We start from the raw sequence: 72,089 nt of genomic DNA on the forward strand, positions 1-72,089 counted from the left end.
ATCAAAAATATACCATTCATTAATGAAAACTGCAACTCGTCAAATCATTGCCCTACATGACAAAATGCACAAATATAATACCAGAGGAAAGAAGAATAGCTGAGTCCCTATTTGTTTGATTACCTTCCAACTAATAGAGTCCCTGCTACATCTCACAAGCATTTTATAAAAAACATGTCCTTCATTAACCTAAGCTGGAGCGCTGTACTTCCTAACCTTTATGATGATAAGAAGCCTAAGCATATACATTGAAGAACACGATTACCATCACCTTGCTCATACCCCACGTTGTTGGATAAAGCAAGAATGTCTAAAAATCTCCATTAGGGAGAAGCAGGAGGCCCATGGTCATCTTGGTCAAGGTTTAGGCTGACACCATGTGAGCAGAGGGTATTGAGAATGGCCCAAATCTTGGTCCGATTCTTGAACCCCTTCTTCTCCACCTTCTTGGCTGCATCAAAGTATATCGATTCCTGAGCCAGGCCATCACCTTAAGGCATATAACAAGCACTTCTTTGATGGCTGCTACCGCCTTGGCATTGCAAGTGCGGTCACACTCGAACCCTTCTTATCCGGTGCCACATCCATTTCAGTAGCCAAGAGGCGAAGGCCGCTAGACGACGCTCGCTTCACCTCTTGAAGCTTGCCATCCTTTCTCATCCGGACGATGTAGGATGATGATGGAGAGACGGAGGCCTTTGCAAGCACTGCAAGCGATCAAGGATGATGCCTGCCAAGAACGATGCACGACAACAATGGAGAGGTCGAGAAGCCTGCCGTCCCTTCTCATCTACTGCATTCGTTTTAGCAGCCAAGAGGCGAAGGCCACCGGACAACCACCACCCTCCCAATGGCCTTCGCATTGTCCGTTGGTTTTTCTCCCTTGCTAGGCTTTTTTTTTTTTTGAGGATACGTGGCAGCCTCTTATCTATTTTTTAAGGATACATGGTGGATGGAGATTTCTCCATTTTAATATAGACATATATTAGATTAGGTTAGATACAATTTTTAAAAATAAATATATAATAAATAATATATAATTTTAAATTATAAAATTGAGAGAACTATCATAAAGTGTGAATCTTGTATGGAAAGAAATTTTTTTTTTTGACAAATAAAATAAAAATATTTAAAGTGATGGTTTATACATACAAAATCTAACACCTTCTAGTTTCACACATCAAACTTTTGTTTATACCAGTATGTTTTGCCAAATAGCAAATATTTCGTATATATGATCTAGTACCATATAATATTATCGGATAAGGAATTTTAGAGATCGTTATTTTTCTCAAATAGTGAGAATAACAACTCTTATACTTTTATGAAAAATTATGCTGATTTTTATATTTGGCTCTATTTTTAAATGGTGAAAAAGTATATTTTTTTTTGAAATAACTTTCAAATGATAATTTTTTTATTCAAAAAAAAGTATGTGCAAAAAATACCTTTGCTCTATGTGTAATTTATGACATCTGCCTTGGAACAGTTATGTCTGTAATAAGCAAGTTTGGCCATCATAATTACTTCTTCATTCTATATTTTTCTTAAATAATAGGGTAAACCCCATATTAGTCCCTCTAATTTAGTCTAAACTCTACTTTAGTCCCTCTAGTTTTAATTATAGCATCAAATCCCTTAGGTTCTCTTTTAGTCTTAATTAAATCCTTCTGTTAGTCTCAATGGATGGAGACTAATAGAATATGCTAAGATGCTGCTTTAGTGTCAATACATGGCCCATAAAAAAAAATTGTGAAAGCATCAAATAAAAAAATATTTATCAGTAATGAAATCAGAAACTTTTGCCATAATTTTTTTTAAAAAATAAGTAAAGATAAAAAAGGTGCTTAACCATATGAATTTTGTTGTTCAGCTGCAGGGTGCAAGCATCAAAATTCACCCAATTGTTCAATTTAAATTTTTTCTTTACTTTGCATTCTTTAAGACAGAACACTGTTCTTTGACTCACAAACCATGCTTTAATGGCAATCAGTCCTCAATCAATTATGTCCATTTTTAGTACAAGTTATTCACCTTTAATGGAATTGATTGGAAGGTGTTGCTGACAAATAATTAGAATTAGTTCTTTGTGTTGGTGAGAATAATAATATAAAGAATATACCATCTGTAGCATAACCAAAAAATCCTACCATATTATCATGGACAAACCTTAAATTGACATATTTTGCCTTGATATTGATAGATTCGAAAAAAAAAAATTGAAGCAAAGATTCAAATATAAGCCTCGTATTTAAAATATTCAATCTTTTAATAGCCTCACGTTAAAGTCCCGCCCCACATCCTAAATATGCTCATCTACTGCACAAATACTATCTCTTAAAAATTCGAACATATGCTCGTAAAAGTCAGAACAAATAGAACAAATATGTGTGTGAGAGAGAGAGAGACTAACCTCATATCTGTTACACCCAAGAAATCTTTTTTTGAATTTGTACTGGTCTAGATATGTGAATATGAGCTCTCATTCCACAATAATAATTTCACCATGACTCATCTTTCCCTTTACCATCCCTTTCTATTTTTTGATCCTTGGCTTCGACTACTCTCCTTAAAAATGGGGCAAAAGTGTTGCAGCTCATTTTGTTTGGTCAATGGGGCAAAAATGACAGCAAGCAATTTTTTAGGTACCATGTCATATTTTTTTTTTTTAATTTCAAAAAATCATGCTGTAATAATTATTTTTTATTTATTTCTGTTAGCTCCTTCCATGGAACTGACAGAAGGATTTAATTGAGACTAAAAGGAATCTAAGAGATTTGATTGCTATAATTAAAATTAGAAGGACTAATGTAGAATTTAGACTAAACTAGAGGGGCTAATGCGGGGCTCACTCTAAATATTATTTGTAGGCATGGGGCTTATTTTAGTTTATATACCAATCTTATGTTTGAATCATCCATTATGCAAACTTTCTTGGTCTTGCTAATTTTAGGCACCTTCCAATATGCAGTACATGAATTCCTTCTACAGGTACCACATTCTATGTCCTACGTGGAGTACATGAATTCCTTCTCCTAGTAACCTTTGTGCTAGGTGGAATGATGCCTGTAACGTTAGCTAAAAGAGATTACATGGATAATTATTTTTCTTGAAAGATATGCTAAGAAAAATTTATCTAGCCCACTACTGCTGTACGGCAGCTCCTTAATCAATCGATATTTTGCGTTTAACAAAGAATACTGCAGGTTGCACCATATTCTCGTGCCCAAGAACTTCTTGAGCACGCAACAAGGGTCTCTAAACATTTCTCACTTTTTTTTGTTATTTTAATCCTAAATACCATTTGATTGAATATTTCAGATTACCATATCTGAAATTTATTTATCTAAAAAAATAATTATAAAAAAATATAATTTTTACTATATTTGGTTCACAAAAATATGATTTGAGGTAATCCTATACGTTTGGTTTGCAAAAAAATATAATTTTTACTATATTTGAAATTATTATATTTGATTTGGATAATTTTATAAAAAATATGATTAAATTTATAAATATACATTTCAATATAAAATAATTTTTTAATATTAAAATAATATTATCATTTTTAATTAATTTTTATATAATGACTATAATTATATAATTTTTTTATAATATATATTTTTTAAAATTATTTTATAAAAATTATTTATTGAATGAATTTGAAAAAATATTACAATAAATTCAATAATTATATATACAGATATTTTTATTAATTATAAATCATCATTTAAAAATTTATCAAATACTAATTTTTCATGATATTTATTATAACTTCTCCTTTCGAAAAATAAATATGATACATCAATTTTTGGTCATCTTTTTTTTTATTTTTTATATTAAATATAATAATTTAATATAAAATTTATTTTTGTATAGTAGAATAATCGCAACCAGACAGATGCTGAATATTATTTTAATTTAGTGAAAATGCCTTCAACTACTTCACCAATGAAACACCCACACCGTTAATTGCGGATCACGTGAGTCCCGGTCCATCCAGTGTATGACCGCATCTGGTGGGCCTCCTCGCTCATCAATTCGTGACCTCTTCCTGTTCTTTATCGCATCTCGGTCCACCGCAAACCCCCACCGTCCATTCGCTCTTCCCCACCCACATCCCTTTCCCTCTCTATTTTCCTCTTCCTCTCCCTTCTTCCCATCCGATCGAAGCCCTCGAATCCCCAATCCCCTCATTCCCCTTCTCTCTCCATGGCCTCTCATCCCCTCTGATCCAAGAGATTTCCCCTCATCAATGCCACAACTCATCCGTTCTTCGTGGATCAGATATCCATAGCCGAGCCAAGAGGGGCTCTCATCTCTTCCCTCCTCTCGGAGTAATGGATTCGTTCCCGTAGCACCCAGGAGATGTTCGAGTAGTAATCTCGAAGGTAACCGGTTCTGATACGAGTTCGAATTGCCCCACGCATAGTTCTTTTATTAACTGTGATCAAAGTCTGTTAATTTTTGAGAAGTTACTTCCTTTTTATTTGCGCTTTTTAACTTGGTTGAAAAAGCTTGTACTTTTATGCACACATGGCGAGAACTGTTGGATCGGCTTTTTAAAATTTTGAATATTGATGCAACCTTCCAAAATTTTGATTTTTATTTATGTTTTGAAGATGACGTTCTTTGAATTAAGATCGAGTAATGTAACCCATATGATCACACTGACTGATCCACTGTTCTTATGTGTTAGAGAGTGGATTTAATGGATGTCACCATCATGCATGTTGCGTTACAAGGATTCGGTTGGTTCATGTGTCAGACGCAGGTGTATGCCTGAGTGTTGGGTCCTTCTAGTATCCAAGAGTTTTTCTTACGCAATTGTGTCCTAGTGCTACCATTGTCCGTGTTCGGTTGTGGATACTGTAGGCTAAATTGAAGGGTCTGGGTAACATAGCATGCTGCATGTGATAAATTGGATGCTTTCAACCATAAACTGCAGATAGGCTAAATTTGATACTTTCATAAGTGGTGATCCAGATATAAATACAGGCAATTGGAGATGGTTAGAAATGCTTTGGAAGGTCTTGAATTTTTGATTTAGGAGCCATTTGAAGTCTTGTAAGTGGGGCTGCATGCAGCTCGAGTTGCAAATACAGATAAGTCCATTTGTTTGGATGCTTGCAACATAAATTGTAGAGTAAGTCGAGTTGGTTATTAAGCTGCAACTTATGGCTTTCTTGTGGTAGGTCGACTTGCGGTCAAAAATGACCATAGGGCAAGTTGCAGTCGCTCGATTAGGTATCTTATTATTCTTTTGAACTATTTTCTTTTCCCTCTCATTCTTGCCCTGTCTCCTCCATTATCTCACTGATTGCTGCATGTCCACCCACCCCTGCCCACTCCTTATCTTCGCCCAGGTCTCATGCCCCAACCCTTCCTCTGGACCGTCCTCATCTGTGGCACTGCCCCCTTTCTCCACTTTATCTTCTCTTGCTTCTCGTTTGTCACCTACCCCCTCCACGGCTACGTGGCCATGCGCTGCCTTTGTTCCCCCACTCTGCCCATCTCCTTCACCTTCTCCACCCCCCTCAAGATGCACACCGCTGCTTGCTCCCTCTCCACGGCACCTAGGTCTAGGCTTAGAAGGCCCTCGCTGCCCCTGCCTTTGACACTGACTTCTTTGTCCTAGACATCTCATCTTCATGTACATCGAGTGCTTTGACATGGCATTTGCTTGTAGGATGTTTGACAGAATTTCTCTGATAGATGCTTCTCTTATCCCCAAACTCTCCTCCAAATGCAAGAAGTGAGCTTTCTTGTAAGTCAACTACTACAACTTATGTTGCAATGCAATTTGAATGATGATGCAACTTTAACTCCATGACTCCAAACAACCCTTTAATTTGGATTATTTCAATGGCAATATTGGTTTTTAGCACATGGAATTTAATTTTATACATATAAATATTTTGATTCTATTATATCTGCATTTATGGATTAGCATGTGGACTTAAAGGTATATATGCAGGTTTAGCATTATATCATTTTAAAAATAGTGAGCATGCTTATTTAGCTAAAATCCCGTATTTGCTTTTTGTGAGCTTGCATTAATTCATCTTTCCTACTATATATTTGTGATCTAAGTTTAGTCACTAGACTTTCTCAAATGTTGAAGAAACCTCCAGCTATTACAACATTTTGATTGCTGAATTAGTCTCAGGACTCTTCCCAGATAATTGAAATAATTCACTACCTATGTAACAACCCATTATTTTTATGAAATGTTTTGGAACTTTATAACTTATTTGTGAAAGATATTTTGGTTAACAATCAATGCTGGCAGTTTGTCTATTGCTTCATACATGCTTGTTATCTATTGCCCATCCTTCTTTGTAGATATACTTTTTTTCCTTCAAATTTTTATGTATTTGTATATTTGGATGATGTCTTTAATTTTTATTTAATATTACTCAAAAATTTGATATTCTTGACTGGTGACTCAATTTGGTGTAAATTTATGTACATTACCATTTAGGAATTTCAGTCTTAATGTCTTCTATCATGGCAACTAAACTTCCACTTTAAAGCTCAAGGTCTATACCTAAAGCCATCTATAAGTCTATACCTAAAGCCTTGATAAAACATCAAACTCGAAATTGCCAACAGATGGTAGATGTTTTATTTTGCAAATCAAGCTAATCTGATTTAATTTAACTGACAGAATGTTCTCTAACAGTGGATGCTAAGGATGGAAGATGAATTAGTCAAACCCTGTATTTACTCCGAAGATGGCAGAACAGAAGTTACCATCGCTCCCATGGATATTGAGCCTTTTGTGGATGAACAAAGTAAAATGATGCGAAATCCAGACAAAGGAGAAATAATTGCATCTGGAGGTGACACAGATGCGGAACCATATGAGGGCATGGAGTTTGAATCTGAAGAAGCAGCGAGGACATTCTATGCTGCATATGCAAGCATGTGGGATTTCGCATCCGTATCAGTAGGTACACTCGTTCTAGGCGTGACAACTCTATTATTTCTCGGAGAATTGTATGTTCTAAAGAGGGCTTTCGTGAGGCTCGTGCTAATGAAGGTCTTTCTGGTGAGCGAAGACAGCGACAACGAGCAGCCACAAGGGTTGGTTGTAAGGCAATGATTATGGTTAAAAAAATGGGCCCTGAGAAATGGATTGTTACCAAATTTGAAAAAGAGCATAATCATGGGCCAGTGCCTCCAAGAAAAGTGGAGGTTAGGACAGTGCGCAGGAATGATGATTTTCTAGTACAATCTTACATCAGTGATGGAGGTGCTGTTCAGGAACCGTTTGAGGGGATGGAGTTTGAGTCTGAAGAAGCTGCAAAGACATTCTACATAGCATATGCAAGTCACATGGGTTTTCGTGCACGTATTAGCAAGTATTGCCGTTCAAGACGTGATAATTCAATTATTTCTCGGCAGATTGTTTGTTCCAAGGAAGGCTTTCGTGAAATTCGTGTAAAGAATGAGATAACAGATGAAGGAAAAATCAAGCGCCCTAGAGTGATAACAAGGATAGGATGTAAAGCAATGATTATTGTGAAGAGGGCAAACTCTGGAAAATGGGTTGTTACAAAGTTTGAGAAGGAGCATAACCATGATCTAAAGTGCCTCATCTTGAATCACATAGCAATGCTGGAGAAGTCATTAATCTGCAAGGAGCAATTATAAAGCCTGATGAGATGGTAATGGATGAATCTTCTGCTAGAACACAAGGAACAGGTCAAGAATCACTAACTGTCCTATACAACCAGTTATGTTGTGAAGCCATCAAGTATGCACAAGAAGGGGCTGCAACCGAAGACAGTTACAATGTGGCGATGTCTGCTCTGAAAGAGGCTGTTGAGAAGGTTGCCGCAGCCAAAAAAGCTGCCGTTAATATTGGACAACAAGGGCTACATATTGGTGGAGCTAAACAAGCATTTCTTGTTGTCCATCCAGCACAGAAAAAAGCTTTGAAAGACTTGCAGTGCTTGAATGAAGTCAAGCAGGTAATAACAGCACAAGAACTCGAGCATGTCCACCAGTTCTTTAATTTTTTGCTATATCATTTACTTCACCAAGTGATTCAAGTTAGTCCGATCACCCTGTTCAGGTCCCATTGATCCTAAACATAGCAAACAGTCAGTTATTGCATAATCCATCAGATGGTGTGCATACAGCCAATGCTACTCAAGTTTTGAACATCACAAATGCTGTCAGTGTACTAAAACAATCATTACCTTCCACACCACCTACGGAAGGGTTGATTGGAAATGGATTAGAAGGTTCTGATTTGCCTGCAGAAAAAAAGATGGCATGCACACAGTGGATAAAGATGTGGAACTTGATCCCATGATCCAGAAATCTCAGGTTTACTTTCACACTTATATAATTGCTTTGTATATCTACTTTATTTTGAAAGTTCTTGATTGTGTATCAAAAATCATCTCACTTGTGTTTATTAAAGGAGTACAATTCTGTCAAGAAATTGGGCAGTTGATTCCAATTTTCCATTATGTAAAAGTGATCTGACTTTAGCTACTAATGTGTTCATATTTGGTGGTCATTATCATCCCACATGCATTTTATAGACACTTATTATGTAGGTATGGAATATTTGGCAACACTCTAGATATTTATTCAGCAGGCTAATCTATTCACAGTATAGGTAGTATTTTTTTGTCGAAGTAATGGTAATGTGTTAGTAATTTGATTTGATCCAGCCCTGAAAGAATCTATGACTATATTCTGAGCATTGGCATGAAAACTATAACAAAAGAAGTTCAGTCTTTTTCATATGGTACATTGAGGACTAGTGTTCAGCAATACCTAAAAGTCCACTCCAAGGAATATATGGTTTTGAATTCATATTGCTGCCCAATAAATTTTAGATCAATGGTTGTCATTTATAAGCATAAATATAATAGAAGCTTCAACTGCAAGTTTAAGCAAGCAATCTTATGATCTTGTAGAACCCTATTAGAGTTGCTGACATGAATATTTTTTTCATTATTATCTTTCTTTATTGTGAAGTTTTTTGCATTAGTTTCTCTGTGCACCATTATCTAGTTTGCATTTTAAATTTGCAGAACTTGGATTCTACTGATGCAGCCAAAGCTGACTCCACTCCAAGAAGTGGCAACAACTTAACTAGTCCAGGTTCCTCTGAGACACAGCTGGTGGCTATACCTGCAGTGCCAGTGACGCTCTATGTGCCTGTGATGGGAAGCTTGCCAATGTCTTGTTCAGGTTGTTATCAGTGATTTCTTTCATCTTACATACTTTAAGTAACTCTTTGAGAGATATTATGCTTTCTGTTGTTTTCTTTTCCCTTCAAAATATCTTTAGTACTCAGTAAACAATGCTGTAATTATTTGGAGAAGGTACGAGGACATAATTTATTGATCCCATATGAATGTAATTTAACCATTGGTGCAACTTTATTTGAAGTATCTAAAAGTCCCTAAAATCCCAAGAAATGCATTTGGGGAATAATTGATTATATGGTTGTTAAATGTTAACTAATATTTTCTCTAGTAGTACTAACTAATATACATTCTTCTGCGACTAATATAAGTATCAAAATTGTTTTCTAAATTTGGGTGAAATAAGGGATATCTCTTGGGAATTTGTCTGTCATCTTGCAACAACCTGCATGCTACATTCTTTCCTAATATTAGTCATTTAACCTATCACTGATAAGATAACCAATGTGTTAAACCATATATTATTTTAAATTACATTGGAAAGTGTGTGACAAATTAACACGGCATATGAAGTTTAGAGTCGCTTGCAATTTAGAAAGATTGGGCTTGGAGATTTATTTAATTGTTATTAAACATGAAGACGCATGATGTCAAAAGCTGTTGATGGCTGCTTGAGTTTCATCCACATTTACTTACATCTTCCACTAAATGTCTTGCTTCAATTTATTGTCCATGATTGACTTTGACCATCATTACTTGCTTCACTGGTTGGTCGGTTGGGGTTCAAGTTTGTAATTTGAACTCTTGAACTAGGTTTTCCTGGGAGGATTTTACAGTCCTTGTTCATGAGTTGTCATATTCAAGACAGATGCAAGTATCAAATCCAGAGACATATCATGCCTCTGAGTATCAATTAGTTTTTCATGAGTTGCGATATTTACAGAAATGTTGAATGTTATTTTTTTTTTTAATTTTAAAGATTGTATAAATCAAAAGGCCAGAATATAATTTATTAAGGGCTTTTTGGTACATTCTTCCCCATCGTTACTCCTAGATTAGCTTAAGGGTATAAGAAGCATGAGAATTCAAAAACTCTAATATCTGCATCCTTGGCTGGTTCATCCAAAAATCTTGACTTGGATAATTTTAGTGCAGGTGGGTCTCCCACCCCTTTTCAAAATATTTTAATATGTACATCCTTGACCATGAAAAGAGCGAAACTCTGCTTCTTGTTGCATTTCAGTGAGCTGAACTCGTTGTTGAAAGAGTTCAACTCTTTTCTAATTAGTAATGCAACATGACATTTGAGAAGTATCCAGGTGTTTGATGTGCATTGAATTTGCCATATGTATCCAACTTAGATTCTTTGACTTGGTTGCAAGTGTATTGGTACCATAACCATAATCATGTAGCCTTATTCCACCCAAGCTTCTAATCTCAGATTGAGTTCTTGCTTGACATCAGTTTGCATCAGAATCAGGTATCCATCGATACGATAAATCTTATATATCAGCTTTTAAGGTAAGGTTGTGTAAACCTAAATATCGAAAGCATGGGTCGATTGATATATGAATATTGGCAGATATTGATAATTTTTTTTTGCCATCCAAGGAAAGCGAGATCACGGTGAAGATAAGACAGGGAGGAGGATCGACTGTGGTGGTGCAGAGGAACGATGGTAGTGGGTGGAATGTAGAGCAATGCAACAAGGATGGGGGTTGCCAGATCTGCAGCAGAAATGCAAAGAGGGAAGGACGATGACTGGGTGGAGAAGGCATAGCAAGGTGGGTTTGGGGAGAGAGAGAATTATGGGAAGAAAATGAACTCTAGATCATTGTTTTGGTTGATCTAGTCCATATTTTATACCAAAAAAGCCAGATTTTGAGTTTTCTTTAAAGATCTATCAAGCCACTCATCTAACCAAAGATAAACTGTCATCTTAGGCTTCTCTGCATCAGCCAACCACTGAGATGGTTTAGATATTGGTCTTTAAAAACCTCGATCCCAAGTATTTGTGTTTGGTTACACAAGTGTTTGATAATGAAACTTGAGTTGTTTGATATGAGGTTTACTAATATGGTGGTTTGCATTTCCCAAGAGATAATAGAAAAAGGATTTTACATAAAAATATAGGAAATGTTGGAAGAAAAAACTGATTGTGCATTGATTGATTGTGTTGGAATCATATTTGACCTACCTTGAAGATAACAGAGCATTTGTTCATGATTTCTTTTCAATGAATTAAGGTCATCTATGTAAAAGTACAAGTAAATGTCAAGAGAGATGGGACAAAAGATGGTACATAAACAATGAAAGGAGAGAAGATAGAAAAAACAACATAGATGAAATTTAGCAGCAAAATAGATATCATACATTCAGGACCCTATTGAGTAAATCTCCATCTAAATTCTTAATCTGCCTTTTTTCTTCAGGTTAGATTAAGGTTTAGTGATAATCTATCTTTCTATACCAAATTTCATTTTGTGATTTATTAACAGGTTAGGTGATTTGACATTTAATTTAATAGCATTGAAAGAATGAATCATTATCAAGTATCTTTGTGAGCTTGCAAATGAGTTGATTGTGATGGGAACAATATACAATATTGTTCATGACTAGAAGACAACCTATCATTTTGTTCATTAGAAAAATCATATTAGATATCTTGAAGTCATGTGCATTAATAGCAAGAGAAGATAATTTTAGGGGAGGGAGAGGCTTGGAAGCAAAGTTAGTACGAAAAAGATAGCATGCACAAAAAAACAATTGGAGAGGATTACTTTAATAAAACCCTGTATTGCATTGTTAACTTGGAAGATAAATGCTTCGAATTATATGTGGTGTCTTTATGAGATGCATATTGGATATCAATACTTGTTGGATACTTCTTGGATATGTGTCCCTTACTTATGTTAAATATTCTATTTTTCAAAACTGAAAAAGAGATTTGGATAATTCCTGGATACACTCATGATACTTTTGAGATACTTCAAAAGTATGAGGAAAGGTTTTTACTCTATTCTTTTGTGAATGTTAATCTTTCAATAATGATGGTTAATTTTTGAGTTTATGATGCTGATAATCAAATATAGTGTGTGTCTGCAGAGTTGAGCAATGACCAGATGATGAGTTTGTGGAATTTCATGCTAGTGTATAAAATATGAACTAGAATATTCTTAAGATGTTTTTTACTTTTTTGTAACGAATGCTAATATTTTAATAATGAATGGTTAATTTTGGAGTTTGTGATATTGATACTCAAATATAATGTGGGGATGGTTGTATACAGATTTGAGTAATGACCAGGTGATGTCTATGTGGAAGTTCATGCTAACATGTAAAATATGAACTAAATTATTTTTAAAGCCTATTTTGCTTTATGGATTTTTCTTCTTTCTGCATATATGTAAAAAAAAAATATATACTTATTGGTGCATCCTTGCAGTATCATATCCACTTTTTATGATGTGCTATATCAGCATATCCATATCATGTCGTATCCATTTCCCATATCTGTGTTCATGCTTCCGAGGTTGTCAATAGCCTATTTTGTATTAGGCATTGCTTGTAGCTGGTTTGTTTTAGAGAGACTCATGAAGAAAGATTATTAAGAATGGAGTTAAATGTTGGTTCATATCAGCCACAGTGTACCATATCAGTAAGATATTGGCACCAGTATGTCTTGCCGTATCAACATATGGCATGCACTTCACTTTAGTTATGTTGGCACCAATATACATAGCGTATGGTGATACAGTATGATATCAGCCCATGCTATACCGGTCAGTACTGGTATAGGTATTGATATTGGTACTTCACCCGTTGATTAAGATGGATTACAAGAGGCTTGGGAGAGAAGTAACAAGAGGTGGGAAAGAGTTTTGTGAGAACCTGGTAGAAAGATGGAAACAAATAGTATCTTTGGGCATTAAATGAATAAACACCCTTGCATGATTTGCCTATTGTATTGTATTCTCTCAAGCCATTATCGAAACTAGTTCGTTTGATGTCTCTTACGCAGTTTGCTAGTCTTTAAGTGGCTTAGGTGATTTGACATTTATTCTCCATCCATAATAGTGCTAGAGAAATAGAAATGTTACTGGATTTGGAAAAGATGTATGATTGCCTAAGAATGTTATGATATGACAGTATGACTTGAAATGACCTAGCATTTATGGATGAAAGAAATACTTTTGGATGACTTGAAGGCATCTACATTAAAATATCAAGATTTTAACATTTCTTGTCAATAATTTTATTCAAGATTTTAAATTCCATAGGACGGAACAGTCATGATTTTTTTATGGAACGGGACACGCCGCTATCCCTCTCGTCCTGATACTTGGGATAAAGGATGTCTTAAGGCATTTCGATTGGGATGTTGGGATGTTAGCGGGATGGCCTTGTCCCGGCACATGAGATGGTATCCTATCCCGGTGTCCTGCAGGACATCCCGTTGGAATCTGAATTTTTGATTTTATTATTAATTATCTTTCTTTTCTGGTTGCTAAATTACCTGCACTATTATGTTCATTCTTTCCTGTTTTTACCAATTCCAGAAAAAAGGATTATTTAGGGATTTTAGCTATTTACAAGCAGACCTTTCTTTTTTCAATATATGTTTATGACATCAAATAATATCTTCTGGCTATTCTAGATGCTTAATGGACATGCACCTATAAGATTTTTTCACCTATGCATGGAACGCCTTCCAGTTGCTATGTGCATCTAGCATGGGGTCAGATGAGAGAACTTTGATGTGCAAGATTTATGGTCTCTATGGCCATATGGATACAACATTCCTTAGCTATTATGTCTTAATTCTTTAGCTAGGAATGCTTTTTCTAACAATGTCTCCATCTGCTGAACTGAAACAGTTGGAACACCAGGAACTCCAGGCGGATCATATGCACTTGTGGCAGCTCCATTGAGGCATTGCCAGTTTCTGCTCGCCCTGCAGGACCGAGCTCTCAATTGCAGGATGCATCCTTTCAGCCAGCAGCAGCAGTTGCATCTAAGAGTGGTGTACTGGCTCTGGCTCCATCCACGGGAAATCTATCAGAACACTGCAAGCCATACACAGGCCCAAATCCTCAGGTGCATGCAACAGCCATTGCTTGCGGTGCCCGTGTAGTGCCCCCCAAGGCCGCTGCTTCAGTGATCAAGGCTATTGAGGCCAGGATCAGATCTGGAGGAGCTTCAGTTGCCAAGTCAGCACTTACAGGTGGCTGCAAATTACTTGCTGCCCAGAGTCCTTGCCCTTGTACCATTGAGGATGGCAAGAGAGAGCATGCATCTGCGAATGTCATACCTGAAAGCCAGGCAGGAAGTTTGGAGGAGATGAAAGGGCAAAAAATTGAGGTTGGCCCAGAGGAGTTGATGGTTGATCCTGACCATTCTGCAGTTGAAAATGATGGGCAGGATGGGTCTCTTTTCGAGAGGCAGGTTGAATTGCTGGGTACAGTTGGGGTTTCTGATGATCTATCAATGTTTGAGAAGAGAGCTTGGACAGAAATCAAATGTGATTGAAATGCAGATTGTCTCCACTAACCTTGCTTTGTAACATACAACCCCGATGTACTTATTGTATGAATAATTTACTGACATGGGTAGGTTCTGTTTGTAAGAATTATATTTAATCAAAATAGTAGTCTTGTTACTCCCAGAATAATCACCCAAAATTTGATGCTAGATGTGCCCAAATGTGACTGCTGATTTCACCATTGCAGAGATTGCCAGGCCTTTCGCTATTATGTTCCGGACCTAAAGCTTCTGCCTACAAAGCCAACTCCTGTTAACTGTTTATTGACAGGTTATCATTGCATAAAGTTCATTACATGCCTATTGTACATTGCACTTTAATCTTTTAAGAGGAGCACAGGAATCACTGGTGGCTGATGCATGTTAACTGTATTAATTATGTGGAACAGTAATGTAGCCGCAGGTTGAATGGTATATATAATGACTAGCAGGTAGGTTGCTTACAGGTTGGAAACATCAGACTTGGAGATTGTGTAGAGCCTGCAATGGATACATTATTTTAGGATCAACCATCGCCACCGGTGGGTTCTCACAAGTAGGCTCTCTACAAATTACAAGCCTCCATTCTGTTTCCTACTTTACATCCTGACCTTCTCCCCTTGCTCATACCCCTTTCCCCCTTGTTCCCTGCAGGTTGAAGTCACTGCTTCGCATGCTTTGTGGTCCATCCCCTCCGATCATTCTGCTGGAGAATGTGGTATAATGGCTCATCACTTGAACAACTAGAATATGAGGTATGTATCAAGGGACACCACATAATATTTTACAGGTTGCAGCTGAAGTTTATGCTCTGTTGCCCTCGAGCATTGGGCACACATTTTGCTCTGCATGCATGGTTCTTCGTATAATTGTTAGACTTCATGTAATATAGCAACAGCTTATCTTTTGTAAAGCCTGGATTCCAGGGCTAAGGTACAGTTAATTAAATCAGGTTTATTGGATATTCATCAATAAGACTTATAAATCTGGTATACCTATGTAGGAGTCCATGTCTAGCATATAGTTATAATTAAACTTGGACTCGTATGATGGGTGGACTCGTAAAGAGGGTCTATGTATACTGGGTTCTGGTGCATCTTCTCACAGCTACAAATCATAAAGTTCTCCATCAAGTTCCTGGCCGGAGAGATAGGCTTGGCCATTCTTCTTTGAACAATTCGCCAGCGGTATTCGGCATCAATAGATATGCGCTAACCTTACTTTATCATCATTTACATTTCATAATCAATCTTGACAATATGAATCTTATTTACATGTGGTATCAGAGGTTGGATTTATTCGCGATGGCCTATGGGCATAAAGAAAACCTTAATGTATTTGCAAGGTCAAGGAAGGAATAATTAAATTTCCCAATTTTTGGATGAAAACAATTATCTAAATTTCGTGATGGTCCAAATCCTACACGAAGAAAATTCATGTTTTCTATTTGATCTTGCAATCTTAATTGCTTGTCAGTGATTATAATCTAGAAAAATGATTTGGAAAACTACTATTGGCCTATTTACGTATTTCAGTTTTTTAATAGTTGAGAATCCACCCCCTTTCTTCTTTTCCAAGTCTCTCTCTCTCTTGGGTACAAAGTCAGGGGTTAAGTGGCGGTATTTAAGTCCGAGATAAGGTACACTATATCTGTCTGTATACATTAAACCCACATCAGTGGGATATCATCCTGAGAGTAGCATACAATCTGTCGCTGGAGAGCCTTCGTTGCCGCCCAGTCCACCTGTTGATTTGCCTCCCAACAATAATGGGTAACTTGAAATAGAAAACAGATATTCTTCATTAACAAAATATCCTTGAGAAGATGATTGGTAGGATAATTTACCTGTGAGATTGTATAGATCCATATGATAAACTATCTGGGAATCACCTTTTTCAGCCATATTTATGTTGCTTGAAAACACCTAATAGTACTCCAAATTACCATGCAGGCTTCAGCAAAGGCTACTGAACACAATGCAACTGGATAATTGACCACAATTATCCCAAATCACATAATCTGGTTGCATTCATGTCTTCCTTGATTATGGTTTGCTACATAACAGACCCATCTCCATGGTACAAGCATTAATTAGAAGTGTTTGGTAATCCACACATGCAGCATACTTGAACCAAACTTCATCCGATGTTGCCCACAAACAAAATCATTCATAAAGCATATCAGCTAGGCGCGGACTGAGCAGAACCTCCAATGGAGTAGTGTTGGGGTAAGGCAGACCAAGGTCATCAGCCATCTCCGAAGGCCCACCACCTGGAGTCTCCAGCTCAAAACCCTGGATCAGCCGAGCAAGGGTCAGGTGCATCACTTGGAGAGCAAAGGAGATCCCCGGGCATGACCTCCGGCCGGACCCGAAGGGGATGAGCTCGAAATGCTGGCCCCGGACATCGACGCCGGCATGAGGCGCCGACAGGAACCTCTCAGGCCGAAACTCATTGGGTTCGGACCACACGAGGGGGTCTCGCTGCAACTTCCAGACATTGACATGCAAGCGGGTGCCGGCGGCGACGTCGTAGCCACCTATCCGGCAGTCCGCCATGGCTTCATGTTGCACGAGCAACTTGGCGGCTGGGTACAGGCGAAGTACTTCTTTGACAATGGCTTGGAGGTAAAGCAGGTTCTTGACATCGGATTCCTCGACGTGCCGATCCTTGCCAACCACGGCATCTATCTCATCCTGGGCTTTCTTGAGCACTTGGGGATTTTCACCAGGAGTGCAAGGGTCCAGGCCAGGGAGGTGGTTGTTGTGTCCGTGCCGCCCATTATGAGGCCTTCAAAAAGAAAAAAAGACAAAGGCAGTTAGCTACGAAGCTGTTCAGCCAATGTTAATATCTGACATATACCACAACGAAGGGCCAACTGATTTTGGCTTATAGAAGTAGGTTGGCCCCTATTGCGAAGAACTTTGGTCCAGTCTCGGCTTGTTTGAATTCCTTGCCAGTTTAGTCTCCCCCGAGAGCATGACATGCAAGGAAGAGGCTTTGGTTGGAGCCCAGAAGGTGACATATTGATTAGAAGAAGACTTATAAGGTTTTATGGCAAGGAATAAATAACAGAATAAAAGTTCCATGACTGAAAAAATCGGGCAACCTCAAGTAGAGATGAAACTAGATTATTGCAGCTCGCCACCACCTCTCAATCCACTTCAAATAGCTTTGACCATGGAAGATCGCAATTCCAACACAACTAATAAAGAAGGAAGAAAGAAAGGAAAAAAGAGTGAAAGATATCTCAACAAGAGCACATGTACTTAGCTAAAACATCTGGCCATCACGCGGTGGGAAGCAGGGCATGCACGCAGTGGGAAGATCTTACGAGTTTTGACGTACATTGCCTTTGTGAGGATATCGACTCTCTTCTGGAGATAATTGGTGTTACAGTGGGTTTGCATTCATATGAAGTAAAGCTCCAAATCAACTTTAGTTGCCCTTACAATCCATCGGAGGATCACACTTTCTTTCAGGATGACGACCTTGAAGGGATGGATGAGGATGAAGCTGACTTCTGGTTTAGAGGTCAGATCAATATGCTGATCAATCTTCACTGCATCGAACAAGTTTCAGATCCAACCCTAGCTCGCCGGCGATGACATCTCACCGTCGACAAACCGGACCTCTCCGACGCTCACGTCACATCAAGCTCCATCTCAAACAGCTTTTTTTTTGATCGTTGGCTCACACCTCCCTAAAACAGCTCCACTCTTAGACCTACAGAAACTTCATACCTCTTCATACTTATTTCTTCTGACTCCTAGCCCGCAACGCTCATCACATCACCTACTAAAATATACTGGTTCCCTCCCTGTTCCGCAGCCGTGGTTTATTCAAATTCAAATCTACTCCCACTATCCTATCACGACAATGACCGTTGCATGGAAAATTTTGCCACCAACGCAGTGTAGGCTAAAAATAGATCTGATCAGACCAACCTTATTCCAGTATAGCAAATCTTCTCCACCCTAGTGTCATCCCTTTGTCGCTAGACTGACCTCTCCGACTCTCCTCTGGCGTCCGTCCCAAGGCTCTCATATCTGGGATATCCTCTCGACTCTCTCCTCCGCCAACCAAGAGAAGCTCCCGCCTTCACATCAAGAAAGCAATGGCTCTCGGTCTTGAGATAGACTCATTATCTGAGGATGACATCCTCTTCTCAAACTCTCTGAAATCAGGCGATATCATTAAGCTTGGAGCCACGTGTGGTGTAAAGCTTCTTCCAGGGCCAGTAGCGACCTCATCGACAAGATTAAACTGCTCGAACTGGAACGCTGCAAGATTTCTTCTGCAAGTCTGCTACCTAGGGCAGCATGAGGCAACACAATCAATGCTACTTTCTTTTGACAGTGTCAGTTTTTGGTTAATATGTTTCAGGCTTTAACATGCATCTACAGTTAGCAGCTAGTCTGTCGTGCTCCTTAGGATCTTCTGGATTATTAGAGTGATCCCCACCTCCTGTAACCTGCTTCCCGACAGGCTTTTGTTTCCTACCTCTGCTGATAATGCTAATTATACTATCATTCTCATTTACACCAAGCTCCAAATAGTTGTATCTGGGCAAATTACTTATGATTATTCAATGTTGGAATGTACGAGGTCTGGGATGTCCGTTCAAATGCAGAATCATCATAAACTCGGTGCAACTTATTAGGATTTGACGTCTCGAAATTCGATCCATATTGAGCCACATGAAGTTCGCGACGAAAAACGGAGTCCAACGAGATCAAGATCATCCAAAACGGAACTCGACGGAGAAGATTACGTATTTTTGAAGTCGGCACGCAATCCGAGATGGTGGAGAACCACTAACGGCGGCCGACGGCGGCGGCGTGGTTGCAGGAGGCGGGATGCCGCCCATGCGTGGCAGCACGTGGGCAGGTGCACAGGGTGCGGCCAGGTGCGGGGCGCAAGGCCCAGGGCGGTGCGCCGCCGGCGCCGCCTGGCCAGGCGCGCGGGCGGGGCGCGACCTGGGCTCAGGGGCCCGGCGTGGGTGCGGTCCAGGCCTGCACGTGCGAGCCAGCCCAGGCCCAGGCGCCGCGCCTGGGGCTGTACCCCGATCCACCGTGGATCGGGTGGTCCACAGCCAGCGCATGGATCGCGTGGGCATTTCCCACACGTTTCGCATAGTCCACAGTACTATTTTATGGACTGGCATGCGATCAGAGGTGTGGGTTGATCTGGAACTTGATCCAATGGCTGAAGGATTTTTGGATTATTGTTTGGGTCTGATTAGGATTCCTAATCCTAATCTAACATGGGTTTAAGGCCTTTAAAAGCCTGTGTACAAGAACAGAGAAGAGGGTGTGGCTTTTTTTTTTGTTCACAAATAGAGACGCGGTGGCCTGATGGTCTCGTATGGGCACGAAAACCCAAAAAACCCCAAAGATAGAGAGGAGCAGACATCGTATGTTGAGAGAGAAGGAGCAGGACTCTGGACAGTGGACAGCGGTCGCTTCAGGGATTCAGGAGGGTTTTCAAGAGAGAGAACTTTTGTGAGGGAGAACTTCCTGTGAGAGAGAAATTGGGTGTATGAGGGTTGAGGATGAGATCTTCTCTTGTAAATTTTTTTTTCATAGTGAAGTTTGCATGCCCCGTGGAGGCAAGCTTTTTTGTGGCTGATCCACATATTTTAATTATTTTTATTTTATTTTTTCTTTCTTCTGCTGCATCGTGCAGTACGAAAAGATCTTGGAAGGTAGTGTCTTGGCCAGACATTCACCCAACAAGTGATATTAGAATAGGTGGTATAAGGACGTAAATTACAGCGGTAGTGAGCAAGACTGAAGATAGAGAAGACAGGAACAATCAAGATGGAGATCAATAAATTTGATGGTAAGAGCAATTTTTCTTTGTGGCAGGCAAGGTGAAGGACATGCTCATCCAATAAGGGTTGATCGATAATCTTTTATGCGATGAAAAGCCAACCACCATCGAGGTGCGGGATTGAAAACGGCTACAGATGCAGGCGGTGAGTACCATCCGCATGTACTTGACGGATGAGGTGGTGATCCATGTGCTGAGCGAGACTTCTCCGACGGTGCTGTGATCAAATTCGAGGAGTTGTATATAGCGAAGTCTCTCACCAATACTTTTTTCCTCTGGAGCATTTTACCAGCTGCGATGGCTGAGGGACAGAGCATGCAGGAGTATCTCAGTTACTTCCAGAAGATCCTCACCGACCTCCTCAGCGTTGGTGAGAATGTTGAGGAGAAGATCAGGGCGCTAGTTTTGCTAGCGTCACTTTCACCTTCGTATGAATCCTTGGTGACTGCCCTTCTAGTGGGAAGAGCACCATCAAGATGGACGAGGTCATCACGGTGATACTCCAGAATGAGGTTCTCAGGAGGGAGAACCCAGCTTCGAGCTCAGTGGTGGTAGCTCAGCTTTGGTGGTTTCTGAGGAGCAGGAGGTAGTAGATGGAGCGACAGGAGATCGGACGAGGCGGTCCAAGTCCAGGAGGGACTTGAGCAAAGCCAGGTATTATCGATGTGAGGAGTTGGGGCATCTAGCCAGAGATTTCTTTCAACTCAAAAATGAACGGTGGCTGCTGTGACGACGACTGGCAGCGATTCAGATGGAGATGTCTTGAGATATCTGACAAGGTATCTACTTTTTGCAGCAGTGGATATTAGATTTTGCATGCACCCATCATGTATGTTGCAGAGAGGAGCAGTTTGCCGGATGGATCGAGCTGTACGATCAGAGGCATCGGGATGGTCAGTTAGAGGACACATGATGGTGCAATGAGGAGATTGGGGAGGTCCGATACATATCCAATTTTAGGCGGAGTCTTATCTCACTTAGCAAACTGGATTCGAGAGGCTACAGGACGGTAGCTGGTGGAGAAATCTGAGGGTGCTATGCGGTGATAAGATTGTGCTGGAGAGAAGAAGAATAGCAGAAGATATTATTACCTGGTAGGGAGCCAGTGCGAGGTGGAGCTTCGGAAGCTAGGTGGAGTCCAGAGCGAGGTGGAGCTCCAGGTAGAGGTGGATCGGGCACGAGACAGGAGATTCGAAAGGACGAGAGGTGACGTCGCAAGGTGAGATTCCTATTGCCGCAGGATGATGCCCCGAGTAGGTCTCAGGTCAGGAGGAGTACAGCATACGACGGAGATGGGATCGAGTGGCCTGGCTTGACTCCCATGTTTGCCCATCCATGATCAGTAGGCGAATGCCCCAGGGCATGGAGGCGAGGAGATCTAGAAGCTCTCGGAGTTAGGAGAAGACCGAATATCGAGTCGAGATGAAGATTGTTAGGATTTGATGCCTCAAGATTCGATCCACATTGAGCCCACAGTGAGGTTGGCGATGAAAAACAGAGTCCAACAAGATCAAGATCACCTCAAACGGAGCTCGGACAGAGAAGATACATGTTTTTGAATCGGCATGCAACCGAGGCGGCGGAGGACCGCCAGCGGCCGGCAGCAGACCGGCGGAGCGGCATGGCCACAGGAGGCAGGATGCCGACCAGTGTGCGGCCCAAGCACGGTGCGTGGCCTGGCTCAGTCAGGTGCCTGGCGCGGGTGCGGGCGTGGCCCAGGCCCGCATGCGAGGGCCGGCCCAGGCCCAGGCACCGCGCCTGGGCCTGTACCCCGATCCACCATGGACCACCCGATCCACTGCCCAGTGCGTGGACCATGTGGGCATTTTCTACGTGTTTCGCGCGGCTACGGTACTATTCCATGGACCGATGCAGATCAGAGGGCGTGGGTTGATCTGGGCCTTGATCCGATGGCTGAAGGGATTTTTGGGCTATTGTTTGGGCCTGATTAGGATTCCTAATCCTAATCTAACCTGGGTTTAAGGCCTTTAAAAGCATGTGTACAAAACAGAGAAAAGGGTGTGGCTTTTTTTTTTGTTCACGAACAGAGATGCGGCGGCCTGGTGGTCTCGCGTGGGCGTGGAAACTCAGAAAACCTGAAAGAGAGAGAGGGAGCAGACACCGTACTTGAGAGAGAAGGAGCAGGGCTCCTGGCAGCGGATAGGATCGCTTCAGGGGTTCAGGGAAGTCTTCAAGAGAGAAAGCTTTTGTGAGGGAAAACTTCCTGTGAGAGAGAAATTGGGTGTACGAGAGTTGAGGGTGAGATCTCTCTTGTAAAATTTTTTTTTGCATAGTGAAGTTTGCATATCCCGTGGAGGCGAGCCCTTTTATGACTGGTTCACATATTTTGATTGTTTTTATTTTATTTTTTCTTTCTTCCTGCTGCATCGTACAGTACTGAAAAGATCTTGAGAAGTGGTGTTCTGACCAGATATCCATCCAATATAATTTTTTAAATATTTCACTGTCTGTTTCCAGAAAACAAAACTCCACACCTTCAACAGAAGATTGCTCGAATCTTCTTGCAGTCAAGAATTCAATTTGTGGGATTTCAAGGAATCAGGGCTCACGCGGTGGTATTGTTAGTTGTTGAAGAAGTTCCTTACTAACCGGTACAAACTTCCACAAAGGAACCTTCTTGATCTCAACACACTTCATAAACCTCAACACCAGCTCTCAATGGATAATTACCAATGTCTACGGAACCTCCTACATGCATGATCGCGATCACTTCTTCTCTGAGCTCAAACATCTTAAACAGCCTATTCACATTCCCTGGATCATTTTGAGTGACTTCAACGTCACTCGACGGCCAGAAGACGGACAAGGTCGCTCAAGCAGCTCCACTACCTCTAGAAAATTCAATAACCTTCTAAATGAGTTAGAAATGATTGAAATAGAGCTCTCATAAAGAAGATTCACTTGGTCGAATTTCAGACAGGATCTCTCTAGCCAACCTTGATAAATGCTTCATCAACTTGGATTGGCAAATTACCTTCCCACTCACAACTTGTACTGCAATGACAAGAACAACCTCAGACTATGTTCCGCTCAAAATATCTCTCTCTCCATCAACTGATTCTCCTTCCAAAAGAGGAAGATTATTTCGGTTCGAAGATCACTGGTATTATTATCCAGACCTCTTGAATACTATTTATTCTCTTGGGCCAGCTGCACCAAATCGCCGAATGCACGTGACTCTCTTGCCGAAAAATTAAAACATCTCAGAAAGGTTCTTCGAAAATGGAGTAAAACCACTGTAGGAGATACTTTTAAGAAGAAAAAAAATCCGTCACAAAAAATTGACGCACTTGACAAGAAAGAAGAAGAACTTGGCCTGTCGAATGAAGAAAGAACTATCCGAACTCAACTCAAAAACGTTCTCGAGGATATCTCCTCTCAGGAGGAACAATTTTGGAAACAGCGATCCTGTGATCAATGGATTAAACAAGATGATAAAAATACAACTTATTTTCACATAACTGCATGTACCCGAAGGAGAAAAAAAGAGATTCAACAAATTTTTGTTAATGGGGATTGTATCTCGAATTAAGGAGCCATTCAGCAAGCTTTTTTCTCCTTTTACTCCTCCATTTTGGGAACCTTGGATCATGTAAATATTGAACTGGACTAAGACAAGCTCTACCCAGATGGGCCATTGGATTTACAGTGTCTAGAGACTGACTTCTCTGATGAAGAAATTAGAACTGCTATTTTTAGCCTTGCTAAGGACAAAGCTCCACGACCGGAGGGTTTTCCTATCTCTTTCTATCAAAGACACCGGGAGTTAGTCAAGGATGCTTTTTCAAAGCTTTTCAAGGATCTGTTTATGGGGATGGTAGATATAACAAGATTAAACTATACTTATATCACATTTATCCCTAAGAAAGCTGATTTTCCATCAGTCAAGGATTTCGGACCAATCAGTCTGGAAAATGGAATCATCAAGATAATCATCTGCAAACTTCTCTCCATCAGATTGAGTAGGGTAATCGACAAACTGGTGGGTAACTCTCAATCTGCTTTCATCAAAAGGAGAAGCATTATTGAAAGCTATGCTGCCACATCAGAACTCCTCAATCACTTTAGAAATTCAAAGGAGAAAGGCCTTCTGATCAAAATTGACTTGGAGAAGGCTTTTGACAGTATCTCATGGAAAACTCTATTTAAATTGTTTCAAAAATATCATTTTGGCTTAAGGTTCTCTTCCTGAATCTCACAAATCTTGACAACTTCTACCTCTGCTATCCTCTTCAACGGTAGCCCAGGAAAATGGTTCATAAATAAGAGAGGCCTCAAACAAGGTAATCTTCTATCCCCTCTGCTATTTATTTTAGTTGCTGATATTCTCAACTGTATGATGGTTTAGGCAAACGCTGAGAACCTACTGGTTCCAGTTGGGCCAAATCAGGCTAATAGCAACTTGAATGTTATACAATATGCAGATGATATTCTGATCTTCTATCATGCCGCAAAATTCCAACTTAACACTAATAAGTTCATATTATACACCTTCGAATTAATTTTTGATCTAAAAATTAATTTCCTCAAGTCCCAACTGGTGGGTTGGGAATAGGCTTAAAGGAATCCAAGGGATGTGCTGTAATTTTGGGATGTAAGAGATCTAAATTTTCAATTCAATATCTAGGAATCTTACTCCATATCAAATCATTACCTGCAAATCACTGAAATTTTCTAGTGGATAAGATCAATCAAAAACTCACTGGATGGAAACGAAAGGTCCTTTCTATTGTCGGCCGTCTGACTCTCATAAACTCTGTGCTTAGGGTGATTCCTACTTATTGGATGTCAATCATTAGGATGCTGGCTGCTATCATCAAAAGAATCGATTCCATCTGCCTGAATTTTCTATGGTGCGACAATGAGAGGCATTCTAACTTCAAGATATTAGCTAAATGGTCTCAGATCTGTCGCTCCAACGAGCAGGGTGGACTTGGTATCATAAATCTGAAAGTCTTCAATCAAACTATGCTCATGAAATGATGGGATAGATTCTACTCGGATAACCAAGGCATATGGAATGTTTTGGTAAAGCACCACTGCTACTCAAGGGGTATAAATCTATCAACACCTCTAAACATAAGACGGAAAGCATCAAACTTCTGGAGGGCTGTAACGGATGTGGGTAAGATTGTTATCCCTTTCACTATAGTTCAGGTTGGTAATGGAGAACACACAATATTTTGGTTCGATTGCTGGATCATTGAACCTAGCCTCAAGATTACCTTTCCCATCTTATTCTGGCTGGCTTAGATAAAGAATATACCATAGCTTCTTTCGTATCCAAGGACAGCTGGTCTCAGAACTTTATAAACCTGTCTCACCCAATTGCACAATTAAAACTTCAGGCTCTAATAGGAATGCTGAGGAAGTTTGGGTGATCGAACCATGAAGACAAGAGGCAGTGGAGATGGTTCTCGAACCACTCGTTCTCTGTGTCGGTCTGCTATAAATTTCTAATCCACAGTGGGATGGTCTCCCTTTTTGGTAGGATCACATGGAAGCTTCCTATCCTCGAAAAATACAAATTATTCAACTAGTTATGCTATAATTGTAAGATTCTTACTATAGATACCCTTGAGAAAAAGGGACTTCATGGACCCATTAGATGTCAGTTCTGCTATAACGACAGCGAGACATTGGATCATATCATGTTTCACTGCAGTTACTCAACTAAAGCATGGAAGTGGACTCTATAGAAATGCCGCATTGCAGACCTTCCAATCGACATTGAAAATCTCTGGAATGAGTGGAGACAGAGGCACAGAAATTCTATTAAAACTAGAGCGCTGGATGTCCTTGCCTCAATCACTCTGTGGTGTCTCTGGAAAGAAAGAAATAACAGACTCTTTCGTTTGGAAGCCAGCTCATTTAGCGAATTAATCAAAACAATTTTTTTCTTAGCGAAGGACTGGACAAAGAACTCGCAAACAGTAAGACCTACGCTCTCTTATTTGAGACCCTTATACAGAGGATAGCTAGGTCTTTGCCTTCTGTTTCATTTCAATGTCCATCCAAACTCTGACGCAAATTCTCAAGTTGCAGTTATCTGGACAAAAGAAAGTTCTTTTACTTCGGCAGTTGAACTGCACATTGAAGATATCGGGAGCCGCACTGATTTTTGTGCAACATATTTCCTACTTTCTCAGATGTCAAAGGGGGACTCTTTACCTTTTGATGGGATGCCCACATAATGTGAACCATGGCACTACTCCGCACCATGAAAACCCCTGGATCTTCTGCATGGACTGGAGGAGACCTGTGACTAATCTCTATGGACAGCATCCATTGATCCAAGACCTGGATCTATGATGGGGCGCCTCCCTCCTACCAACCTTAAGGCATCTAGGGCTTGAGGGAGACGCCCTCCCCCTCTTTGGGGCTCCTTCTAGACTTGGGGTAGCAGTACAAGAGAGAAGAGAGAAGAGAGAAGATTAGGGAGAAAAGCTATTGCATTCTACTCTTTGTATTAAGTTACAATACATAGATTTATATATCCAGGGTTTACACACAAATCCTAATAAATCTTAGCTGAAAAACTTCTCTGACTGAACCCAATATATGAAAGCACTCACCGAGCCCATGCCTCACATGCTCTCATCTCTTGGACTTGTTCCAGTCTAAACCCTTGAGTTAGCCATCCTTGGAACTCATAAACTCGAGCCCAAGACCCTAGGATCAAAACCTGACCCTAGACCAAAATAGACTCCTGTACATCTTCAGCCCACATGAACTAGGTTGGCTCAACTAAGATTGAGTCGATCCAGTTCTCAGCAACCTACAGAAGTTCTGAACGATGCACTTTCTGCTCTGTTCCCAGTTAGTCGACTCAGTCAGAACTGAGTCGGCTCAATCTAGCACTGAGTCGACCCACTTTCGTGCCATGCCAAAATGCTAAGACTCTTCTCTCTTTGGCATGCCCTGTGACTTGGTCGACCCATTCCCGGATTGAGTCAACCTAATGCCCTGAAAATACTCTTCCACCGCAGTCTTCAATCCTTCCTTGGTATCTCGCTCCATCTTGTGTCTCCAGGTATTCAGAGCTCCAACCGAGCCCTTCAAAGTCCTCGTCGTCCGAGCCTCGAGTCCGTGGAAGCTATGCACCACTTCTACCCTAGGATAATTTTCGTCCTAGTGAACCAGGAGCCTATCAATCTAGCTCTGCCTATAGCCTCCTCCAAGGCTATGGGGGCACCACAGAATTCCTACAATATGTACTTCGTTCTCATCCTCCTCCACCTCACTGATACACTATGTAAATCCTGTACAAATTTACACACCCCCTCGTCTGTAGCAACAATTAACTATAATATTATATGCAAGGGGGAACTGTTGGGAATAGTGTCCCAAAGCCAATCGTCAGCCTGTTGACGGTTGTGCTCCTTTTGTATTAGTACATGAATTATAAATAAATAAAAATTATTTTGATATTTTTTCATCACAAATGTTTTATCTTCTAATGAACTCCTGTGTTGTGGTGAAGTCCTTAGGACTATTTAGACTCGACAAAGGAGGATTTGTCGCTTAGTCCTTAAACCTGTTCGCGACCAAATGATACGTTGTTACCAAGGACGACAACGTTTATCGAGCATAGGTCGTTGTGTGCCATATGGGTTGGTTGTCCTCATAATCAAGGAGTGTGGAGACACTGGTATAGCATACAGGTGAGATGTAATGGTACATCTGCACTGAACGTGACCGACTCCGGAGCTATTTCTGCTGTCAAGATTTGCTCCGATGGGATATGGGTATAAATGTCCCTCCGACCTGAGACCGCCACGGTGACTTGCAAGCAACTCACTGCACTTAGGCACTGGACTACCTGAATTTCTAATTCAGTGACGGAAGGCTGCTGGGTGTAGTCAAGTACTTGACTTGTCGGTGCGTGTGTCAAGATGGGATTGACCACTCCAGTTTAGGAGCTGTGTACAGTCGTGTTTCAATTTATCAAAATCTTGACCAGGGTAGTCCTAGTGAGGGGTCACAGGACTAATTGAGTTGAGCACGATTCGGATGATCTCATCAGGGTTGACAGTTTAACCCTGAGTCATCCTAAACACAGGGGTCAAAAGGGATGAATTATACGGTAACCATATCACGTAGGTTCTGAATGTTGCGATTGGACTATTCGACCTATCCGGACGTCGGGTACCATTGCTAGATGGTCACTTCGATTAGTACAGGAATTGGTTCCTGTGCTACCGGCTTAGGTTCGAACCAGCGGGTCACACACATTAGAGGTTCCTTTCTGATCTGATGGCTGATTATGAGTCTTATGTGTCTGGGACTCTATGATTGAGAATTAGATTCTCTGATCATGAGTTCCACACATTTTGGATACCGGGGTCAAAATTTTGAATTTCAAATTTTAAATTTGAAATTTGAACTCTTCGATCAAGGCTTCATATTGATGGACTTTGATACCCGATTGCCCATCAGATTTGGACTCAATAATTATGAGAGGTTTTATTAGTGATTTGATCACTAATTAACTCAATTTGATTGAGTAATTATTTTTGGATCAAGTTCAATTGAATTGGATTCAGTTGGGTTTGACCCGATTAGGTTAAGAGTTGACCTAATCGTCGAGATGGTTTGGTCCTGATTTGATCAGGGTTGAGCTTAGTCAATTTCTGATTTGATTAGATTTTATTGAGCCTAATTAAGCCTAATTAAGTTGGATTTAATTTAGTCTAATTGTGCTTAACCTATTTTGATTAGGTTGGTTCAATTAAGATCAAACCACCATTTGAATTTGAATCCCTGCACCACCTTAAATCTCTGCGCCCATTTGAATTCACGAGAAGAAACTTCTTTGAATTTTTTTCTCACGCAAAGCCCTTCTCACGCCCACTCTTGTACACCAATATTTGGATAAAGATGATTAGTTAGCCATTCAAATTCAAAGTGTGTTTGAATTTGAATGGATAACTTATTTCTTGCGCATACATGACATTATCCACTTTAGCGCCCCACATCTCACACGAGAAAGAGTTTCTCGTGAAATCTTTCCACGCACAAAGCAGACTTGCACCTTCTCTTCTCACGCCCAAGTGGATAGGGATGAGTTGGTTTTAGTTTGAATTCAAATTTGATTTGAATTCAAATGTGTAACCACTTTCTTTATCCTCTCATGCGGATAAGACACGTTTTGAACTGTTTTAAAAGAGATAGGGAGCTGGGGTGTGCGTAGAAAAATTTTGAGAAAGAAAGTGGGGCGTGAGGAAGCCTTGTGTATGAGGTGAAGGTCCAAAACCTTCCGAGAGAAAAAGAAAAAAAGAAAGAAAATTGGGCGCAGGTTTTTGGTGTGTACCCTAGGATTTCTACCTAGGGTTCGGGAAGTGAGATTGGTGTGCCACGAGTGTCGTGAGTCCACCAAATTTTAGAAAGATCCATCAGCCTCTTAACCAATCGTGTAGATGATCTGGAGCATCCGAAGAGTCGGCACACATCGATCGAAGGAGTTCGATCAACATCAGTCATTAAAAGGATGAAATCACGAACTAGCATTCGTGAGGAGCCGATCAGACGGGAGCTTCGTGTGGATGATCTGCAGAGGCCAGACACTAGTGTGGCTGTGACATGACGATCAGAGCCCCCGACGGTGATCAGATTCGGTGATCGACTACCCGCAAAAGGTGATGTGTTCTGAACACATTACAGTAAAAAGTTTACTGTTTCAAATTTGAATTTCAAATTTAAATGCATGCTGTTGTATCATATTTAGATCCTAGTGTAGGTTAATTAGTATTAATTAATGAGATTAATTAATAATTTACTTAAAATAGTAATTTTGAAAAAGTTTTAAAATTACTATTTTGCCCCTGCACTGAATTTTCACTTCAAATGGTATCAGAGCATGGTTCTAGAATATGATATACATATGCATGCGTAGATTAAGGTGTAATCTATAAGTTCAAATTTAAAATTTAAAATTTAAAATTTGAATTTTGAAATTTGAAATTTAAAATTTGTTTGAAATTTGAAATTTAAAATTCAAAATTTAAAATTCAAAGATTGCAAATTCGAAATTTGGTTGAAATCTCAAATTTGAAATTTGAAATTCGAAATTTAAAATTCAAAATTTAAAATTCAAAGATTGGAAATTCAAAATTTAAATTTGGTTGAAATCTCAAATTTGAAATTTGAAATTTAAAATTTAAATTTTGAAATTGGTATATTTAGATATACTTGATCCAAGTAGCAAGTAATCTAATTGGGTTGGTTGCCATGGCCGTCCGATCATACTAGAAAAGTAGGGTTTAAAAGTCCTCTCTTCCCATTCGATGGGGTCTCCTATGACGGTAGGGGTGCCGATGCAATTATATCCCATGCCGATGAAGCAGTAAAGGACTTAATTATAAAATTTATCATGAATGTGTTAGATTAGATCTAAAAAAAATTCATGATTTATTTTGAGTTATTTTCTATTATGAAATGAGCAATAGGATTGCTGTTTATGAATTGTGCTGACCCGTTTGTGAAATGAGTCAACACATTTGGTGAACAAAAATAAAATCTTTCAAAATTTAAAAATTATTTTCGAAATACCAAACCCTGACCCATCAGCTCAAGTACTTAATTAAAAGAATTAAGTGTTGTCTAGTAGGTCTAGAATTGTGAATTAAGACCTAAGACAATTGCATAAACTTGTGGGTCAATGGGTTAGATGAATTAGGTCCATAATTGGGTTAGACCTAAGGTTAGCTTAAAAAATAGACTAAATGGAGTAATTGGTCAAATCTAATCAAAAATTGAATTAGATTAGGTCAAGGATACTCTAGACTCAACTTCAATAGTTGTAGTTGAATGGGTCCATATCTTTAACTAGACCAAGATGGACTTAATTCATGGCTATGCGGTGGAGCCCTATTTACTAAGTTGATCAAAATTAAAACTAATGAACCGGTTGGTGTCTAAGATAAGTTTGACAGTTTTGACCAGTGGTTCTTAAGCGGGAGCTACTCGCATTGATTTGATCATTGACGAGTTAATGATAAATCCCCACCACTGATCTCACTTACTTGGCCAATCTGGTAAGTTAGATTTTGATTAGATCACTTGGTGATTAGAGCTCACTCATGTCATTAGGTAAATCAGTGTGACTGATTTAGGTGCTCCTAATGCTAGCTTTAATTAAATCTTTTTAATCTGACTTGGTGAAGTCAGTAGGAGGATTGAAATTGGTGGATGATTTCTTCTCGTCTATCCTTTAATAAAATCCTCAAAAATTATTAGGTCCCTAAAATGATTAAGTTATAATGATAACTAAGTCAATGCCTCTTATTAAGTGAGTGATAATGAGTCCATTAGTTCAATGACATTGGAGGCCCAAAAGCCTGGTGCTCATTGGCTAATGGAATTATCATTCATAATATGATAATTTGGTTGAGTCTTTCTGATGGTGGTTAGGTTGGCCGGCCAAAGTCGGGTCTGATCATTTATTGGTCTGATTCACCAAATTAAGTCATGTTAATGGTTGGACCTAACCAGATCTTTTCAGTAGAGGCCAAAGCCTACTGATTAGGTTCTGGGGCAAAATCAATTACTAGAAGTTGTTTAGAGAAATAACTGGTTAAGAACTTAGCCATAGATGCACATGGGTTGACCAACCAAAGTTGGGCTCGTGTGTAGTCTGTATGGATTCTAGTACCCATTAAGGAATTAAAGTAATTCCTCGAATTGGAGGTTGAGGCTACCAGTTCGTAAAAATATTGGGAAAAATTTAGACTAAAGTCCAAGTCTTTAGTATTAATTTATGTACTAATAGAGGTCTGATTTTTCTTTATACAGCTATGGCCACTACCCTGTCGCTCCGGTCATTATTAGATAATGACAAGCTCATGAGACCTAATTTCGATAGCTAGTATCAAAAATTAAAAATTATCTTTGAGCATGAGCGGATCCTTTATGTAGTAACGGATCCAGCACCTGAGGAGCCAGCTCCGAACGCTAGTAAGGCGATCCGAGACACTTACCAGAAGTGGCTCAATGACCGCACCACCGTTCGATGTATTATGCTGGCAGCAATGAATGACGAGTTCAGCCGCAGGTTTGAGAACGCCCAGCCACAGGAGATGCTTCATATGTTGAACGACTCCTTTGGCACGCCTGACGACGTTGAAAGGCACAAAACTAGTTGTGCCATTTTCAATGCTCGGATGAGGGATGGGGCCTCAGTCACTGATCATGTACTGTACATGATCGAGATGATTGAGCGCCTAAGCAAATTGGATTTTTCTCTGCACGAGCAGCTTGGTAAGGATGCGATCCTTAATTCCTTGCCCAAGTCCTTCCTCCCATTCCTTACTCATTTTCGAATGACAAAGCCTGTAGTGAACTACCACGGGTTGTTGGGGTTGCTGCAGAACTTTGAGAAGGATCACTAGCTCCATAAGGAGTCGGTGAATGTATTGGGAGGGTCTTCTTCTCGTCGTCGACCCTTTGGGAAAGGGAAGAAGAACAAGAAGAAGAAGAACAAGAAGGTGCAGCCTCCTGCTGGGACGGTTGCACAGGGTCAGACCAGGAAGCGCAAGCCTGATCAGAGCCAGGCGGAGTGCTTCTTTTGCAAGAAGCAGGGGCATTGGAAGAGAAACTATCCTCAATACATTGCCTCCTTGGACCCGAATAGGCCGAAGAAGAAGCAAGGTAATTATATGATAACTCCTTGCAACTTTTCTATTTGTGATACTACTGCCTGGGTATTGGATACCGGAAGCCCTTATCATATTTGTAATTCGATGCAGGGTCTGCAGGTCAGTAGGAGATTTGATGAAGGCGAGAGGTTCCTGAACGTTGGAGATGGAAGCAAAGTTTCAGTTCTAGCTTTAGGAATCATGAGTCTTGTAATCAATTCTCGTAATGTAATTCTGAGTGAATATCACTATTGTCCAAGCTTTTTATTAAATATTATTTCTGTAGGACTTTTAGCCATTAACAGTTATAATTTTTTAAAAGCAAATATTTGCAATATCATTTTGAATGGTGTTACAATGTTTGTTGGACAATTAAATAATAAAATTTACTTACTATCACAGCCTGTTAATATGGTTCAAAACTTCGGTAAACGTCCTAGAATAGATAATGTGTCAGAAGTTTACCTTTGGCACTGTAGGCTAGGTCATATCAATAAGAACAGGATAAATAGGTTGGCTCAAGAAGAAATTTTGAACTTGGTGATTGTGAATCACTTCCAACCTGTGAGTCTTGTCTTCTTGGAAAGATGACCAAGTCACCTTTTACTGGAAAAGGTGAGCGAACCAGTGAACTCTTGGGTCTGGTATATTCTGATGTATGTGGAGCTATGAGCTCAAGTGCAAGAGGTGGATATTTCTACTTCATAACCTTCACAGACGACCTATCGAGGTATGGGTATGTCTACTTAATGAAGCATAAGTCGGAGTCGTTTGAAATGTTCAAACTATTCCGAAATGAGGTAGAAAAATAAACTGAAAAGTGTATTAAAATTCTTCGATCTGATCGAGGAGGTGAATACCTTTTCAATGAGTTTCTGACATATCTAGGGGAGAATGGGATTCTCTCTCAGTGGACTCCTCCTGGAACACCACAGCATAATGGTGTGTCTGAAAGGAGGAATTGGACCTTATTGGACATGGTTCGATCCATGATGGGATTTGCTGGTCTGCCGATCTCTCTTTGGGATATGCACTCGAATCGACTTGTTACCTTCTAAATAGAGTTCCGAGTAAGTCTGTAGCCAAAACGTCATATGAGATATGGATAGGACGTAAGCCAGTACTCTCACACCTTAGGATTTGGGAGTGTTCGGCTTATGTTAAACGTTTAATTATAGACAAGCTTGGACCTAGGTCTGACAAGTGTAATTTTATAGGATACCCAAAACAGACCAAAAGATATTATTTCTACCTTGTTGATGAGCAAAAGGTATTTGTCAGCCTTAAGGCAATCTTTTTAGAAAAGGAGTTCCTTAGTGAAAGAACTGTTGCCTCTAAGGTCGAACTTGACGAAGTTCGACAAGTGAAAAAATCGACACATGTTACTGAACCTAAATCGGATTTGATTAGATCAGATCCGGAGCCCATTGATTATGCACCCTTAAGGCGGTTTGGTAGAGTACCACATCAACCGGACAGATACTATGGTTTCTTGATCCGGGATGGCGATCCTGTCGAACTTGATGAAAACGATGAGGATCCGATCACCTACATGGATGCAATGCAGAGATCTGACTCTGAGAAATGACTAGAGGCTATGAAATTCGAAATGGAGTCCATAAAGGTCAACGATGTGTGGACATTGGTTGACTCACCCGAAGGAGTGAAACCCATAGGGTGTAAGTGGGTCTTCAAGAGGAAGAGGGGCGCAGACGGAAAGGTGGAGACCTATAAAGCCCGTCTGGTTGTCAAGGGATATCGTCAACGTTATGGTATAGACTATGACAAGATATTTTCTCTTGTGGCAATGCTCAAATCCATTCGGATTATGCTTGCGATAGCTGCCCATCTAGACTATGAAATCTGGCAGATGGATGTGAAGATAGCTTTCCTAAGCGGAGAGCTGGACGAAGAGGTGTATATGATACAACCTGAAGGGTTCACATCCACAGATGAGTCTAAGGTATGTAAGCTACAAAGGTCCATTTATGGACTTAAGCAGGCATCTCGGAGTTGGAACATACGTTTTGATAGGACGATCAAAACGTATGGTTTCGTTAAGAACGGAGAAGAGCCCTACATTTATAAGTGGGCTAATGGTCCAGTAGTAGTATTTCTTGTATTGTATGTGGATGACATTCTCTTAATTGAAAATGATGTCCCTGCATTATAGGGAATAAAGATTTGGCTATCATCACAGTTCTCCATGAAGGATCTGGGAGAAGCTTCCTACATCCTAGGGATGAGGATTATAAGGATAGATCCAAAATGTTGCTTGGCTTATCCCAGTCCACGTACATTGATACTATGCTGAAAAGGTTCAGCATGGAGAATTTCAAGAAAGGCTATCTACCGATAGGCCATGAAATTTCTCTCTCGAAAAGGGATTGTCCGACAACACCTCAAGAGAGAGAGCGTATGGGTAGGATTCATATGCTTTGGCAGTGGGATCTATCATGTACGCCATGATATGTACACGACCAGATGTGGCATACTCACTAGGGGTAGTGAGTAGATACCAATCTGATCCAGGGGAGAATCACTGGAAGGTTGTTAAAACCATCCTGAAGTATTTAAGAAATACTAAGGACCAGTGGCTTGTATATGGTGAATCAGACTTGAGACTTATAGGGTTTACAGACTCTAGTTTCCAGTCTGATCGCGATGACAGCAAGAGTGTGTCAGGATTTATTTTTACCCTTAATGGTGGGGCTGTCTGCTGGAAGAGTTCCAAGCAACACACTGTGGCTGATTCAGTATGCGAGGCGGAGTATATTGCTGCATCAGATGCTGCCAAAGAAGTGGTGTGGCTGAGAAAATTCATCACCGAGCTCGGAGTAGCACCCTCCCTTGTTGGTCCAGTTTTGCTCTACTGTGACAGCTCTGGAGCCATTGCTCAGGCAAAGGAACCGAAGGCACACCAGCGGACGAAGCATATTCTGCGCCGCTACCATCTCATCCGGGAGATCATGGATCGAGGTGATGTCGACCTTCAGAAGATCGATGGGAAGGAGAACCTGGCTGACCCATTCACTAAAGCCATTGCGGTGAAGGAGTTCAACGACTATAAGTCGAAGATGGGTATTAGATACTGCACCGATTGGCTTTAGGCCAAGTGGAAGATTGTTGGGAATAGTGTTCCAAAGTCAATCGTCAGTCTGTTGACGGTTGTACTCCTTTTGTATTAGTACATGAATTATAAATAAATAAAAGTTATTTTGGTATTTTTTCATCACAAATATTTTATCTTCTAATGAACTCCTGTGTTGTGGTGAAGTCCTTAGGACTATTTAGACTCGACAAAGGAGGATTTGTCGCTTAGTCCTTAAACCTGTTCACGACCAAATGATACGTTGTTACCAAGGACGACAACGTTTATCGAGCATAGGTCGTTGTGTGCCATATGGGTTGGTTGTCCTCATAACCAAGGAGTGTGGAGACACTGGTATGGCATACAGGTGAGATGTAATGGTACATTTACACTAAATGTGACCGACTCCAGAGCTATTTCTGTTGTCAAAATTTGCTCCGATGGGATATGGGTATAAATGTTCCTCCGACTTGAGACCGCCATGGTGACTTGCAAGCAACTCACTGCACTTAGGCACTGGACTACCTGAATTTCTAATTCAGTGACGGAAGGCTGCTGGGTGTAGTCAAATACTTGACTTGTCGGTGCGTGTGTCAAGATGGGATTGACCACTCCAGTTTAGGAGCTGTGTACAGTCATGTTTCAATTTAGCAAAATCTTGACCAGGGTAGTCCTAGTGAGGGGTCACAGGACTAATTGAGTTGAGCACGATTCGGATGATCTCATCAGGGTTGACAGTTTAACCCTGAGTCATCCTAAACACAGGGGTCAAAAGGGATGAATTATACGGTAACCATATCACGTAGGTTCTGAATGTTGCGATTACGACTATTCGACCTATCCGGATGTCGGATACCATTGCTAGATGGTCACTTCGATTAGTACAGGAATTGGTTCCTGTGCTACCGGCTTAGGTTCGAATCTGCGGGGTCACACACATTAGAGGTTCCTTTCTGATCTGATGGCTGATTATGAGTCTTATGTGTCTGGGACTCTATGATTGAGAATTAGGATTCTCTGATCATGAGTTCCACACATTTTGGGTACCGGGGTCAAAATTTTAAATTTCAAATTTTGAATTTGAAATTTGAACTCTTCGATCAAGGTTTCATATTGATGGACTTTGATACCCTATTGCCCATCGAATTTGGACTCAATAATTATGAGAGATTTTATTAGTGATTTGATCGCTAATTAACTCAATTTGATTGAGTAATTATTTTCGGATCAAGTCCAATAGAATTGGATTCAGTTGGGTTTGACCCGATTAGGTTAAGAGTTGACCTAATCGTCGAGATGGTTTGGTCCCTGATTTGATCAGAGGTTGGGGTTAGTCAATTTTTGATTTGATTAAGATTTTATTGAGCCTAATTAAGCCTAATTAAGTTGGGTTTAATTTAGTCTAATTGTGCTTAACCTATTTTGATTAGGTTGGTTCAATTAAGATCAAACCACCATTTGAATTTGAATCCCTGCACCACCTTAAATCTCTACGCCCATTTGAATTCACGAGAAGAAATTTTTCGTGAATTTTTTTCTCACGCAAAGCCCTTCTCACACCCACTCTTGTGCGCTAATATTTGGATAAAGATGATTAGTTAGCCATTCAAATTCAAAGTGTGTTTGAATTTGAATGGATAACTTATCTCTTGCGCATACATGACATTATTCACTTTAGCGCCCCACATCTCACACGAGAAAGAGTTTCTCGTAAAACCTTTCCACGCACAAAGCAGACTCGCACCTTCTCTTCTCACGCCCAAGTGGATAGGGATGAGTTGGTTTTAGTTTGAATTCAAATTTGATTTGAATTCAAATGTGTAACCACTTGTCTTTATCCTCTCACACGGATAAGACACGTTTTGAACTATTTTAAAAGAGATAGGGAGCTGGGGCGTGCGTAGAAAAATTTTGAGAAAGAAAGTGGGGCGTGAGGAAGCCTTGTGCATGAGGTGAATGTCCAAAACCTTCCGAGAGAAAAAGAAAGAAAAGAAAGAAAATTGGATGCAGGGTTTTTGGTGTGTACCCTAGGGTTTCTACCTCGGGTTCGGAAAGTGAGATTGGTGTGCCACGAGTGTCGTGAGTCCACTAAATTTCAGAGAGAGATCCATCAGCCTCTCAACCAACCGTGCAGATGATCCGGAGCATCCGAAGAGTCGGCACATATCGATCGAAGGAGTTCGATCAATATTAGCCATCAAAAGGGTGAAATCACGAACTAGCATTCGTGAGGAGCCGATCAGACAGGAGCTTCGTGTGGACGATCCGCAGAGGCCAGACACTAGTGTGGCTGTGACGTGACGATCAGAACTCTTCGACGGTGATCAGATTGCGGTGATCGACTATCCGCAAAAGGTGATGTGTTCTGAACACAGTACAGTAAAAAGTTTACTGTTTCAAATTTGAATTTCAAATTTAAATGCATGCTGTTGTATCATATTTAGATCCTAATGTAGGATTAATTAGTATTAATTAGTGAGATTAATTAATAATTCCGTTGTAAAATAGTAATTTTGAAAAAAAATTTAAAATTACCATTTTGCCCCTGCACTGAATTTTCACTTCAGGAACTTCCTCACTTCCTCCTTGCTTACTTTAAAAAAAAAAAACAAAAATCTGGCCATCTTCAGCATCTGCATGCCCATCTGAACTTGGCTAAAATAATTTAGATTGACTTTTTAGCTAGATCAGCCATCACAGAGTTGCTGACTTCTGCCGGTTTGTCCAATTTGATTCTTACCAGATTAATTCTAGTCAGCAGAAAGTTTTATTTGATTGTTTGTATGATTCCAGGTTCTAAAATAGCTAATTCTTGATGTTTGTACAATTATAGATTTTAAAATAGCTCTCATATTATTTTCCTTTCTTGTGTTTATTCATTAAAAAAAAATTCATTTCTTTGATCGCTATTTATGACATATTTTCCCTGATAAACTAGTTTGAGGTGCTGGTCCAGCTAATCACATAAAATCTTTGATAAACACTTCTCAAATTAAAAAATTTTCTATTCCAAATTAAGATGAAAATTAAGGAAGCATATGAACTATGACCAAAGTTACCATCAAATACCCTACCACCGGTTGCAAAGAACCCAGCAAAAGAAAATAAAGATGCTACCGAAATGTAAAATCTCTGAATTTGAAGAGTGGATTTTACCATCCCATTCAAACACCTTTTTAACAACAGTACACTCAGTTTGTCACAAACCAAGAGAAATTTTAGAACATCATCCGGTGATTCAAGGCCCCACCAATTTTCTGAAAGCAAAATAAATCACCAGCAATCTCTTCAAAACAAAACCTGATTGAAAAGCTTATATCCACATGTTTCAGTATGTAGCTCTTTTTTGCTTTCTTTTTTTTTTTTTTTATTTTAATTTTTGATAAGTAAGATGATATTGCTCATCAATTCATTCAGCATATGGCTGTTAATTATTATTTTACTATTTGTTTCAAGGTTTACGATCTCAATAACAGATTCAATATATGTACCATGTTGATACAATATTGTTATGCCCAGTATAGGGGTCGGTTCAGCATACCGAGACCTGATACATCTTTTATATCAAGTTCAATACTTATATAGTATGGTATACCCAATACAAGGTGATATGTTTCAATACGGTGAATTTTGATTTGTTTACTGGTATACCAACCAAAACATCCAACTACTGTTTTTTAATGAAAGACTAGTTTCTATCCATAGTTTAGCAAGTGACTTTCATATGGTGTAAAATTCTAGTGCCAGGCACAGCCCGAGGTTAATCCTTTGGCGAATGTTTGACCTAGATATTTTTAAAAAAAAAATTAGATTCATTCAAATAATTGGTGGTGCTCCATGTATTCTATCAAAAATATCTCCAAAATCTAGGGAGTATTTGGTTGGGAGGAGTGGAGGTCTGGAATCGGAATCAGAATGGATGACTCCCATTTCAACCATTTAATTGGGAGGAGTCCCATTCCGATTCCGATTACGGGATGGAATGGGAATGGATCAATCTATATAGAACTCAATTCCTACTCTCTTCTATGGATTCAATTTTCTATTTCAATTCTGATTCTGATTCCGATTCCGGTCACGAACCAAATGCTTCGGAGGATTTGACCATTCCGATTCTGATTCCAAACCATTCCGATTTTCATTCTCATTCTGATTTCGGTTACGAACCAAATGCTCTCCTAATGTATAATAGCTTTAGAGGGTACTTGGTTGGAGGAAATGGGAGTCTGAAATCGGAATGAGAATGGGTGACTCTCATTTCAACCATTTGGTTGGAATGAGTATTCGATCCAATTCTAATTTCAGGATGGAATGAGAATGGCTCAATCTATATAGAACTAAATCTCTACTCTTCTCTGGGGGTGTTTGGTTCGCAACCGAAATCAGAATAGGAATGAAAGTCGGAATGCCTTGAAATCAGAATCGGAATGGCCAAATCCCCCGAAGCGTTTGATTCGTGATCGAAATCGGAATCGAAATTAGAATTAGAATGAAAAATTGAATCCATATGGAAGAGTAGGGATTGAGTCATATATAGATTGAGTCATTCCTATTCCACCTCGGAATCGAAATCGTAATGAGATTTCTCTCAACCAAACGGTTAGAATGGGAGTCATCTATTCCGATTCCGATTCCAAACTCCCACTTCCTCCAACCAAATACATTCTTTATGGATTCAAATTTTCATTCCAATTCTGACTCTGATTTCCGATCATGAAACAAGTACTTTGGAGAATTTGACCATTCCGATTTCGATTCTAAGCCATTTCAATTTTTATTTTGATTCCGATTCTAGTCGCGAACCAAGTAACCCCTCGGTGTCAGGACTCCAGAATAGATTTGTTAGTAGCCCTGTAATGGAAATTCCAAATGCAGAGATCCCTTTTATGGCGATGTGCATAGCATTCTCCAACTCACATATCAATTATTTGTATGATTAATTATCTATGGAAATTATCTAATTCAAACACAACCACTGGACAACACAGAAACATCAAAATATCAACAAGCAAAGCTTCAGGTCATCTCAAATACGTTGCAAGGATTTGTTTTAAAAAGCTCAGGAATTTTGGAATGACACTGCAAAAACACTCACTATAATCATCTACCGAGCAAATAAATCAACATCATCTGAATTGGGAAAGCAAAGACGCAGCCAAAACACTCATCGAGATAACAATCAGCATTCTCATCAATCAAATTGCTGATTTTAAAAATAAGGGAGCCATTGGAAATAAACAAAAATTAAGAGCATCGACAACAAACAAGAATTAACAATTTGGCATGCTGCTATGCTAGTAAAGTCTTTTGGTGGTCATGGCATCCCAGTTTGGTTGATAAGAATGGAGGTTGCTAGGAGCTTCCCCCAGTTTTTATTCAGACCAGTAAATCAATGAGCATGTTTCTACCAAAAATATAAAGGAGAAATAGAAACAATTAAAGGGTGTTATCAACAATACCAGGGAAGTAGCTTTAATAACTGCGTCCACATCCATTCCAGAGAACTCAGCGTCTTCCACGATCGACAGCATCACATCCATGAAATCTTGGGGACCACCAGTAGCCTTGCCAGAAAGTCGCCTCTGCCGATGCTCCTCGAGCAATCCAGCCATGATAGAGTCCACTTCTTGGGCAGTATTCTTCATTGCACTCTCATGCCCCCGCCAATCCATCCACTTGAGGCAGGGGAACATGTCAGATGCCACAAACGCATCCAGAAGGCCGAACAACCTACTGATTGCCTTCCGAAACCTCCATGCCTCATCAGAGCCTGTACCCGAGCCAAAGTAACGCTTCCCAGCCACAACTCTAACTACTATGTTGTAGGCCAGACCCCCCAGCCATCGCTTCATCTCCACCTTGACTGGTCTTCGATTGTTCCTGAGCCACAGCTCATACAGCTCTCTTATGCATGTGTCCATCTCCATGGATCGGACATGCTCGAGGGTCTCGAGACGAGCGTTTGAGAGAAGCTCTACCATAATTATCTTGCGAACCGAGCGCCAGTAGGAACCATAGGGTGCGAAGCCTACCATGGCATAGTTGTAGCCCAAATGCTTCCCGGCGGCGTTGCCGGGACGGGTAGCGAAGACTTTGTCATTGGTAGCGAGGCACTCCTTTGCTGCCTCCCAACTATTGACGACGAGCGTGCGACGCATACCGAGATGAAGCATAAAGACTGGCCCATATTTATCAGCCATTTCTCCGAACAAATGCGCGAGGGGCTTCTGACTCCTAAGAAGATGAAGGTGGCCGATTATGGGCCAGGAACCTGATGGTTTGGGGGGCTCCTTAATCTTAGTTTTCTTACCCATAACCCTTTCCATCCATAGGTGATATAGGAAAACAAAGGCAATGAGCACAACAACATATTGCAGCTGAAGGATAAAATCCATATGTGCAAAACCTGAAAGCAATGATAGATTGCAGAATTTTTTTTTTTTTTGTTGGTGAGAGAGAGAGAGAGAGGAAGTCACCTGCACTATAATTTTCTAGGTTCTAATACTTGAGGCTGCATCCAGAACCTCTAGTTGCTGCGCAGAGGGGTATCACTGGGAGTATCTTCTAGGAGAAATAATCAGAGACACATGTTATTCTCCCAGGTAGCTGATATCAGACAGAAAGGATGGAAAGGAAAACCCATCACCTCTTTTCTGGCACGCACATTCAAAAGCTTATCCGATGTGTCTTTGTTGGTTTTGGTAGGACGTAAGTCTAAGTCAACAAATGTCAATTCTCTTTTATAATATTCAATCTAATATAATAATATATATATATATATATATATATATATATATATATTAAAATAGGAATTTCTCAATAGAGAAGTTTTTATGAGATACGTGGAATGGTGCCGGTCCACGAAAATGCTGCGCAAGGTTGCTTAAAAGCGCATCGATTAGCCCATACACATCCCACATACGAAGCCTTTATATGCACATGCATGCATCAAATCTCATGATGGATAACAAGCGATGCCACCCTTGTGTTTTAGGACATATGCATGTGCATGCATTAAATCCCACGATGGATAACACGCCACGCTACCTTTCTGTTTCACTAATTCTGGATTGCACGCTCCAGAATTTGCCACGCTGCGTGCGGATGTGGCCAGCCACCCACAAGAAGCCATCCAACCTCATCTCTCTCTCTCTCTGACACTCTTTTCTTCTCTCTCTATTCCCTAATCTAATATTTCTAATGCCCTCTCTCTCACACAACCAGTTACTTTTCCCTTCTTTCTTCTCGAGGGTGGAGGGTGATGCAGTGGTAATGTATTCAATGCGATGATGCAGCCATCGGCATACCGTGACAGACTGGAAATGAGAAAGATGAAAAAAAGAAAGAAAGAAAAAATAATATTTATATATTTTGATTCATTAATCTATATATATAAATATAGGCGGTGCAAAAACTTCATCATAAAATTGTATACCTTGAAATATAAGGTTTTCTTGCAAATCATGATCCTCAATGAATCCGATCACTAGAATACTCAAAAATTAATCTTAAAATTTAAAAAATATATATAATAAAATAAATTGATCTAAAGAGAGGGAGGTTGTCATATCATCAAGCTTAGCATGAAAAAAAGGTTGTTATCAAGGAGCTTTATAATCAAAGATCAGTATCTTATGAACAGATACAATGATATTACGATGCAGTAGACGAATCATAGCATACAGTTAATTTACCATCACATACGATTAAATTAACATAACACACGGTTAATTTATCATTGTATACAGTTAAATAAAGATAATACTTAGTTAATTTGCTATTGTACATAGTCATATATGTATGGTATACAGTTAAATTGTCACTGTATATGGTTAAATTAACATGGTACACAGTTAACTAAATATGATATAAGTTAATTTATTACTGCATATAGTTAAATAAATATGATATACAGTTAATTTGCTATTGTATATAGTTATATATGCATAGTACATAGTTAAATTAACATGGTACATAGTTAATTTATCATTGTATATAATTAAATTAACATAGTATATAGTTACATTGCTACTGTACATAGTAAATTAGCATCGTACATAGTTAATTTATCGCTGCACAGTTAAATTAACATAGTATATAATTAAATTAATACTGTACAGTTAAATAAATATGGTACATAATTTACTAATGTATACAGTTACATATACATGGTATATAGTTAAACTGGCACGGTACATAGTTAAATTAATACAGTACATAGTTAACTAAATATAATATAATTCATTTATCATTACATATAATTAAATAAATATGATACATAGTTAATTTACTATTATATACAGTTTTATATATATAGTACATAGTTAAATTAATAAAGTATATAGTTAATTTACCATTGCATATAGTTAAATTAACATGATATACAGTTAATTTGCCATTGCACATAGTTAACGTAACATGGTATATAATTTTTGTCATTACATCCTTGAGCAGCTTCTTGACGTACTCCCTTGACTCCTTCACCCCCATGAGCTTCAGATATGTAGTCTTATCGCTGACCAGATTCTTCCCGACCATCTTCTCCAACTCCTCCGATGACTGGATTATATCGAGGATGCTATCCACTACTTAGAACAACAATCCAATACATCTAGAATATCGCTGTAGCAGCTTGATCTGGTCATTGGAGCTCCTGCCGACAAATCGCTTCTATGATCGCTGAGGCCTCTAGTAGGAAGGTGGTCTTATGGAGATGGATGAATTCAAGCCGATCGAGGCCAAAGGGGACTGCTAGCCTTGTGGACTTGATGTCCACCATCTGGCTAGCAACTAATCCTTTGGGCTTGATGGAGCGGGAGAGCTCAGCGACCCCATAGATGATGTGAGCAGGTGGGATTGGGTTGTCGGTTAGGTAGGAGGCGGGGTCGGCGAGGTGGTCGAAGGTGAGGGTGAGGAGGGCATCACCGGCGAGGATGGTGATGGGCTCATCGAAGATGCGGTGGTTGGAGGGCTTGCCATGGTGGAAGTCATTGTCATCCATGCAAGGAAGGTCGTTGTGAATGAGGGACATGGTTTGGACCATGTTGATGGCGACGGTGGGGAGCATGCATGGCTTAGTGCTTGCGGCCGCCAATGAGCTCACAGGTGGCGAGGGATAGGATGGGGTAAACATGCTTGCCACTGACGAGGAGGGAGTAGCGCATCACCTCATGGATGCGCTCAAGATGGTCGACGAGGATGGTGGTGTCCAGGGCCCGGTGCATAAAATTAGCCTTTTGGAGCATGTACTCCTTAAAGTCGAACTTCATCGGCCTAGTAGCAGCGGTGGAGGCATAGACCTTCATGGCCACCCAAGGAGGGTGCGGGTGAGGTGGCCACAGGTGGCGGCAGAGGCAGAGGAGGATGGGGGCTGGAAGGAAGAAGAGGGGGAGGAGGAGGAGCGGTTAGGGAGATGGGCCGAAGAGTCCACCACTGGGCTGCAGAGGAGATGAAATACCGATGCCATTTTCTTACTCTGCAGTTTTCTTCTCCTCTATTCATTTTGAATTAAATTTTCGTATTTGATTTGAGGATAATTTCCTCTGATGAGGGCTGTACCTTAAACTTTCCTCTGATGGGAGCCACTGACAGGTGGCTACCGATCAAAACTTCGTGAAGCGGGCTACCGCCGTTTGATACCAGAGCCCGGCCCATATTATTATTGGGCCCAGCTGGGAAGGGGAAGCCCCTTTCCGTTATTTAAAACAGTTTCATAGAAAACAAAAGGAGGATAGATCATCTGTTTCTCACAACCACACCGAGACCCGCTGCCCCCCACTGCGAGTTGCAGTGTCTTCCTCTCTCGCATGCACCCGAGCTTCCTCCTTCACCATCTTTCAGCCTCCCTCACAACGTTGTGCATGTGCTCGAGCTACCACCGTCGCTCACGCCTCTGACAACCACCGCCATATTCATCCCCTCTTTATCTTGTTCCGTTCTCTCTCTCTCTCTTTCTCTCTCTCTCTTCCGTTCTCCTTTCTCCCTACTTGTGGCGGACAACCTTGGGAAAAGGACAGAACCATCTCCTTACTCTCTCTCTCTCTCTCTCCCCCCTCCCTTCCTCTCCTTCTCCCTCTGCTTATGGGCACACCTGTGGAGGAAGTGCATGGGTGAGAGGTACTAGTCCCTCTCTCTTCCACCTCTCCCATTTTCTCTCTCTCTCTCTCCTTTTCATTATCTCTCTCCACTATTTTATCTTACTCTCTCTCCCTTTCATGTAGCTGAGCCGGAGAGCCCATACCATGACCCCCATATCTCACTCTGTAGAGAAAAATAAGGCAAGATTGGTGCCCTGGCCGGTAGAACAGCGACTGATTCATCATATTATAATGATCATTATTTTAATAATTAATATTTTTAAAAATTCAAATAATTTTAAACATTATTTTAAAATATTAGCCTAGTTCTAGTTTGGCATACATATATTTCTGAATTATTAGATTCCTATGAATTCCGGTAGAAGTGGCTAATTTGTTTAATTATTTTTGTTAACGAGGGAAGTAATATTCTTACACTTTTTTATTTGTTATTAAAATTATTGAAAATATCTCGTGTAAAATATTATGCAAGTTATTGTATTATTTCAAATTTAATTGCACATGAAAATTGCTTTAATTATATGAATTCAAATTTTTAAGTGTATTTCTTATATTTATTTGCCAGTTATCTAGATTCATAATAACATATATTAAATCATATCTTTTTAAAATTAACTACATGGCTGCTATATATTATTATGCAAATTCTTACTACATTTATGTAAAATAGATTCACTAGGTAAAATTGTATTTGTTGAAAATTCTACCGAAATCAAGCCATATGTTTGTATATTACTATAAACTAGCACATAACGTCATGCAATGCATGAGATGGAAATCTAAAAAAATATCTCTAATCTTCCTCAAGTACTTTTTTTTCCCATAGATCTTTAAAAAAGATAATGAAATGAAAAGAAATAAAAGTGAAAAAAATGATCATCTTTGTGAGGAAAGATCTTACACTTAATTTTTTTCCATCTTCCTCTATTTTTTTTGATTTTTCCCATATTTTTCCCCATGTTTTCCTCTATTTTTTCTGTCCATAGGAGTCCTAACTGGGTGGTTGGCTTGGAGCGGCTAAATAGGAAAGCTTAGACGATGGCTAGGATTGCCGGGACCTTTTTCAGTTCTTCATTTCCTTGCTTTTTTTTATATGATTTTGGTGGGCAAATTTTGAGTCATGCTTCCCCTTTTTTTATGGATCGATTATTTGCATGTTGATTTATTTCTTTTGTTGTTAGTGGTATAGACTGGGGTTCCTTTGATCGATCTCATCAAGATGGTGGAAGAATAGAGATGCTAGGAGGGGCACCGCCTATGCGCGAACAATTGTGGCTTCTTCGGAAACCCAACGACGCTCAATTTTTGTTCCAAATGCTATCATGACTACCACCTTAAGGAGGAGCAAGCCTCGTCCACCAAGATCGCCGTGAAGAAATCTCTCGCCCCCTCTTCTATCTCTCTCTCCTTCTCATCCACCAATATTGCTGTCGTTGCTGTGATGGGTCCTACTAGAGAGATGAGGGGTCTGGTGGTCTTCCCCTCGCTGGCGATGGCGGCTATGGCCTCGCAGCCGAGCCAGTGCACGGCATGTCAGAAGAGGATCGATCTCTCCTTTGTTGGCTTTTTTTTCTTTTTGAGGACATGTGGGTCTCCTCTATTTTCTAAGAACACGTGACGAATGGATGCTTCTCCGTTGAAAAACCTCTATTTTAATATATATATATATATATATATATATATATATATATTAGATTGGACTATGCATATTTCGAAAAATACCAAGTCTTTGAAAAAATTCATTTATGTGATCTATGCCATTGAAGTTCAATGTGGTATGTGACCTACACTGCAAAGATTAAATGTGGCATGCGACCTACATTGTGGGGATTGTTACAATATGCGACATACATTATAAGGATTAAATACAATATGTGACCTACTCCACATGAATTAAATGTGGTATGTCACCTACTCTATGGGGGTTACATCGTGACCTACTCTGAAGGGATCAAATACAGTATTCTAGCCTAATCAAGGGTATAAACATAGCCACAATCTTATTGGCTATAGATTTTATATTAGATTTGATGCATGATCGAATATTTTAAAAATAAGTATAGTTTGAATAAGAAATTTGGATATTAAATTTTACTTTGGTAAAATGCATTATTTCTTTATATAGTGTTATGGAGTTAAATTATTTGATACTTGCTTGATCAGATTATGTAAGTAGTTACTTATTGAGTTGTTAGTACCAGCGGAGAGCCAATAGAGATAAGGCTGGTTTTATAGTTCGGCCATGCCTAATTTTGGTTTGTTTGTATATTAAAATGTTGCTTCAGGATTAAATTTGTAAACTTGATGAGGTACCCTATTTTAATTTTCAGTGGTATTTATGCATATATTTGGGAGTTTAGCTGGCCTAGTTTTGCTAGTCATGGTAGTTGCTTGTCGAACTTGCATCAACTTGCTATTTAAATTTCTCGATCCTGTATAAATATTTAAGATTTATTTGTTGTGCAATCGATATATATAGAATTAAAAACATTCCTGCATGGATCCCGACGTTGACAATGAATTGATAAATTTGTAGGAAGCAACCGTGCTTCTTATTGTCACTTGTAATTATCCTCAACGGTTTGTTCTTAACCCTATTTGGATGGATACCATGGAGCAACTGAGCTCAGAGTTTTCTGGTCTATTTCTTAACCGTATTTGGATGGATACCATGGAGCAACTGAGCTCAGAGTTTTCCGGTCTGTTCACTACTCATTCATTGTGTCCCTCCCTCTTGGTTTTTACTCTCCGTAATTCTTGTGTGGTTTGGACCCTGAAAAAATGCACGCCACATATAATTTTTACTCATAATTATTGTTTTGTTAAATACAATTTGTTGATCCTCTTCCTGGTTCAATGACTTGTTATGCTGGAAGTCAGACTTGAACGTTCTTATGTCAGATCCTGGAATGTTTTTAAAAGGAAATTTGAGCACGAGTCACTGTGACCTTATCTCACTTGAAACCCCTTTTTTTAACGAATACCATCACGTAATACTTTAACTAGGCTACACACGCAATCTGGAGAAATTTGTCTACCTATTGTTCCATAAATCGTTAATTGGTTAGATAAATCAAAGCTCACTTTTGGTAGTTATCCTTCCATCTTTTAATGCAATGATGTGGCGGTGCATCAACCTTTCTTCCATTCAGATCATTGTATGCATTGCACTGTTTTTGAGGAAAAATTTGTAAATGGTCTAACTTAATTATCTAGCAATTTCTAAGCCCATGCTAAACTAGAAGATCTTCCAAAATAGTGCAGCAAAATAGGAGAAACAACAAAAGAGAAATTTCAACTCACCAATGTAAAAGATTCCAGAACCAATCTTAGTTAAAAAAAAAAATGTCCATCAGCTTCCTTGTATACAAATATTTATAGACGGAGTAGGCCAACTTGTAGGCAAATTCTTTTTTTTTTTTTTGGTAACTTAGGTAAATTCTAATTGAATACGTGCATTGAACATTAGCCTTCAAAGTCCCTATCATCAATTCAAAATGTCCCACCAACCAGACAATCCAAAAAATCATAATTAGGTTTGCGATGGGCCCAGGATGAACCTTTCACGCCGAAGAATGATTGGCGTCCTTTTGCAATGCGGACCGATAGCACTCTGCACAGATCTGAAAGCACTCTAAACTTATTGAATCATTCATTTGCACCAATCGTGAAGTAACTATTGCACAATTCAATGATGAATTTATACCAAAAAAAAAAAAATATTATTCTTTCGCACAAGAGATACAATCCTTGTTTGTTTGTGATTGTAGACTGACGCAATGTGCGACTTATAGTACGTGTTGGCCACGACATCTTCATCCAGAACCTTGTGGTGATTTAATTGCTTCAAAAAACATTGAAAATAGGTCATTTAAAGGTCCTCACTTTAGATACAAAAAAAGCCTGGATTTTTGGAAGGTCCACCATTGCATTTGCATCATATAATATCCGAATTAAATTTTCAAAAAAAAAAGATGAACATGTGCAGAGCACGTGCTGCAGAACTTGACACCTCCTAAAACTCCCGAAAGAGTTTCTTCCTTTTTCCAATGAGACCTCAATTTCAATTGGGAGTTGAAGTCTTACCAGCACCAAAATCTTGGTTTGTCCTCTGTTTAAAGGATCAGCCATTCCATTGAAGGAGCCATCAGAAAATACTGCCAGTCGATCCCTCTTTTCTTTTTTTTCCCTCCTCTAAGAAATCCATTGTCACCATTCTTTGTGCTACTGAAAATTGGGGCCAATGATCGCCGAACTGAAGATAATGACCAATTACTTCTCTCGTTGATTCTTTTTCCTATTTTTTTAGATTCTATAATCATGAATTCTGGTTAGAAAAATTGCTGGATTTGATCAAAAAAATGGATGCTCTATTTTACCATCCGTGTTGCCTTATTTTTCCTACACCGTTGATTGCCACCAGTCATCGGACCAAGCCAGTTGCCACCATTAGGGTCTGCTCCTTCGGCCAAGGATGTTGCTAGCTGGAGGGGGACCTTCGTTATTTTGGGAAGAAGGAGGATTTAAGTCCTCTGTTTTATAAAAGAATAAAGAAGAGGAAGACGAAAGGAAAGAAAAAGAAAAAAAAAAAAAGAAAAAAAAAAAGAGAAAATAAAAAAAGAAGAATAGAAAAGAAGAGAGATAAAGGAATAGAAAAGAAGAGAGATAGAGAATCTCTCTTCATTCTCTCTCTCTCTTCTCTCTTCAGTCTAATTATGTTTCGAACCCTACTAATAGGGGTTATGTATTTTTGGACTCGACCAATAAGGGTTATATATTGGTTTTTGGATCCTACCAATAAGGATTGTGTATTAGTTTATAGATCCTACTTATGGGGGTTATATACTGGCACTCTGTTTTGGCCCTATCATAGGAATAAATGTGGTCGTAGTTTATTGCCTAGCCAGACAATCCAAGAGAAAGGATGAATTAGATTATTAAAAATTTTTTCTAACTAGTATAAATTATGTAGTGAATAAAAGATAAATAGAGAATAAATAAAGTAAACAAAGTAGTAAACACACAAACACTTCAAGTTTAAGTGGTTCAATGCACTATAAGTACCTACGTCCACTCTCCAAGCGATCCTTTGAGAGTTTCACTATAATCAACTGGACTATAGTGTGTTTGTTTTGACTGGACTCACAAATAAATCTAATTGATTTTAACTCAGATCAATCAATCAAAACTTTTATAAGCCTTATCCCAAGGATCCCAAACCAATTCTTAATTTGGAGCAATCAAACCCTTCCGTTTCAGCCCCCATTGAAGCTATTACAGAATTTTTTTGAATTGAAAATAGTACAACAATTTAGAACTCTTTTAAAGGCTGATTTGTTGTTGATGAAACTCTCTTGAAGAAATTTTGAATGCCAGCAGTAAATGCACTTGCTTCTCCTTGATTGCACTCAAAAAAATTAAGAGATTTAATTTAGAGTAGGTGAACTCTTTTGAAAGCCAATAAATGCTCAAAAGTGCTCTTTTCTCACGAATAGTAGTTTTTCTCTTTGTTTCTTATATTTTCTTTTATGTCTTGATCATTCCCTCCATGTTCTGAGTGATTTGAATCTAAAACTAGCCATTTTTTATCTTTAAGGGTGAAAAATAGCCGTTGAAAACTTGTTAGGATGAAACTGGATTTGCTACAGAATTAGCCGTTATGCCTGTCAAACATTGTTGAGTTGGCTCGAATTGATCTTGAGCCGGCTCGATTTGGATTCGAGCTTGCTTTGCTGCATTTCAAATCTGCTTGGCTTCGATCTTCAAAAATATGGCATTCTGTTCCTTCGAGAGAGCTGGCTCCGATTCTGGTCGAGTCAGCTCAATTCTTAAAAATTAAAAAATATCTTTCTATCCCACTGAAAGAGCCGGCTCCGATTTGGATCGAGCCAGCTTGATTCTCAGAATCTAAAAATTAGCCTTCTGTCTTTCTAAGAGAGCCAGCTCGGATTCAATCTAAGTCGGCTCGACTTTATGCCAAGCCAACATGCTAGTCTTTGTTCATGCCAGAGCCGGTTCGGTTCATAGATGAGTCAGCTCTAATTCTTCAAATAGATTTTTATTTTAGTCGTTTCACTTCGAAACTGATTTTTACTTGATTTAAATGATCTTCAATCATACTTAGAGCCTTTCAACGATATTTTTCTTAACAAAAAATATTCTTTGACATACTTGAGAGATATTAGTATCAATTTATGCTCTAATATTTTATGATCATTAAAATCATTTTAGGAGTCAACATAGTTTAAACTACTGAGTTATATATATTTTATTTTAAATTTTATATATAATTTTGTATGCATATGAGTATTTGAAAATATTTGATTTATTTAACTAAGTATGAAATATATTCTTATATTTATTTATGTTATTTATTTTCAAACATCATATTTTATAAATATATTTGGAATGTTTAGTTAAAAAATTTATTACTTATTGGGCTATCAAGCTCATTACATCTCCTTTTATTTTTTAGATTTTGGTTCTTATTTGCAAACATGGATACTATTTTGGGAGTGAGCTAGAAGTAAGAGTCGATAATATAGATTTATTATTATATTTTTATGGGATTATTATTTGAGATACAATTGACGTAAAATTTTGAAATATTATTAAAATTTTATGAGAGATAAAAGTTGATTTTAGTTATTTAAATTTTTAACTTAATTTATTATAAATTTTATTATAATTATATTGATATTATAATTGAAATACCTTACATGCTTGTAAAGAGAGTTTTTCATGAGTATGCAGTGGCTGTCATGATCCTCGACTCATAATCTCAGATCGAAAGAGTGACAATTTATATGGTATTAGAGTACAAGTAGATAAATTATAACACATAAAATTAGACATGACTGTAGGTGGATGGGTACTAGGAACGTTGGAATGATAACTTATATTAATTATGACATAAAAATTTAGATTTGACATAAATACACTGGTGGATTTGAATCAAAATGCATAGTAGAAGCATAGCGATTTGAATTATTTTCAGGCTCATTAGAATAGTAATTTGATTTGAAAGATATTATGATGAAAGTTTTGATTTTGAAATTAGAGGATGACTATGACTTGAGGAGGAAGTAACTCTGTATTTTTGAAAACTTAAGTAAAAAAAATTTGAAGATAAATTTTTTTGGGGGGCGAATGTAATAACCTAACTAAGTTTCTCAAAATAAAACAAACAAAAAAGTTAGCATGTGCAGAGCACGTGCTGAAGAACTTGACACCTCTCGAAACTCCCGAAGGAGTTTCTTCCTTCTCTGATTGAGACCTCGATTTTGATCGGGAGTTGAAGTCTTACAAGCCCCAAAACCCCATGGTTGGTCCTCTATTTAAAAGATCAGCGATTCTGTTGAAGGAGCCACCAGAAAATGCTATCGGCCGATCCCTCTTTTCTTTTTCTCTCCTCTAGGAAATCCATTGTCACCATTCCTTATACTACTGACAATTGGGGTCAATGATCACCGAATTGAAGATAAGGACCAATTGCTTCTCTCATTGATTCTTTTTTCTATTCTTTTAGATCCTATAATCATGAATCCTAGTTAGAAAATTGCTGGATTTGATCAAGAAAATGGATGCTCTATTTTACTATCTGTGTTGCCTTATATTTTCTGAAATTGTTGGCTATCGCCAATCATCAGACCAAGCCAGTTGCCACTATTGGGGTCTGCTCCTTCGGCCATGGATGTTTTACCTCCTCTATTTTGGAAAGAAGGAGGATTTAAGTCTTTTGTTCTGTGAAAGAATAGAGAAGAGGAAGAAGAAGGGAAAAAGAAAGAAAAAAAAGAAAAAGAAAGAAAAAAAAAGAGTAAAGAAAAAAAGAAAAGAAAAGGAAAGAAAAGAAGAGAGAGATAGTCTCTCTCTTTCCTCTCTCCCTTCTCTCTTCACAAGCTTTCATTTTCTTTAAAGAAAGTCCAATTTTCTCTCTCTACTTTCTCTCTCCATAGATTTTTTTTCTCGAATTATTTCTCCTTCTATGAAATTATTTCTCTACGATTGATCAAGTTAAGAGCCTTATTTTAATGATTTTGATTTGACCTTAACAAAGAGAATCCTAATCCATGGTTGTTAGACAGCATACCAGCATCCATCTTGATCAGATCTAGATATCATTTGATTTAATTATCTATGATTTTTACTGAACCATCTATATGTTAGTTTAATTATGATCTGATAAAACTATTTTGATTAGACTGATCGAGACGTTGGATGCTACTATTTTTGTCAGCCTTATGAGAGTGATAGGACTTAGGATATGATTATGACTTAAGACTATTGGAAGAATATATTTTGAATAATAGATTTTAAAGGATACTTTCAGGATTGATAGAATCTATTCATTCAGTATTCTATAGAGATAAGTAATGAACTATCTTTTCAAAGTATATCATAATTTATTTTGAAAGTAAATAATTAATCTTTGACTTATGCATGATTTATAAAACTATATTTTGTATGGAAAGTGATTTGTATATTTAAGATGTCTGAAATATCATGATTATTGATTTATTATGAAATAGATGTTCAATGAAATTATGATATCTATATATTATGTTGTAAAAGTTCTTTAATACGGATCGAATTTATGCTCTCAGTCCAATTATATTATGGACCCTGCCAATGGAGATTATATGTTGGTTTTTAGATCTTACTAATGAGGGTTATATGTTAGTTTCTAGATCATGCCAATAGGAGTTATATATTGATTTTTAGATCCTACCAATAGAGGTTGTGCATTAGTTTTTGGATCCTACCAATGGGAGTTATATATTGGCACTCTATTTTGGCTTTACCATAGGAATAAGCATCGTTATAGTTCAAGCTGTTGAGTTATATATATTTTATTTCAAATCGAATATATGATTTTATATGCATATGAATATTTAAAAATATATGATTTATTTAACTAAGAATGAAATATATTCTTATATCTATTTATGATATTTATTTTTAAATATCATATTTTATAAATATATTTAAAATATCTAGTTGAGATATTCATTATTTATTGAGATATCGAGCTTATTACCTCATCCACTTTTATTTTTTAGATTCGAATTCTTAATTGTGGATATGGATACTTTTTTGGAAGAAAGCTAGAAGCAAGAGTCGATAATATAGATTTATTATTATATTTTTACAAGATTATTATTTGAATGTAATTGATGCAAGATTTTTAAATATTATTAAAATTTTGTGAAAGATTAAAGTTGATTTTAGTTAGTTAAATTTTAGACTTAATTTATTATGAATTCTACTGTAATTGCATTGATATCGTGATTGAAATTCTTTGCATGCTTATGGAAAGAGTTTTTCATGAGTATGCGGTAGTTACCGTGGCCATCGGCTTGTAATCTCGGACCGAGGGCGTGACTTGTCAACTATTAATATCAAGATTTCGAATGGTCTTTTTACTTCTTTTGTCTTAAAGTTTAGAACATATTTAGGATGGAAGCTAGATAAGATACTAGTATATCTATATCCATATTTATTTTATTTGATGACTGCATATTTAGATATTGCTATTAGTCGAATGTAGAAATTCATATCTAGATTTATTATAAATAGGTATGGATACAAGTCAGATACTAAAAATATGAATATAAATACTAATATAAATTAGGTAATTAAACTATATGACTATAGAACCAAAGATAGTACTATCTAGATCGTAAATTAAATTAATAGCATTTTAATGTGATCATATATTTTTTGACAGGGATCCCAAGTAAGCTTTCAAACCCCTCATGCTCTCTTTTTTTTTACTGTTCTCTAATTTTTGGTTGATTTGAGCATTGGAGGGTCTCTGTCGAAAATAGCGGCACCTTTTCCTCTCCCCTCCCTCTATGCATACACCCCTTTTTGCCATTCATCGGACCATCTCCTCCTCAGCAATTATTATAATTTATGGAAATGAATCCTCTCTTTCTCTTCCTCCTCCCCATGTCACTAGTCATTGTGCAGGATCTCTGAGTTGGCTTCTAGAACTTCTTTAGCTTGCAGGATGAGTTCATCATGCTAGCTATGGTGCAAAAGCATTTCAACATTGATCCTGTTGGGACCAACACCACCCTAGCGCCACCTAGCTCTAATGCCACTTATTGGACAGAATCTAGCACTATTCATTACCACAAGAAGGAAAAAAAAATAAAACGAGAACACACAATCAAGTACGTGATTAGCCCAAATGCTACCTCCACAGGGCATACAAGCTTCACTATGAGAAAAAAATAAAAACAAGAGGAGAACATTCACTCTCAACTCTCATATACACATCTCTCTCAATAAGAAGCTATCCTTACAAAAGCTCTCTCAAAATCTCTCAAAGAGATCCACTAATAGACCTGTCAGTACCAGGATCCTCGACGTCTCTGGATGCTTTTTGTAATACAAACTACTACATTATGCCTTTGCCATGCTCTGCCTGACACTTTACTCTGCCCTTGATGCTCTACTTGCTTTTGCTCTGTGAGCTACACGCTCTCGGTGCTCGCCGAACTTCTCTCAGTTGCTGTAAGAGCCTCTCTTGCTCCCCTTCAGTTTTGTTGCCCATAGGATCCTTTTAAAGATCTCAGATCGAGTCCAATTCTGACTCTAATGTGAATTAGACTTCCTAACAGTACTAAACAATTCACTGAACCATTAGATCATGTTTGGCATCTCTCTCGACCATTCCATCATGCAATCGCATGAAGAATCATACATGAAACATCTTCGATCCATGATGGACCATGAGAATCGCCTGGGAAATGGCTGTCCGATCGACGCCTCATCCCATGGACCACCGATCCGTGATGGACCATGTGAAGGGCCGCGCCCTGGGCCTGGGCCGCGCCTGTGGTTGGCTTGCACCCATGCACGCCTGGGCCGAGCTCGTGCGATGCTGGACTACATTGTAGAACGAGGTCCCCTGCTGGCCTTTGGATCTCCTTTCCTTTCTTCTAGTCTGCGCGCTACAGGCCCTACTGGTCTGCATGCTATAGGCCCCACTTTTTCACGTCTCTGGACTCCTCACGACATACTCTTTGAGCTAAGCTTATTCTGTATTTGGGTTTTTGCTCCTGTAGATCAAATTCGAGATATTTTTTTCAAGAATCTCCATCTTGACTCGATATTCGATCTTCATTTGATTTTGAGAGCTTTTAGATCTTCTCACCCCCATGCCCTGAGAAGTCGAGCCAGGCCGCTCGATTCCATCTCCATCTTGCATGACTTGAGATCTACTTGGAATAGGCTTCTGGTGATATCGCTTATCATCCTCCCGAATCTTTCGTATCATGTCTGATCTATCTCCATCTGGAGCTCCACCTCGTATTGGGCTCCTACTGGCATCCTCCATGTAGATGGCTCTTCCTTGCATAAGAGAGTATTGATTAATTTTTCACAATTGATCTCCACCTTGATTGTGCTTGTCTTCTTCGTCACCACCATCGCAACATGCACTTTGGTACCAACCTGACTCTGATACCACTTGTTAGATAGGATTTGGTACCACTCATTGCAGAAGAAAAAAAGAAGAGATAAAACAGACATACACAATTAAGTATGTAGAATAATCCAAGTGCTATCTCCATGGGGCATGCAAGCTTCACTATGAAAGAGAAAATAAATACAAAAGAAGATCCTCATACTCTCAACTCTTTGTACACAAACCTCTCTCAACGGGAAGCTACCCTCATAAAAGCTCTCTCAAAATCCTCCTAAGGAGATCCACTCGTAGGCCTGCTAGTACCAAGATCTTCGATGCCTCTAGATGCTTCCTGTATTGCAAACTGCTACATCATGCCTCTGCGGTGCTCTGCCTGATGCTTTGCTCTGCCCTCGATGCTTTGCCTGCATTTGCTCTATAGGCTGCATGCTTTTGATGCTCACCAAACTCTTCTCAGTTGCTGCCAGAGTCTCTCCTGCTTTCTTTTACTTCTGTTGCCCATAGGGTCCCTTTAAAGATCTTAGATCGAGCCCAATCCCGACTCCAATGCAAATTAGGCTTCCTAATAGCAACAAACAATCCATCGAACTCTCAGATCACATTCGACATCTCTCTCAGCCATTCGATCATGCAATCACGTGAAGAATTGTGCGTGAAATATCTCCAATCCATGGTGGACTGTGAGGATCACCTAGGAAAGGGCCGCCTAGTTTATGCCTCCTCCCTTGGACCGCTGGTCCGCGATGGACTGATGAAGGGCTGCACGCACGCTTGGGCCTGGGCCACGTCTGCGAGCGCCTGGGCTAGCCCACGCGCTCACGTACATCTGGGCTGAGCTCGTGTGATGCTGGGGCATGCTCGTAGGCCTGGGCCCCCTACTAGCCTTCGGGCCTCCTTTCCTTCCTTCTGGCCTACATGTTGTGGGTCGCGCTGGTTCGTGCACTGCAGGCCCCACTTTCCATGTCTCCGGGCTCCTCACGATATGTGCTTTGAGCTGGACTTCTTCCATATCTAAGTTTTCGCTCTTGTGAATAGAATTCAAGGCATTTTTCCTAACAGATCCCTTCATAACCACCGCTCTCTTTCACATGTGCTTCCATGATTGCTTCGTTAGGGTGAGCAACTCCTCATCGAACATTTTCTACTTATATCAACCCCATTTACGTTGCATGAATCAGTTCAATATGCCACCATGAGTGCATTCAAATTGGAATTTTCTACTTCCAATACTCTAACTTAATGTATCTAGTATTTATAGGCTTGTGACGCTTGCGTCCTCATAGATTCAATGGAGAAGGTGTCATCTGAGAAGTCTGCCTGATGACAAAGTCTTTGCCACCCATCTCGGCAACGCCACGGGGAAGCATTTGGGCTACAACTTGGCCATATGGTAGACTTTGCATAATATGGTTCCTACTACCGCTCGGTCTACAAGATAATTATGGTCTTCTCTAAAACACTCGTCTTCAGACACTCAAGCATGTCCACTCCATGGAGATAGACACAAGCATAAGAGAGCTGCATGAGCTTGGCTCAGTAACAATCAAAGACTAGTCAAGGCGGAGATGAAACAATGGCTGAGGGGTTTGGCCTACAACATATAGTGGTTAGATTTTTTTTTTTTTTTTTGAAATAAAGGGGACGGGAAACCTCCCAAATTTTATTAATATAATTTATCTACAATATATACAGTGGTTGTCCCAATGAACATGTTTCAGACCATGATTTTGCTAGTCAAAAGTTAGACATAAGGGTTGTGAAGCCCAGTGGAACAATTTTTTTTTTGTTTTGGTAACATAAGTCTGAAACTATATCATTAAAAGGATAAGAGAAGTATACACAGAGGAATACAAGAAAAGCCAACAAACAATAGTCCCTAAAGAACATGCATGCAAAGGAAGCCTGGTGAAATATCTTTTAATACGTCAGTCACTCTGAAGAGTACAAGTTCGGGACAGTGGTGTAGGCGAGTTAGCATAGCTCCCTTCATAATGATTTTGGGAGATATGGGCCCATACCACTCCAAGTCTTGTGGTCACTGATTCGGAGGCTGCAAGATTGGCCATAAGCTTGGGATGAGAAGCAACCATGGATGCACCTACGTCGATGGTGCCATGATATCTCATGCTTGACACTTGCTGAGCTTTGTCACAAGCTTACAAATTTCTTCGTCTTGGGTTCCCCATGAGGTCCACTCCTCGAGCACTCCATGCCAAGCTAGTGTTAGAAATAATGGATAAAAAGGTGCCAAAATCTTATTACCAGAGCATTGCAAAATAGTCTGATCACTGGCTTGACAGGATCTGAGATGTGCTAGACACTGATCTTTAAGAAATTCCATCCATTCTCTTTTTGGTATGGGAGTTAGATTCAATTTTCTCTAAGATACAACAGATCCGATCTACTAGATATATTGTGACTCTAATATAGATCCTCGATGAACTCATAGTGGGTGAAAAATTGCATAGATAAGGAGAAAGAAAAGAGGAAGAATACGATTGAGAGAGTAGAGAAGGAAGTAACTTCTTATTCTCGAGCTACTTTAAATAGAAGAATGAGAGGGTGTTATATCCAATGGGTTAATTGGGGGCTCCTTTTAATGGCGTCCAAAGGTGTAACCTCCATACATGTCTATTAAGAGTGACTAAGACCCTTTACCACCTAGCAATAAAATAAGCCCGATAATTGTCCTCCAAATAAAAGGTCAAAATTTCAAACATATAATTAATGAAATCATAACAATTAAAGTATTTAATATATACTAAATATTTGAAATGGTAAAAAATGATCAACAAATCTTTGAATTTTGATTCCATATGTAACAATCCCCCATGAGAATCAAAGATTTTTTAAAAACATAAAATATATAAATAAATTTTTATCTGGGCAATTCGTTCAATATAATAGGCAAAGATATCTTTTGGACTTGAAATTTTACTTAGTGACATCAAATTTTGTTTATAACAATTCTAGAGTCACCGAAGCTTTGAACTCAAGATCTTTATGTCATAAACTTAACTTGAAGCACATATTGCATGAACACTGCAATTTCAATCAGGAGTGCACATTACAGCCACGTGCTTGTATCTCAATTTCATGAGTGCTCTAGAGAATAAGTCTTAATTGTCATACATTACGGCTGGCCTCACAGTCACACTCATATAGATGAAACTTCAAAAGTATTTGCAATGACATATCCTATCATATTTATGGCTTTGATCTCATTAAGAATTGGACTTAACCTCAACAATTATAGAAATGAGCACAAACATCAATAGGGACAGGCTTGGAGAGATATCTCCTTAAGTTCTACTTTTAATTACTTAATCAGCTTGTTTTTATCTATTGAACCTATTTCATGTGATCTCTACTTATACAGATTGGGTTGCCATTGAAAGTAATCTAATCTATAGGCTTGAGCCACACCCCTCTCAATGTATCTATTAATGAAGCTTTAGAGAGGCTTTTAGTGAAAGGGCCAGTAAGGTTTTTCACAAACTTGACAAAGTTGAGTGACACAATGCCTACATACCTTTTTCTCCCATCCAGGAACCACAAATCCTCCAGACTGATCTATATATATTTCTTCTTCTAACTTATATATCATTTAAGAAGGTGGTTTTAACATCCATTTGATGTATATCAAGATTATGTAATGATGCCAGTGTTAAAAGCACTTAGATTGTGGTAATTCTAGCAATGGGGATATAGGTGTCAAAATAGTCAAATCTTTCTTTTGTGTATATCTTTTAGCTACAAGTCTAGACTTATCTACTATGCCATCTAAATTCAATTTCTTTTCATAAATCCATTTGTATCCTATGGGCTTATTTCTAAGAGGTAAGTCTATTAGAATCCAAATTTTATTCTTAATTATTGACTCTATTTCACTCTTTATGGCTTTGAGCCAAAGTTTAGTATCTATAAAAGATAGAGCATCTTTATAGGCTAATTACCATATTCCACAAGGAAAGTTATATAATCATCACTAAAATTCTTTTCAATTTTATCCCTTTTACTTCTCCTTGGGGTTCTATCGGGTTGGATGGTAATTCATCTCTACTACTACTAGAGAATAGGGTAAATAGTTTCTAAGTATTTGATTAATTTTATCTTTCAAAGGATAGATATTTTCAAAGAAAATAATTTTTTTGGATTTAATTATAGTATTATTATCAAATCTATTTATTTTAGATTTTATTATTAAAAATCTATAAGCTGTACTATATTATGCATAGCTTATAAATATACCATCAAGTATTTTAGATCCTAACTTTTCTTCTTAGTAGGTGGTACCCCTATTTTTAGGCAACCCCCACTCTAAGAAAGTTAAGGATAGACCTTCGATCTATCCGCATCTCGTAAGAAGACTTATTGAAATTCTTATAGGAAATTTGATTCAAAATTTTACATGATGTTAACAATGCCTCTCCTTATAAATTGTTGGGTAGGCTAGAACCGGCCAATATAGCATTTACTATCTCAAAAAAGATTTGGTTCTTCCTCTCTACAACTTTGTTAGATTGGAGAGTATAAGGAGCAGTAGTTTCATAAGTTATACCTATATTTCCATAGAAGGCATTGAACTTAATAGAAGTGTATTCTCTACCTCTATCAGACCTCAATATTGATCTCAATATTTTAATTTTTTCTATTTAATTTTCTATCTCATATTTATAAAGTTTAAATTTATCCAAGGCTTCATCTTTTGTTTTAATCAAATAGATAAATAATATTTTGAAAAATCATCTATAAAAGTATAAAATACCTGTTTTCATCTCTAGTCAAAATATTGTTCACATCACATATATCACTATGGATTAATTCTAATATTGATAAATTTTTTAAAAATATTTAAAAGATTTACAAGTTTATTTAGCTTGCCGACAAATTTCATATTTATTTGAAAAATTAATATTAAATTTTGAAATCAAATCTAAATTTATCATGCATTTTAGTGTATTTTTATTCACATGACCTAATCTATCATGCTAAATATTATTATACGTAACATTATAAGCTAAGGAGGAACCATTTTTATTCAATGCATGAAAATAAAAAAAATATATTAAATTTAAAGAGTCCACCTGATATATAATCCTTTTCAATGAATTCTTGACCCTTTAGGAGTACAACTTTATTTGACTCAAACACCAACTTATAACCTAATCGGATCAATAATGACTCACTAACAAGATTCTCCCATACATTAGGCAAGTGTTGTACACTGTACAAGGATAAGACTTTCCTGTAAGTGAATTTGAGGTCCACCCTTCTTTCTTTTAGCACTTTGGCAACTGTACCATTGCCCATAGTTACACTCTCAAGTTCTATATCCTGATAGGTTGTGAAGAGAGAGTATCAAAACTTATGTGCACATTTGCATCGGTCTCAGTCTACCAATCGGTGGGAGAAATAGCCACATTAATTTCAAGATACAAGGTTATAGACCTGTTATCAATCTGACTTGGACCATATGTCATAATGCCGGCTTGATCATGTTGGGCAATAGGTGCTTGGGTATAACCGTGCACATTATCCTTCTTGTGGCGGTGCTATTTTGCACAATATTCTGATTTGCCATAGACATAACATACCTTTTTTTTTTTGGATCTTAGATTTAGATGGATTTTTTTTCTTTTTCTTTTTATATTTATTGTATTTCCTGATGATGTTGGTTTCAGCAACTATGTCGTTTCTAGAGATTTTTGTATCTAAAGATCTATATTTTTCATCTATTTGAATAGAAACCTTTAGATCATCTAGACTCAGATCTTCTCTCTTATATTTGAGAAAGAGTTGAAAATTCTTCTATGAAGGGAGAAGCTTATTAATAATAGCAGGAACTTGTAGCTGCCCATCAAGATAGATTCTCTTGGTGATGATCCCTTGAGTGAGATTATGTAGTTCATGAACTTGCTCAAAGATCGTACGACTATCAACCATTTTATGATCATAATAGTGACCAAACATATATTTTTCTAATCTTGCACTTTTTTTATCATATTTTCTTTTTAAGGACTCGATCCCAAAGTTCTTTCAAAGTCCTTGTATTGATGAAAACATCAAAAAGAAAATCAAACAGATAGTTTAGAATGAGTCCACTACAAGAAAAGAATATTTTTGTGATGAAATTATTTACGATAAAAATACTTTTATCATCAATAAAGGTATTCACGATGATAAAAATATTTATCATAAATAATTTATTATTTATAATAAAAATAATTTTTCATCGTAAATAGTCGTGTATCCACGATGAAAATTTTTTTTCATTCATAAATATATATTATTTATGATGAATATTTTCATCATAAATAACATATAATTTATTTTAATTTTAAATTTTTAAATATTAATAATAAAAATATTTTTATCATAAATAATTTCAATATTTATATGATAAAAACCCATTTGTCATCATCAATAAGTTTATTTCCAATAAAAATATTATCATTGCCAATATTTAAAAAAATAAAAAATTTATAAAATTTAAAAATTATAGATTATTTATGATAAAAAATATTCTATCATAAACAACATAATATTTGAGATGAAATTTTTTTTATCACAAATACTTGATTATTTATGATGAAAAAATATTTATCACCAATAGTTAAAAAAATAAAAAATTACCTATTATTTAGGATGTAAATTTTTAATCATAAATAATTAAATATTTATGATGAAAAAAATTTCATTATAAATACTCAATTATTTATGATAAAAATATTTTCATCAGTGATATTTAAAAAAATTTAGAAATTAAAAAAAAAATCAAAAGTTTCTTATTATTTGCAATGATAGTTTTTCATCATAAATAAATTTATATTTACCATAAAAAGTAGATTTATATCATAAATACTTTATTGTTTATGATGAAATATTTTCATCATTAATAGTTAAAAAATTAAAAATTAAAAAAAATAAAAAATTACTTATTATTTGTGATGAAAAATTTTCATTGTAAATAATTTTATGTTTATGATGAAAAGTAGATTTACATCGTAAATACTTTATTATTTATGATAAAAATATTTTATCACTAATAGCTAAAAAAATTAAAATATTAAAAAATCAAAAATTATTTATTATTTGTGATAAATTTTTTTCATCATAAATAAGCAAGTGTTTATGATGAAAAAGATTTGCATTATAAATACTTGATTATCTATAATGAAAATATTTTTGTTGCCAATATTTAAAAGATTTAAAAATTAAAAAAATCAAAAGTTGCTTATTATTTGTGATGTAAATTTTCCATCGTAAATAATTTTATGTTTATGAAGAAAAATTTATTTGCATCATAAATATTTTATTATTTATAATAAAAATATTTTTATTATCAATATATAAAAAATTAGATATTTAAAAAAATATAAAATTTAAATTTCTAATTTTATGTAAGACAACTGCATCTATTTTTTATAACAGTTATATACATCTTTTATCCTTTTACATGGTAAAGAAGTAAATATGAGTTATAACATAATTTGCATCATCCACAAATCTGTTTTGATTCTGGTTAATTACTAGATCTTTGATACTCACATAATATCTCTTGAATTTGTCAAGTGCGATCTTCACATGCATATGATATATGAGTTTTTGAATCTCTAACTTTTTATTTCTATTCCATCTTCTAAATCTCAATCTTGAAAAATTTCTCTCACGATCTTAAAATTATCATGATATTCTCATATTCTAACTTTAGAAATAAGAATTCTAAGAAGAAGATGAGCTCCTTAAAAATCAAAGACCTCAAAGCTATCGATCTCCTATAGTACCCATTCTATTACGGAAGCTGAAGAGTTATTCTTATAATAATGATTAACGATGTAAATTAAATTTTTCATCATAATTATATTTTTTATATACATAATTTTTTTAATTTTTTTTAAAAAATTATAAATTAACTATTTATATAAAATTTTTTGATTAATAAAAATTAATTTTTTTGATGAAATTATTTTGAAAATCTTTTTAGACCAAAAGTTTTATATATTAAAGAAAATTAATTTTATTTTTCATCATATATATTTTTTAATATTTTTTTTGTTAAATTTTTTGAATGAAAAATTTTTTGGTAGAAAAGTCCAAAATTATTTTTTTATAAAATTATTATTGAAAAGATTTTTTTAGATTGAAAATTTTGGGAGGTAAATTTTTTTTAATTATCAATGACGTAAAGTAAATTTTTATCGCAAATAGTCTTTAAGTTTTTTAAAATTTTTTAAAAAAATTTATTTATGATATAAATTTATTTTTCATCAAAAATCATGTTTTAAAAATATTATGTTAATCAATTTTTGTGAAGAAAAAAATTGTTAATGGAAAATTTTTTTTTATTAGTGATGAAAAAATATCTTTATTGAAAAAACAATTTTAAAAATATATTTTTTTATTTTTTGAAGGGAAAATTATTAGAGGAAAAGATTTTTTTTTGGATGGTACTTATTTGTTAAGTAAACTCGATTTCCATCGCTAATAGGGTTATTAACGATGAAAATTTTTTTTATTGTCAATAATTTATTTCATAAAGTTTTTGGAGGAAATTTTTTTAGAGAGAAGATTTTTTTAGTAAAATTTTTTTTGATAGAACTTATTGACGATGAAAATTAATTTCCATCACTAATAATAGTATTAGAGGTAAAATTTTGATCGCTAATAGTTCTGCACTAAATTTGTATTAAGTCGACATCCATTTGCATGAAACTCTCTTCTTCCCCCTTCCATCTCCCCTCTCTTTTCTTTGAGCTCTCCCCTCTCCCCTCTCCCCTCTTCGATCAAGCTCTCCCTCTCCCTTCTCCCTATTTGAGCTCTCCCCCCCTCTTTTCTCGCTGGCGATTGCATCTCCACCATCGTCGCCATCGTTGCCATCCGCCACCGTTGCCGTGGGCTTCTCCACCACCGCTGTTGCTGTCTGCCGGAGGTAAGAGTTTTTTCCACTCTTTTTTTTGATTGATCAGGCCATCGGGGACAGAGGGGGTCGTGGGTGTAGGGGTGGGCGGCTGGGGGTGACATGGAGGTGGGGAGGGGGTCGGGGGGTGGCTGGGGGTGACACGGGGGGTGGGGAGGGGGCCGTGGGCAGTCGGGGGCGACACGGGGGCGGGGAGAGGGCTGTTGGCGGCCAGGGGCGACATGGGGGCGGGGAGGGTTTCAGGGGGCGGTCGAGGGTGACATAGGGGCGGGGAGGGGGTCGTGGGTAGCCAAGGGTGACACAGGGGTGGGGAGGGGTCGGGTGGTGGCTTGGGGCGACACGGAGGTAGGGAGGGGGCCATAGGCGGTCGGAGGCAACATAGGGGCGGGGACGGGGTCGGGTGGCGGTCGGGGGTGACACAGGGGAGGAGAGGGGGCTGTGGGCGGTCGGGGAGGGAGGAAGGGAAGAGAAAAACAAGGAAGAAAAAAAGTAAAAAAAATAAAATATTAATCAAATATTTTATTATTTAATTAATAAAAAAATTCAGATTACGATTCGAATTGGATGGAGATCAAGATCCAGATTGAGATTTCGATCTGGATTGGGATCCAGATTGAGATCTGAACAGGATCTAAGTTGGGATCTGAGTCGCGGGGGGTTGGAGAGGGCGACGGTGCTACAGGGGATGGGTCGTGGGGGTGGGTGATGACGGCGGCACTGAGGGAGCGGGGATCGTGGGGGCCGGGTCCAGAGCCTGTTTAGGAGAAAAAATATTTAGAAAAAAATATTTTTAAATAAAAAAATAAAAAAAAATAAAAAATTATTAGTTATATATATAAAAGTTAAAACATAGATTCGATCGGGATCGAGGAGAGGAGGGTTATCGACTCAAACCCAATCGGATCAGCTTTGGGTCGAAACAAATGTCTATCCGAGCCCAGCCTGATGGCCAAACGGACCTTATTTTTTTGGCTAGAGCCTGGTCCAAATGGTTTGAGGTCGAGTCCGAAGCTCGACTCGATGGACCTCGGGCTGGCCCGATGGGCCTCCTGGCAGTCCGACCTACTTCCAGCCCTATTTGTAGGACTGCCTCCATGGTGCTGCTTTTGGTGAATTTAGAGGATGAAGGAGAGGGAGTGGAGAATATTTGGCATGGGATTGGATTTCGTATTATTATTTTGTGTTAATATTATTTTGCATGCTATCGACCTTATAGTTTATTTTGCTTATTATAATTTAATTATTTTGTATACTATTTTGTATACTTTTGCTTATTATAATTAAATATAAAAAATATTCATATTTTAGAAATTTTTTTTTTAAAATTTTTGATAAAAAATTTCAATACAGAATTACTCTTTTTTGATAAATTAAAAATCTATATTTGAATGTATGTTCAGAGATGGTAGTTAAATTACATTGAGTCGTAGATTTTCATTCAAGAGTTGATCTTGATCGAGATTGACTCTTGGATGTTCCATATTCGATCTCTTTAAAAAAATAATAATTTTATTATTATTAATAATTGATATTTTATTTTATTATGTGATAGTCAGCATTTATCTGTCCACTGTTCTTCGGTATATGATGGATAGGATGCGTAGGCATCATATTTACGTCGTATACTTGGAGAACCATGAGGAGATGCTGCTAAAATTTTCATAACAATGAAACAAAATATCAACTAATAATAATAATAAGATTATTACTTTTCTGAAAGGGATAGGGCCACGTTAGTTAGTAATGATTTGAAATAGATAGGATCTTGCATTTTTGCTTTACTAAATTGGTGGAAGGAGATTTTCTGTGTTACTATTTAGTTTGTGTTATTTAATGCATGCTATTTTGTATAAAATGATATGTTTCTAGATTTGGATCAGGATTTAGTTCGAAATTTGGATCGAAATTTGCTTCGAAATCTGGGTCGGGATTCGAATACCACTGAATTTTTTTTGTTGATAATCATTTTGTATTTGTTGTTAGATGGATATCAACAAAAGTTGGATGAATATAAGAGATATTTTTTTGCCTGAATATCGAAAAGATATTCGAGATTTTGTTGAGTTTATATAGTATAAGAATAGTGCTAGTTGGATAAAGTGCCTATGCAAGAGATGTGTCAATATGGTATATCGTCACATAACACTTGTTGAGGAGCATCTGCTACGTTATGGCATGGATAAGAAGTATACTTACTGGATATGGTATGGGGAGGATGATCCAAATGAAGTTATACGCGACGATGATGATACTGAAGATGATAGTGATGCTCCTGAACCCATCGAATATGGTAGTATAGGAGAATTATTAGATGATTTACATCAAGATATTTGTTCAAATATACGTATGAGTACTAGTGCATCTAAAGGCAATTCTGATCATAAACACAATATCCGGCTTGAGGTAGAAGAAATTTTTGAATAGTTTGCAAAGCTTGTAATGGTGCAGAGAGCCACTCTATCTAAATTATGTAAAATTTTTTAAGTTAAAATTTTTGATAAAATTACTTCATATTAAAATCGTGAACTGATAGAGTCAGAAGTCATTTGATCAAAATTTAACGTTGATTAAAATAACTCTTTTCGATAGAGAGAGACTTCAAAAATCATATTCTGAAGTAAAAATATACATACAAAAATTGAAACTTAGCTATATTCCTATACATACCTATAAAAATGATTATATATTATTTTATAAGGATAATAAACAAGTAACTGAATGTCCGAAATGTAGTGAGCCTAGGTACAAAATTGATAACAGGATAGGAAAGAAGATACCTCAAAAAATTTTAAGATATTTTCCTTTAATTCCAAGACTTCAAAGATTATATATGTCCACAAAGATAGCTGAAGAAATGAGATGGCATCATGAGCAGCAGATTCTAGAGGAGAACATAATTAGCCACTCAACTGACTCCATAGTGTGGAAAGACTTTGAAGCAAGGTATCTGTACTTTGCGAGTGATCCACACAATATTCGGCTTGGTCTAGCGACAGATGGATTTAATCCCTTTGATAATTAGAGTACTTCCTACAGTATGTGGCCTGTAATGCCAATTGTATATAATGTGTCACCTTGAAAGTGCATGAAAGAACTATTTATTTTTATGTCACTATTGATTCTGGATCTGAAAGTATCATGTAATGAAATTGATGCATATCTACGACCATTAACCAATGATTTGAAGAAGCTATGAAAAAATAGAGTATAGATATATGACTCTTTGAGTTGAAGAATTTTTAAGTTGCATGCTTCAATTTTATGGATCATAAATAATTTTTCTGCATATGAAAACTTATCTGAGTGGAGTACTAAAAGATATCTGGCATGTCCTGAAGCAAAAATTCAGTGCAGGGGCAAAATGGTAATTTTAAAACTTTTTCAAAATTATTATTTTACAGCAGAATTATTAATTAATCTCATTAATTAATACTAATTAACCCTACACTAGGATCTAAATATGATACAACAGCATGCATTTAAATTTGAAATTCAAATTTGAAACAGTAAACTTTTTACTGTACTGTGTTCAGAACACATTACCTTTTGCGGGTAGTCGATCACCGTAATCTGATCACCGTCAGGGGGCTCTGATCATCACGTCACAGCCACACTAGTGTCTGACCTCTGCGGATCATCCACACGAAGCTCCCATCTGATCAGCTCCTCACGAATGCTAGTTCGTGATTTCACCCTTTTGATGGCTGATATTGATCGAACTCCTTCGATCGATGTGTGCCGACTCCTCGGATGCTCCAGATCATCTGCACGGTTGGTTGAGAGGTTGATGGATCTCTCTCTAAAATTTGGTGGACTCACGACACTCGTGGTACACCAATCTCACTTCCCGAACCCTAGGTAGAAATCCTAGGGTACACACCAAAAACCCTGCGCCCACTTCTCTCTCCTTTTTCTCTCATCTCGGTAAATTTTGAACACTTCAAAATTTTTTCAGAATCTCCCCACACCCCTTATCTCTTCTTTCTTTCTTTTTTTTTTTTTGCCCATGCCCCCTCTCTTTCTCATTTTATAAAACATCGCAAGAGATGTTGAAAGTGTGTAAGTGGATAAGAAGAGGTGGTTGCTCACTTAAATTCAAATCAAATTTGAATTCAAGTGTCAACCAATCTTATCCTCATCCATTTATGCGACAAAGAAGAGATGGCGTGGTGCGTGGAGACTTTCACAAGAAACTATTTCTCGTGTGGAATATGGGGCGCACAAAAGAGGATAAGCTGGTGCATGGTTATTTGGTTATCCATTCAAATTCAAAACCCCTTTGAATTTGGATGGGTAACAAACCAAGTTAATCCAAATAATTGGCGCACAGAAATATGGGCATGAGAGAGCTTTGCGTGGGAGAAAATTTATGAGAAAATTTTTTCTCGTGAATTCAAAAGGGCACAAGGAAGTTGGGTGGCGCAGGAAATTTAAAACAAGGTGGTTTAATTCAAATTGAGCCAACCTAATTAAAATAGGTTAAGCACAATTAGACCAGATTAAACCCAACACAATTAAGCTTAATTAGGCTCAATAAAATTCTAATCAAATCAGGAATTAACTAAGTCTAACCCCTGATCAAATCAGGGACTAGACCACCTTAGCGATTAGATCAACACTTAACCTAATCGGGTCAATCCAAACTGAATCCTATTCAATTGGACTTGATCTAAAATAATTACTCAATCAAATTGAGTTAATTAGCGATCAAATCACTAATTAAACCTCTCATAAATATTGAGTCCAAATCCGATGGGCAATTAGGCATTAGAGACCATCGATATGAAACCCTGATCAAAGAGTTCAAATTTCAAATTCAAAATTTGAAATTCAAAATTTTGACCCCGGTACCCAAAATATGTGGAGCTCATGATCAGAGAATCCTAATTCTCAATCATAGAGTCCCAGACACATAAGACTTATAATCAGCTATCAGATCAGAAAGGAACCTCTAATGTGTGTGACCCTGCAGGTTCGAACCTAAGCCGGTAGCACAGGAACCAATTCCTGTACTAATCGAAGTGACCATCTAGCAATGGTACCCGACGATCGGATAGGTCGAATAGTCACAATCGCAACATTCAGAACCTACGTGAATATGGTTACCGTATAATTCATCCCTTTTGACCCCTGTGTTTAGGACAACTCAGGGTTAAACTGTCAACCCTGATGAGATCATCCGAATCGTGCTCAACTCAATTAGTCCTGTGACTCCTCACTAGGACTACCCTGGCCAAGATTTTGCTAAATTGAAACACGACTGTACACAGCTCCTAAACTGGAGTGGTCAATCCCATCTTGACGCACGCACCGACAAGTCAAGTACTTGACTACACCCAGCAGCCTTTCATTACTGA

General features: G+C 38.0%; 1 protein-coding gene, 1 non-coding gene and 1 pseudogene across 6 annotated transcripts; 1 reads left to right on the plus strand and 2 right to left on the minus strand.

Moving 5' to 3' along the window:
* Nucleotides 1-4,079: 4,079 nt before the first annotated feature.
* On the plus strand, nucleotides 4,080-14,867 carry LOC105042954 (uncharacterized). The gene is made up of 5 exons (XR_012140934.1): nucleotides 4,080-4,391; nucleotides 6,686-7,979; nucleotides 8,084-8,340; nucleotides 9,060-9,219; nucleotides 14,054-14,867. It is a non-coding gene; the product is annotated as an uncharacterized protein (transcript).
* A 409-nt stretch (nucleotides 14,868-15,276) lies between these two features.
* Nucleotides 15,277-42,910, minus strand: LOC105042953 (cytochrome P450 CYP82H23). 5 transcript variants are annotated; one of them, XM_073256344.1, is made up of 2 exons: nucleotides 41,738-42,883; nucleotides 15,277-15,402 (listed from the first exon to the last, which is right to left on the minus strand). In XM_073256344.1, the coding sequence occupies exons 1-2, from the start codon at nucleotides 42,671-42,673 to the stop codon at nucleotides 15,358-15,360; spliced, it is 981 nt and encodes a 326-aa protein (XP_073112445.1). In that variant the 5' UTR covers nucleotides 42,674-42,883; the 3' UTR covers nucleotides 15,277-15,357. The 5 variants fall into 5 exon arrangements, with proteins under 5 accessions (XP_073112445.1, XP_073112446.1, XP_073112444.1 ...); XM_073256345.1 differs by having other exon boundaries at nucleotides 15,343-15,399; XM_073256343.1 differs by lacking the exon at nucleotides 15,277-15,402 and adding an exon at nucleotides 17,282-19,008.
* Nucleotides 42,911-43,321: 411 nt separating this feature from the next.
* Nucleotides 43,322-45,744, minus strand: LOC140857317 (geranylgeranyl pyrophosphate synthase 7, chloroplastic-like; annotated as a pseudogene).
* Nucleotides 45,745-72,089: the final 26,345 nt, after the last annotated feature.

This window comes from Elaeis guineensis, chromosome 4, assembly GCF_000442705.2.
Source record: "Elaeis guineensis isolate ETL-2024a chromosome 4, EG11, whole genome shotgun sequence".
NCBI lineage: Eukaryota > Viridiplantae > Streptophyta > Magnoliopsida > Arecales > Arecaceae > Elaeis > Elaeis guineensis.

Coding starts and splice junctions, on each gene's coding strand:
- LOC105042953 (XM_073256342.1), bottom strand. CDS start 42,673: ATGGATTTTATCCTTCAGCTGCAATATGTTGTTGTGCTCATTGCCTTT.